The 57,279-nt window shown below is 37.8% G+C and overlaps 1 pseudogene; it reads left to right on the top strand.

Annotated features, from left to right (window-relative positions):
* Positions 1-15,027: 15,027 nt before the first annotated feature.
* On the top strand, positions 15,028-51,071 carry LOC136313166 (kinesin-like protein KIF11; annotated as a pseudogene).
* Positions 51,072-57,279: the final 6,208 nt, after the last annotated feature.

Below are 57,279 nucleotides of genomic sequence, written 5' to 3'. Positions count from 1 at the left end.
CTAAATAGGGCTGCTTTCACTGGGAACTGAGAGTATAGAAACTGAGGCAGGCAAAGGGGGCGAATAGATCCAGGCTGCAGCACAAACGGCCGATCCAGGCTGTGGCACGGAGATCCAAGCCGAGGAAAAACTGTGCCTGTGGCAACCCAAGCAATACAAGCTAACACTCGCACCAAACCCAGATAAAGAAGACAAATGGGGCAGCTATTCGCCCCGATCTCCTGGTCGGTGCGCGCAGATAGTGGGCGAGAGATTCCTTCGAAAGCCCCAGGAGTGGGCACCTGTGTTATCCCACAGAGAGGCAGAGTCAGGGGCCTTTGTGTGAGCCAAATGCAGATCTCCAGGCTGCCCCAGCGCCCTGAAAAAGCCGCGCACGGGGAGGGAGTGAGAGCCAATTCCAATGCTGGAACTTTTCCGTGCGGGCGGGGGTTTCACTCAGAGTGTGAGGCAGCTGGCCTGATATCCTGGTCGGTGTGCACGGAGAATGGGCAAGAGATTCCTCCAAACTCCGCAGGAGTGGGCTCCCATGTTATCCCACAGAGGGGCCTAGAACAATACAACCTTCCTAGACTGAGTCAAGAAGAAGCAGAAAGCCTAAACAGACCTATTAGTAGAGAAGAAATAGAAAAAACCATTAAAAACCTCCCCAAAAATAAAAGTCCAGGCCCAGACGGCTATACCAGTGAATTTTTATCAAACATTCAAAGAAGACTTGGTTCCTATTCTACTCAAAGTCTTCCCAAAAATTGAAGAAGAAGCAATACTTCCAAACACATTTTATGAGGCCAACATAACCCTCATACCAAAACCAGGCAAGGATGGCACAAAAAAAGAAAACTACAGACCAATATCTCTAATGAATACTGATGCTAAAATACTAAACAAAATACTAGCAAATCGAATACAACAACATATTAAAAAAATAATACATCATGATCAAGTGGGATTCATCCCAGAATCTCAAGATGGTTCAACATATGTAAAATGGTTAATGTAATACACTATATCAACAAAACAAAGAACAAAAACCACATGATCTTATCAATAGACACAGAAAAGGCTTTCAATAAAAAACAATACAACTTTATGTTTAAGACTCTCAACAAAATGGGTATAGAAGGAAAATATAAACATGATAAAGGCCATATATGATAAACCATCAGCTAACATCATATTAAATGGCACAAAAATGAAGACTTTCCCCCTTAAATCAGGAATAAGACAGGATTGTCCACTCTCTCCACTCTTATTTAATGTGGTACTAGAGGTTCTAGCCAGAGCAATCAGACAAGACAAAGAAATAAAAGGCATCCATATTGGAAAAGAAGAAGTAAAGGTATCACTTTTTGCAGATGATATGATCCTATACATCGAAAACCCCAAAGAATACACAAAAAGGCTACTAGAAACAATAAGCCAATACAGTAAGGTCACAGGATACAAAATTAAGATACAGAAGCCCATAGCCTTTCTATATGCCAACAATGAAACATTTGAGAACAAACTCAAAAGAATAATCCCCTTCACAATTGCAACAAAAAAATAAAATACTTAGGAATAAACATAACAAAGAATGTAAAGGACTTATATAATGAAAACTATAAGCCATTGTTAAGGGAAATCGAAAAAGATATAATGAGATGGAAGAATATTCCTTGTTCTTGATTAGGAAGAATAAATATAATCAAGATGGCCATACTACCCAAAGCAATATACAAATTTAATGCAATTCCTATCAAAATTCCAATGACATTTTTTAAAGAAATGGAGCAAAAAATCATCAGATTTATATGGAACTATAAAAACCCCCCGAATAGCTAAAGCAATCCTAAAGAAAAAGAATGAAGTTGGGAGCATTACAATACCTGAATTCCAACTATATTATAGGGCCACGACAATCAAAACAGCATGGTATTGGCAGAAAAATAGACACTGAGACCAATGGAACAGAATAGAATACCCATAAATAAAAGCACATATATATAGTCAAATAATTTTTGATAAAGGGGCCAACAACACACAATGGAGAAAAGAAAGCCTCTTCAACAAATGGTGCCGGGAAAACTGGAAAGCCACACGCAAAAGAATGAAACTGGACTACAGTTTGTCCCCTGTACTAAAATTAACTCAAAATGGATCAAAGATCTAAACATAAGACCTGAAAGCAATAACGTACATAGAAGAAGACATAGGTACTAAACTCATGAACCTGGGTTTAAAGAGCATTTTATGAATTTGACTCCAAAGGCAAGAGAAGTGAAGGCAAAAATTAATGAATGGAACTACATCAGACTAAGAAGATTTTGCTCAGCAAGAGAAACTGATAACAAAATAAACAGACAGCCAACTAAATGGGAAATGATAGTTTCAAACAACTGCTCAGATAAGGGCCTAATATCCAAAATATACAAAGAACTCATAAAACTCAACAACAAACAAACAAACAATCCAATAAAAAAATGAGAAGAGGACATGAACAGACACTTCTCCTAGGAAGAAATACAAATGACCAACAGATATATGAAAAGATGCTCATCTTCTTTAGTTATTAGAGAAATGCAAATCAAAACTGCAATGAGATACCACCTCATACCTGTTAGATTAGCTATTATTAACAAGACAGGTAATAGCAAGTGTTGGAGAGGCTGTGGAGAAAAAGGAACCCTCATTCACTGTTGGTGGGAATGTAAAGTAGTACAACCATTATGGAAGAAAGTATGGTGGTTCCTCAAAAAACTGAAAATAGAACTACCTTATGACCCAGCAATCCCTCTACTGGGTATATACCCCCAAAACTCAGAAACATTGATACGTAAAGACACATGCAGCCCCATGTTCATTGCAGCATTGTTCACAGTGGCCAGGACATGGAAACAACCAAAAAGCCCGTCAATAGATGACTGGATAAAGAAGATGTGGCACATATACACTATGGAATACTACTCAGCCATAAGAAATGATGACATCGGCTCATTTACAGCAAAATGGTGGGATCTTGATAACATGATACGAAGTGAAATAAGTAAATCAGAAAAAAACAGGAACTGCATTATTCCATCCATAAGTAGGTGGGACATAAAAGTGAGACTAAGAGACATTGATAAGAGTGTGGTGGTTACGGGTGGAGGGGGGAGAGGGAGAGGGAAAGGGGGAGGGGGAGGGGCACAAAGAAAACTAGATAGAAGGTGACAGAGGACAATCTGACTTTGGGTGATGGGTATGCAACATAATTGAATGACAAGATAACCTGGACATGTTTTCTTTGAATATATGTATCCTGATTTATTGATGTCACCCCATTAAAAAAATAAAATTATATATAAAAAAAGTAAAAAAAAAAAATAAAATGTGTTTACATATTAAGATCATTATATTTCATTCAGTTTTAGCCATAAAATGTTACTAAAATATATCTTATATAAGACTTACTTTTATAGTCCTAAAAATTTAAATACTGAAAGCATATTAGATACTGAGAGAAAATTAAACACTGAAAGAATTGTCTTAAAAAAATAAACTAATAAAAAATTTAAATTATGTTCTTTTTCTGAATTAATACTCATATGATCCTAGACAGAAAGATAAATATTTCTTTAATAAAATGAAAAAAATTGAAGTAAAATCCATAGTGAATTAAGTTTTGAAATAATAAAGGCTGCCTTTTGCCTTACTTGTTTTCTTTTAATTTTATTTTGAGTATTAATTTTAATCAATAAAGTCATAAAATTGGCCATTGACACACAGATTGCCAAATATTGGACATAATAATATTCAGGATTCCACATAGATATAGTAATCTTTATTCTTGAAAACAAACAAAACTATGTTAATATGATTTCTTTCAGCTACAGAAATGATTTATCTTAGTGTTTTAAATCTAAAATGAAATAATATGTATTTTTCTGACAGAAAGTTAATGGAATATTTAAAACAATTTCCCTAAAAAGTTATAAATGCTAAATTTCATGGAAATAAGGCAATAAAAAACATGCTCGTTTAAGGAATCTATGCAAGGCAGAACTGCTTCAGAAATACACAATTTCTTTAACATGAAAAAAAATAATATAAAAACAATGAAAAGCCAAATATTAGATATAGATATTCATAATATATAAATCAAATTATATTGACCTTTTAAAATACTTTATAAAGCAAATATAAACCTTTAAGAAACTTAGTCCCTCTTTTCATGTAAAAATATTTTCTTCAGTAATAGGATATGAAAATTAGTGTTTTAGTGCTTATTATAAATGAAGAAAGAACAATAAAGCAAATTTCCATTAGCTTTATTTTCTGTATTCTAGTAATCTATGAAAAGTATTCATACAACATTCTTCAAAATAATCTCAGATGTTTGTCTAACTATGCTATATTTTACCTATGGTCTCTAGCAACAATTTATTCCCTATATTTTAGTTCTCTTTATTGCCTGTCCTACCTCCACAAGTTATTTGTGATCCTTTCCAAAGGATCTTTTCCCTTAACAGTATTTTCTTTTTTAAGAAATGGTTTAAAACCAGAAAAAAAGAGCAGAGGCTACCAGTGCTGAAATTTTATTTTTTATTAATAATATAGCTACCACAGAAAACTAATTTATTTCTCATTAATGCTTACTGTTCAAACACATTTCTTATGTCTTGAGTAGTGCTTTCCATATTGACTAAATTTAACAACTGGGGATTTAGTCTACTACTCAAAGCTTTATCCCCAGGACATGTATTATACTTAATCATATAAAAACATCATTTTTGAAAGATTTTAACAAATATAAAGATGACAGAATATGAATATAATTCTGCTACAGATAGTTTAGATGTTTGAGACAATTACTTTTTGTTTTAAAAGCCAAACAATACTGAAAATTCAAGAACATGACAGAGTAACACTTTTTCCCCATTAGGCTTTTTCTAAAATATTTCACAGAAAGATAATATATAGTTCTTTTTTTAACATCCAGTTTTAAAACATATAAAAAAGCTTATAGAATTTTACATCTTTTTTGCTCAAAGCTGTCTTAAACATTAGACTATTAGGTTGAGTAGTTTTAAACTATTTGTTTGTTAATTTTAATTAAGCAACCCTTATACAAAAACATGTCCCCAGGGTGTGTAAGTACATAAAGCGGCATACAGCAGCTCTGCTCTGAGCAGAAGAAAAGCCTAGAATCCTGCCCTTCAGCTGTTTTAGCCACTCATCCTCTCCACCAGCCCCTGAGGACACCATTAACCACTCCCCACCCACAGCCCCAAAACACAGATTGAAAACCGCTGATCCATCTAACCTTTCTCACTTTATAATAGAAAAATTGAACCCTGGGAGGTCAAGTAAATTACTCAAGTGACTGTGTGTAACTAGTTAATGGTAAAACTGAAATTAGAAGTCATGTCTCCTGACATCTTCCTGTCCAGTATTCCCAAATGTAGCTTTAATAAATCAATTTAAAATATCTGGTAAATGAATAAACTCAGAAAGATATTTTCTGAAATATACCATGGTGACAACCTGAATATTTTGAAGAACCTTCAAATCATGTACATTGAAAAATTCACTTAAAATGTGAGTTTTCATATTCATTTGTCTCTGTATATCAGAAAGTTTTTAGATGGTCTATTTGGCACAAATATGAGCCAATCGGCCAGGGCCTAGAATCTTTTTAAAAACAAATTTGATAAAACATTTTAAGCTATATATTAAGTAACCTCTATAGATACGTAATTGTAGTAAATTCAAGTAATATATATATTAATTCAGTGAACAGATGGAAGGCAGAGAGACAGACTCACCCATGTGCCCCAACCGGGATCCACCAGGCAAGTTCACTAGAGGGAGTTGCTCTGCTCATCTGGGGTGTTGCTCTATTACTTAGCAACTGAGCCCTTCTTAGTGCCTGAGGTGGAGGACGTTGAGCCATCCTCAGCACCTGGGGCCAATTCACTCCAATCAAACCATGGCTGCAAGAGGAGAAGAGAGAAAGAGAAGCGAGAGGGGGAAGGGGGAAGAAGCAGATGGGCGCTTCTCTTGTGTGCCCTGATCAGGAATCAAACCCGGGAGTCCCACTCGCAGGGCCGATGCTCTACCACTGAGCCAACTAGCCAGGGCCAAATTTAAGTTATTATTATTATTTTTTTGTACTTTTCTGAAGCTGGAAACAGGGAGAGACAGTCAGACAGACTCCCGCATGCGCCCGACCGGGATCCACCTGGCACGCCCACCAGGGGTGAAGCTCTGCCCACCAGGGGGCGATGCTCTGCCCCTCCGGGGTGTCGCTCCGCCGCGACCAGAGCCACTCTAGCACCTGGGGTAGAGGCCAGGGAGCCATCCCCAGAGCCCGAGCCATCCCTGCTCCAATGGAGCCTTGGCTGCGGGAGGGGAAGAGAGAGAAGGAGGGGGCGGTGGAGAAGCAAATGGGCGCTTCTCCTATGTGCCCTGGCCGGGTATCGAACCCGGGTCCCCCGCACGCCAGGCCGACGCTCCACCGCTGAGCCAACCAGCCAGGGCCTAAGTAATATTTTTAAATAAACTAATTGAAGTAAAAATATTTAGTTATCTTTAAACATATTAAATAGATGTATTATAGTGTTACATGTGCATTTTTAATGTAAAAAAAGGAAGAATAAAAATAATTATTACTGAAAGCTTGTAATTGTGAAAGAAGCTGTCAAATAGAGCATTATCAGTTATAATGAACAGCTGCTTTTATGGGACATTTCTTGGCAGGGCTTTAAAAATCAGTATGTGATAAATATAAAATGAGGCATGCTCACAGTAGCATGGCTTAAAATTGTATAGTATTGGACCATTTTATAATGCAAAGCCTATTTTTAGCATAACTATCTTTATCAACTAGTATTTATTACACATTATGAAATCCATCTTCATTCATGTGGAGACAAAAGAAAGCTATGATTCTGTCACTAATGTGTTTCAGTAGTTATATGCAATAGCCAGTGTGAAATTAAAATGAGACAAAAATAAATTTCTCCACATATATCAATAAAGCTATGTTAGAATATTAATTAATAGTATAAGTCTTAAAATTGTGGTGAAGTTCACATGACTGATATAAGGAGAGAGCTAGGTGACTATTTCCTATGAAAAAGAAGAGAGATCTCAGTGACTTTCTTAATGACATCTAATAAATCTGATAGGGAGATACGTTGTACTTTAGGCTATTTGTTTGTCTTTTGGCAAAGGAATTTAAAAGAAGAACTTAAAAGGAAAGTGCATAGGCCCTGGCTGGTGGCTCAGTGGATAGAGCATTGGCCCAGTGTATGGACATTCCAGATTTGATTCCAATAAAGACACACTATAAAAGCAACCATTTGCTACTCCCCACTTCCCCTTCTCTACCTCTTCCTCTCCTACGGCCAGTGGGTTGATTGGTGATCATGGCCCCAGGCTCTTCGAATAGCTCAGTTGGTTCAAGAGTGTCAGTCAGCTTCAGGTGCTAAAAACAGCTTGGTTGTCCCACATTGGCCCCAATTGGGGTTGCTGGGTGGATCCCAGTTGGGGTACATGTAGAAATCTTCCTTTCTACCTTCCTAACTAAAAAAGATTAAAAACGCCTGACAAGGCCATGGCACAGTGAATAGAGTGTCAGACTGGCACACGGAAGAACCAGGTTCGCAAACCTTGAGGTCACCAACCTAAGCACGGGCTCATCAGGCTTGAACAAAGGTTCACCATCTTGACCACAGAGTCACTGGCTTGAGCATGGGATTATAGACATGACCCCATGGTCGCTGGCTTGAGCCCAAAGGTCACTGGCTTGAAGGCCAAGGTCGCTGACTTAAGCAAGGGGTCACTCGCTCTGCTCTAGTTCCCCTAGTAAAGGCACATATGAGAAAGCATTCAGTGAACAACTAAGGTGCCACAATGAAGAATTGATGCTTCTCATCTTTCTCCCTTCCTATCTGTCTGTCCCTATATCTGTCCTCTCTCTGATTCTTTCTCTGTTTCTATTAAAGAAAAAAAATTTTTTTTAAAGAAAGAAAATAAAAAAAGACAGAACCGTTTTTCTGAGTCTTGCCTGAAAAAGATTGAAAGCTGTCTTATTAGAGTTAATCTAAGGTCCTAGGAAAGCACCTACTTTAATAGTCATCTTGAGTGGCAGCATTGCATAGTGAAGAGCACTCACTATTGACAATATTCAGTAGCAAAGAATCTAGGTAGCAAGAAAACTTTGGTGGTGTTAAAGGTGAGAACATTACTTGAATTCAGGAGAGCAAATTCAAATCAGGGTGTATACAAAAGAAGAAATCAAATCCAAACCCGGTGTAGTTGGAAGAAGAAATTCAAAATTGTAGATGACCCAAAAGCCTAATGACTGTGCTTCTCACACATTAGTGTTATTGAAATTATGTGGAAGGCTTATTAAGGATTTGGGCCCCACTCTGGAGTTTTGATTCAAAAGTCTCTGAGGCCTGAGACTATGCATTTCTACAAAGTTCTTGGGTGATGCTACTGTACCTGGTTGAGGGACCACATTTTGCTTTATGAACTATTATGATCTTATCAATAAAGAAAAGAATAGAAATAAGGGTAAAAATAGTACAGCTTCTACAATTGAGATAGACATGCTAAAAATAGACATGCTACAAATAAAAAAAATGTACACACATGACACACACATGCATATTATATCTTTGGTATCACCAGCTATTGGAAGAGTTAGACAAAGAGAGCAGAACAAGATAAAATTTTTTTTGATTATTTGGAGGGAGCTTAAAAATAGACATTGACTCCAGGTGGTAGCTTTTCAAGGATTCCAAGGTCAGCTAGAGTAGGGTACATACCTTGGAAGTATCTGACTGTAGTTAAGTGTGAAAGCAAAGATATGTTGTTGACAGGTTGCTCCTGAGGACTCAAGTATAAGAGCAGTGGAGTAAAATATATTAAGAGGTTATGGAAAAAGTAATTAACCTATGAAGACCAAGGTCAAAAAGTTGAGCAAAATAATTATTGCTAATATATATACACATATATAATAAATGACTCCTTTTTTTATGCAATATAAATACTATATGTTTAAGCAATATATTGTCGGAGTATTAAAGAATATTTACAAAGATATACATTTACCTAAATTAACTAATAAGCATGGATTACAATTTTGAAATTTCTTTTTTTTTTTTTTTTTTTTTTTGTATTTTTCTGAAGTTGGAAACGGGAAGGCAGTCAGACAGACTCCCGCATGTGCCCAACTGGGAACCACCCGGCACGCCCACCAGGGCACGATGCTCTGCCCATCTGGGGCATTGCTCTGTTGTGAACAGAGCCATTCTAGTGCCTGAGGCCGAGGCCATGTAGCCATTCTCAGCGCCCGGGCCAACTTTACTCCAATGGAGCCTCAGCTGCGGGAGGGGAAGAGAGAGACAGAGAGGAAGGAGAGGGAGAGGGGTGGAGAAGCAGATGGGCGCCTCTCCTGTGTGCCCTGGCTGGGAATCAAACCCGGGACTCCTGCACGCCAGGCTGATGCTCTACCACTGAGTCAACTGGCCAGGGCTCAAATTTCTTAAGGCTGCCATGTCTTGGGCCATAGCCCCAAAAATAGAAAATTATTTTCAATATATCATGAAGTCAACAATGTTGTGGATGCTACTTTGACATATCATAGTGACAGCCCCAGAGTCCTCAGGGACTCCACCAAACCTTTCTTTCCCAGGTTAATGTATATTGTAGAAAATCCTTGAAGTAAAATAAATGGCACATTTTATTTAATTTTCTATTGCTGAAATTTAAAACAATTACAGGGAGCCTTTCCATTCCAGAATGGGCAATAACAGATAATATGTTGTAAGTTTATTCTTTCTCTACACATAAAACATGGCAATGCTAAGTTTTATTATTATTTCAACATGCTACAATAATGTGCAATGAGTATGGAGAAATGATCTTAGTTTAAATCCTACTCTAATCCCTCAAGGCACTAAAAATAGTGCAGGAAATTTTCAGAGGAGCCAAGTTAAAGCTAGGTCATGAATAGAATATGGGGCTGTTTTCATGAAATAGCCCAGAATGTGTGGTAAAAATGATTTTAAATTACAGTGTAGCCTCAATATAATTCCAATGTCATAATAAATATATCATATATTCCTTTATATGATGTATTTTTATGATACACTATTAATGGAACATGTATATTTAAATACATATTTCAATAATTAGTGGCTGTATTCATATTACAGCATGTCTGATGGGAACTAATATAGTTGCTTTTATGCAGCTGCATAAAGCATATATTTTAATATGTCCCTATCTCCTTTATATTGAAAAGATATGTAGGTTTATAAGTAGTATAGGCTTTATTAAGTTTATGAATTAAACAATATAAGAATATCAAGGGGAAAAGTAGATGCATGATTATTAGCAATGTCAAACTGAATGGGAGGAAGCATTTAAAAATTTTATCAAACTAATGACTTCTCAATAGGCTTAAAGCTTTAGTAATCGGGAGCTAGTTTCTAGTCTTCAATCTCATTGAAACATACCTGGGAAATGGTCCATGAGAGCAAATTAAGCCAAAAATTACTTTAAGCTCACAATACCCTTAACTTAGAACTTGATATCTTGAACAGGTACAGTTCTCATTGTAAAAATAAGAACACCAAGACCTAGTTAATTTAGGAGATGCCATCTTTGTTCATAGACTTAAATAAAAAAGGTTTAATGAATGATTCAATAATTAAAGAATTTTCCTAAAGTCACACACATACACACACAAAAAGTTCCCTAGAATTTTAGAACACAACCTTTTCTACAGCACTCAGCTAACTAATTCAGGGATGAATTATTCTCTTTTTTGCAATTCACTTCAGCAAATAACGCTTGAGCATCTATTTTAGTTTAGGTAGTACAGTATACTCTGTAGAATTAAAGAGGAATAATTAATGATCCTGGTCCTAAAGAAGCTTGCATAGAGGAAAACAACAGGTAAACCCATAAATTAGATGCAAGGTAGTGGAGCAAAATAAAAAAATCAAATCCCAAGAAAAGGTAAAACTTTAGTCAGATTTTTTCACACTTCTATGCAAAGTCATTCATTGATATGCCCCTTCTTTCAGAGTGAAAAACAAAGTCTTTTTGATAACCTACCAGGTATGTCATAATTTGCCTCTCTAACTTCTTTCTGAATTCATCCCTTCTTGTCCATATTTTGCACTTTAGCCATACTCACCTCCATTTCCATCTATTTCTAGTCCAAACGTGCTCTTCCTTGAACAATCTGTCACATGCTCTTCCCCTCAACTTGACCACTGTCCCAAATATATCCATGTCACACTCCCTTACTTTGTTCAGATCTTTACATAAATAGCACCCATTAACTTTTCCTGATAATCTCACAAAAATATCCATTCCTCCTATTACAATGCCCATATATTTCCTTATATTGCCCAGGAAACTGAGACACAGCAAAATAACATAATTAGCCCAAGCTATAGTACTAAGATGTGGTTGAGACATAATTTGAATACAGCTTTCCAGCCAAAATCTGAATCAGTTTATTACATTGCCTCAATAATAGTGAAAAGAAAACAAGTGCAAGAAATATGCAGACCATTTTAAAAGGATCTTTTCAAAAGGGTTTCCTTTCTTGGCTTTGGGCGAGAAGAGAATTATAGGATGCTTAATGGAGTGAAGAGGGAATTGTGAGTGATGGGAGAGGAGTAGCCTTTCCAATACTATCATGAGTTGTTACCAGTATCAGTGTCTCCAAAGAATTATAAAAATAAATAAATAAACTTTCAAATGTAGGAAGAGTTACCTTCCTAAACCAGGCAACTGTGGATTTCAGTAATATCAGGCCACAATAGTATCTACAGTAAGTGAAAGCGAAACAGAGAAGAAGACTAAGTCAGCAACAGAACCTGCTCTTTCTCGTTACAGGATTTGCATACCTAGTGGGTATTGTTGAAATGTAATTATAATGATTTAGTAACCATAAACAATGCTATGTTTATATATGTTTTACTATGTACTTACTACTGTACAATTTATTCATCTCTGTCAGTCCTTAAAATCTAAGTCTTTAACGAATTGAAATTAGAAAGCTAACTTTCAAATTCTTATGGCAAAATTCAAGAATTAAAAAGGAAGATGGGCCGGACCAGGCGGTGACGCAATGGGTAGAGTGCCAGACTGGGATGTGGAGGACCCAGGTTCGAGCCCCTGAGGTCGCCAGTTTGAGTGCGGGCTCATCTGGTTTGAGCAAAAACTCACCAGCTTGGACCCAAGGTCGCTGGCTCAAGCAAGGGGTTACTCGGTCTGCTGATGGCCCGTGGTCAAGGCACATATGAGAAAGCAATCAATGAACAACTAAGGTGTCGCAACGAAAAACTGATGATTGATGCTTCTCGTCTCTCTGTGTTTCTGTCTGTCCCTCTCTATCCCTCTCTCTGACTTTATCTCTGTCCCTGTATAAAAAAAAAGACAGAATGTTTAATTACATCGTATTCATGTATCAAGTATAACTTTTTTTTTTTTTTTTCATTTTTCTGAAGCTGGAAACAGGGAGAGACAGTCAGACAGACTCCCGCATGCGCCCGACCGGGATCCACCCGGCACGCCCACCATGGGGCGACTGCTCTGCCCACCAGGGGGCGATGCTCTGCCCATCCTGGGCATCGCCATGTTGCGACCAGAGCCACTCTAGCGCCTGAGACAGAGGCCACAGAGCCATCCCCAGCGCCCGGGCCATCTTTGCTCCAATGGAGCCTTGGCTGCGGGAGGGGAAGAGAGAGACAGAGAGGAAAGCGCGGCGGAGGGGTGGAGAAGCAAATGGGTGCTTCTCCTGTGTGCCCTGGCCGGGAATCGAACCCGGGTCCTCCGCACGCTAGGCCGACGCTCTACCGCTGAGCCAACCGGCCAGGGCTAAAAGTATTTTTTATTTATTGTATTACATTTATATATTTTCCTTGTCTGATTTTATAATTTATTAGTAGAGTAAATAATGTTCATGATTTATAAGTAATACATATTTTGTAAATATATGAACAAAATAGTTTATGAATGGGGATCAAAATTAAGGTAATTTGGAGAATGTTGGCAAAGGTTTGACTCAATTAAGACATGAATATCCATTGCAATTGAGTCTAATGCTGATTTGTATAATATATTTATATGATAACTGACAGATTCAACACTTATGGAAATATATATATACTTATATATAATTTTAAAGGGTTTTAGAACTCTTACTTTTATCTAATATTAATAGTTTACAGTAGATATCTCATTATTTAGATGGATAATACATTTCATAGAAAATGCTAAAAATCTACTCTATAATTTAAATAAAAATTTTCCAATCATTTTGTTAAGTAGAATTTATACTTAATAAATTAGCAACTTTTGGCCAATACCCCAGACACAGTTATTAATAATAATAATATTTTTGTATATGACTTATACAGAATCTTTACTTTTCAGCTCTTCAGTAACAAGATCTAAATCTATGTGGAAAAATCTTTTTAAAAAAAATGTTTTTTTTTTTTTTTTTTTTTAAATTTCAAGCTTTGTTGGTTTTATTTATTTATTTATTCATTTTTAGAGAGGAGAGAGAGAGGGAGAGAGACAGAGAGACAGAGAGAGAGAAGGGGGAGGAGCTGGAAGCATCAACTCCCATATGTGCCTTGACCAGGCAAGCCCAGGGTTTCGAACCGGCGACCTCAGCATTTCCAGGTCGACGCTTTATCTACTGCACCACCACAGGTCAGGCTAAAAAAATGTTTTTATGATACTTGCCATTGCCAGGGAAATGGATGTCAAGCATAAATCTATTAAATAAATAGATATCACAGATTAAATGGTCCTTATTTTATAACATTATGAACTTCATGTCAGTTTTATTTTTCCTTCACATTGATATTCTGGATCCTTAAAAAGATAAATTGTTCATATTACACTTCATTTTTTGATTTATTTACAGAGTGCTACTGAATAGAACTTAGCTTTGAAGGAGGTCATCCATGAGCAAAATGTTAACAGGATTGCTATGCTGTCTAAACAGAATAATGTATAATATGAAGTAAGAGTGACTTAATTAACTGAATCTGTCTCAGTAAAGCATACCTTTACTATAATGAAAATGTTGAAAAGAAATAGGTAACTGCATTGTGACTATTATTCATATTTCAGGGTGAATATAGGAAATGAGGAAGCATATGAGCTCTTTGTGTCAGGATCAACACATAACACATATATGCACTCACTCCTGCGAGTCTATACCAACATTCATACACACACAAATTGTATTTTTTTTTTTTATTCATTTTTAGAGAGGAGAGAGAGACACAGAGAGAGAGAAGGGGGGAGGAGCTGGAAGCATCAACTCCCACATGTGCCTTGACTAGGCAAGCCCAGGGTTTCAAACCAGCGACCTCAGCATTTCCAGGTCGATGCTCCATCCACTGCGCCACCACAGGTCAGGCACAAATTGTATTTTAGAGGTTTCTCTTCAACAAAATGACACTCCCAATATAAAAAATAAAAATACTGTCCATAAATTTTAAATCATTATTTAAAAGGTGTTCTAGTACTACTATGAAACCCATTTAAGAATCCCTTCAGGCCCTGGCCAAGTGGCTCAGTGGTAGAGCATCAGCCAGCTGTGGAAGTCCGGGTTTAATTCTAGGTCAAGGCACACAGGAGAAGCAACCATCTTCTTCACTCCTCCCCCTCTCGCTTTTCTCTCTGTCTCTCTCTCCATCTCTCTCTCTCTCTTTTTCCTCCTCCCTTCCTGAAGCTATGGCTCGATTGGAGTGAGTTGGCCCCCAGTTTTGAGAATGGCTCCATGGCCTTCGCTTCAGGTGCTAAAAAAATGTCTTTGGTTGCAACATAACAAGGACCCCAGATAGGCAGAGCATCGCCCCCTAGTGGGCTTGCTGGGTGGATTCTGGTCAGAGAACATGCAGCAGTCTGTCTCTGCCTCCCCTCCTGTCACTAACCCCCCCCCAAAAAAAACCCAAAAAAAACCCCCTTCACTTTTCTCTCCTTTGTACCATTAGATATTAATGAGGTTACTGCAAAATGGACATGCTGACTTTTCACCAGGTAAATAACATTTTGTTGGTTATTTTTTTTTCTAACTGTATGACTCTAGTTTGGAATTTTTCACTGTGTGAGACTTAATAGAACAAGCTATCATTATTTTGTAGTGTTTAGACACCATCATATTAGACACACGATAGTGGACCTCAGTAATTAGAACTGAGGAAGCAGCAACATAGAGCTATGTCTACAGCATGCAGAGGCTGCCAGTTTCAGGATATTCTGTTATTGCCTGGCCTGGATTTACCATATATTCTGATTATTTAAAACAAAATGAACATCTTGATTCTTATATGAAACTTTCCTGATACTAAGTTTTGAAATATAATTGAAACAAATCATTACAGGCCAACGAATAGAAGATAAATTTAAAGGCTTTTGAGGTCAGATTTAATCCCTGAGCTTCCAGATCAATTATCCTTACTTTTCCAATTATTTGGAAGGAGAGATGACTCTATTCTGAGCTGATGATTCTATGGGACAACTTACTTTCTACACAAATAGACAAATTATTGGACTACCAATAGAAAACTAAAAAATAGGAGATATGTGAGAAAATTTTCCACAACAATTATGTGAAGCAGGATACTCTGGTTATGTCTTTTTTGGTAGTAAGATAGAAAGATAGTTCAGCACTTTATATAGTAATCAAGTTTAATATAAAAAAGAAAATGAAATAATTTGAAAACATAAAAAGGAATTAGCTAAGTATAGATTATTGACAGAAATGACATGATTTTGAATTGGAAATGAATGTGCTTATAAATTTATTTAAATGGATTTCTAAGCTGTTCTGTACAATAAAGAAATCTGAACTACCTTTGCTGCTTCTTCTTTTTTTTTTTTTCTTTACAGAGGCAGAAATAGACAGGGACAGACAGACAGGAACGGAGAGAGATGAGAAGCATCAATTATCAGTTTCTCTTTGCGATTTGCGACTTCTTAGTTGTTCATTGATTGCTTTCTCACATGTGCCCTGACCGCGGGCCTTCAGCAGACCGAGTAACCCCCCGGTTACTGGAGCCAGCGACCTTGGGTCCAAGCTGGTGAGCTCTCTGCTCAAGCCAGATGAGCCCGCGCTCAAGCCGACGACCTCGGGGTCTGGAACCTGGGTCCTTCCGCATCCCAGTCCGATGCTCTATCCACTGCGCCACCACCTGGTCAGGCTACCTTTGCTTCTTATAGTTCAGCCCATGATCTATTTTTCTGGTGGACTCTTTTTGGTGCAATCAGGTTTTATTTTCAACTATTTACTTCAATATTTTTATTGTAGCAAAATGAGTTTCTTTTTCTTTTTTTTTTATTTAGACAATTAATTTTAACAGGGTGACACTGGTCAACAGAGCACATCTCTACATCATTTGGACATTCGATTATGTTGTATACCCATCAGCCAAAGTCAGATCATCCTCCCTCACCTTATATTTGTTTCTCTTCCTGCCCCTCCCCTTCCCCACCCTTCTTCCTCTTCTCTCTTCCTCTTCCCCTTCCCCAGGTAACCACTGCACTCTTATCTATGTCCATGAGTCTCAATTTTGTGTCTCATCTATGTATGGAATTAAAATGTGTTTCTAATAACAGAAAAAAAATTATCTTGGCCTGACCTGTGGTGGTGCAGTGGATAAAGCGTTGACCTGGAAATGCTGAGGTCACGGGTTCGAAACCCTGGGCTTGCCTGGTCAAGGCACATATGGGAGTTGATGCTTCCAGCTCAGCTCTTCCCCCCGTCTCTCTCTCCTCTCTCTCCCTCTCTGTCTCTCTCTCTCCTCTCTAAAAAATGAATAAATAAAAATTAAAAAAAAAAAAAAAGAAAGAATGAGAAGAAGTATGGGCCTCCCATTGCATGCCAGGCCCCAACATTAAAAAAAAAAAATTATCTCCTAGTGTCTGAAAATTTCAGATTTTCACAAACTTTTGAGATTCTGCCTCCTTTTAACAACAAAAAATAATAAATAAAATATATTTTTAAATTCATGGGATCTATAAGTTATTGAAGATAAAAATGAATACACATTCCATCCTCAGTTGACATTACACTTATTAATTTTCTGGTGTAGTCTTTTGCATATGTGACAAGGATAATCTCTTGTTTCATGAATATACAGGACAGGCCTTATATAAATTGGCCCGGTAGGTGGCGATTGAGCTGATGCAATTACAGGTCATACTGAGAACAAAAGCAGATGGCCACTAAGACAACCTTTGTCAAAAAAGCACCAGGAGTTGGTGAAAAGGTCTTCACTATATAAATGTTATGACTTTGCTTGGGGCTAGAATGTCTACTTTTCAATCTTTCTGTTAATTGCATGAATAACAAGAAGTAACAAATTATTTTGGATTCTGACTAATTAGTCCTGTCAGTAAGCACCTCAGGCACTGGTCCTATTTGTCTGATTAAATTGAAGGGCTACAGGGTGGAGAAATGTCCTTCTTGTTTCATTCCTGTCCTTACCATTCTCTGCTTCCCTCCACAATCTAAGCAGCTCCAGAAGGATTCACCTGGAATAACTTTATCTTCTTTTATCTAAATTAAGCTAAATTTCTTATCTAAGTGAAGGATAAAAAAATAATAAACATTTTTGAAGACAAGAATATCATACATAGTAAGCATATATGATGGTTGATACCTAAATGTGTCTAAAATTAGATCTGATTGCATTAGGGGTGTTAGATAGGTTACTAAATACCAATTAATTTGAATTTCAGATAAAAATTAATTTTTTAGTGTACTGCCCATGCAAGATTCAAATATTTATATTCTTCTTTGTGCATCTGGCAACCTTAGACTGAGTTTATATTCTAGATCAAGTGTAGAGCAGGTATTTTTTTAAGGTAAGTTGAGAGAACTTAGATTAAAACTAACTGTAGAAATCTGCCCTAACTCACGTGAACATATTCTCGTTCTGCCTAACTGTCCAGCAGTCTGCTCTCAGTTTTCTTCTACTTATCACATTTCTTAGAATCAAGCCATGTTCTATATCACAGCTCTTCATATCCAAACTATTTCTATTTCTACTAAAGCAAAGTTTTTATTTGCCATTATTGTAAAAGGGACTCAGTTTATATCAGATACCTATTTTCTAATCTGCCAATATATTTTCCAAGAATTAGGCAAGTATAGAATCTTGCCAGTCTAAATTTCTACCCAAAATGGAATCAAGGCATATCTTAATATCCATTATGATAAAAAAAAACCTTATTAGGCCCTGGCCGGTTAGCTCAGTGGCAGAGTGTCGGCCTAGCGTGTAGGAGTCCCGGGTTCGATTCCCAGCCAGGGCACACAGGAGAAGCGCCCATCTGCTTCTCCACCCCTCCCCCTCTCCTTCCTCTCTGTCTCTCTCTTCCCCTCCTGCAGCCAAGGCTCCATTGGAACAAAAGTTTGCCCCGGGGGCTGAGGGTGGCTCTGTGGCCTCTGCTTCAGGCGCTAGAATGGCTCTGATTGTGGCAGAGCGATGCCCGGGATGGGCAGAGCATCACTCCCTGGTGGGCGTGCTGAGTGGATCCCGGTCGGGCGCATGCGGGAGTCTGTCTGACTGCCTCCCCGTTTCCAACTTCAAAAAAATGCAAAAATAAAAATAAAAATAAAAATAAATAAAATAACCTTATTAAAACAAAATACAAAGAAATAAGTAAAGTTGATTCTAGGCTCATTTTTAAAGACAATCTTACTTCATTTCCTCTGCTTTATCTAACTTCCTCCTAAAATTCTCATTATCATATATCCAAAATATGTATATACATTGCATATAACAGATAATGTTTTCTACATTACATCAATTTATTATATACCCAAATATTCATTACTCACAGAAAAGAGAATGGGATTACAACACAAAATAAATCCACTTAATTCCAAAATCTTATTGAATAACTAAGCTCTGTCCTAACCTATAGGAAAATCCTTTAAAGTAGATATTATAAAGGCTGTCCTCTGTAAATATTTTTTTATTAATATTTCATGGTTATCCCAGCAATGTGCAGAAATCTATACAGAAATTATAATGACATTAAATATAGCTTACTTTTGAATTTTGTACTGTGTAAGCTAGGGCCTTTATTCATTAAGTTCTTTTCCTTCAGAGACAATAATAAGTACCAAATTATATGTGGACAATGTGAAATAAATTTAAAATGCTGTGCACATTATATTACTTGGGAACTCTATAGTTTTAATTTTAAATATTGTTTTAGGTTTAGTTAAAATTAATGTATTTTAAAAGTGTGTTTATTTGCCTTCAAAATATACCAAAATTTAGCATATTTGCCAAAATATTAGAAAAAAATTTAGTGTAACTGCAAATACATTTACTTTAATTAATCACACACCAGATAAAAAAATTAGGTGGATAGACAACAGCCATTCACTGACTAAGCTAGTGAAATCCCTAAATTTTAAGAAAAGACCAGCCTGTTCTGTTCTTCCTGTTTACTGGAGCAAATTAAGAACAAACACCATGATGGCTTAAATACTGTAACTCGTACCACTTGGGAGAAGTGACTAATGGTTAATATCCTTAGAAAAAGGTTTCAAAGCTATGGATTCTTTTAATGTTTAACTGGTAGTATAACACTTCCAAATAATGCAAAAGAGGCTATGGGGGAATTATTTTTCTGTTATAATTTTTTACTTATTATATTGAGTTTTCTTTAAAATTAAAAATTGTGGGAAAACTTTCAGGTATTAAATATGGTTGTAGCTGGATTATAAAAAATAATTAGAACCTTTTTTATTATAAAAATCATTCATTCTTGTCCATATATGTCATGTATATCTACAGTACATTTAATAAAATATCATAAAGGCTAGATTTAAAAAAATTTGTTTTCTTTAAAATTTATTCAGTGAGAATACTTACCTTTACTAGTTTTAGCATTTATGATTTAACTTGTATTAATTCTTTTATAAATATATATAGTGTCACCCCAGGGTAACTTCTGGATTGAAGTCATTCACTTGATATAAGCCTGGTCAGCTGTAGGATGGAAATTGGACTTCTAAAATCTGTTGCAAGGCAATAAATATCTGCTCTGAGAGTTATGGGACAGCAATTACCAATCTACAATGTATATCGGAATATGTTCTCTTGGACTCCTCTTACCTCATGATACTACCACCAACTCTCAATTTCTCTTAGTGCCTGAGGCTACAGACAACCCATTCCATGCGTGCTTTTTATGCTCCAAAACACCGTTGTTTTGATTCTTCCCATCTCTCACTGACCCAATGCAAATATCATACCAAGGCCCAAAAGACATTTAACCACGATTACAGGGAGGAAAGTCAAAGCCCTTTCTTAAGTCACACAGTCAGCATTAGGCAGTTGGATAAATCAATCCAAATTTTAAAGTAGGCGTGTCCCCAACTTTTACTATAGTTCATTCCAATTACTATAGTCATTAGCTTCTCATTGAATGGTTTGGCCAGGATGAGTATCCTCCCAAAGAGGAAAGCTGCTGGGTTTTAGTAAGTTATTTTTCATACTGTTTGTCTAGTTCAGAAGTAAATTATGGCCCTGGCCAGTTGGCTCAATGGTAGAGTGATGACCAGGCATGTGGAAGTCCGAGGTTCGATTCCTGGTTAGAGCACACAGGAGAAGCAACCATCTACTTCTCTCCTCCCCCCGACTTCTCTCTCTCTTCTCCTTCTGCGGCCATGGCTTGATTGTAGTAAGTTGGCCCCAGACACTGAGGATGGCCCCATGGCCTCTGCTTCAGGCACTAAGTAGAGTTCATTTGCTGAGCAATGCAGCAACATCTCAGATGGGTACAGTATCGCCCCAGAGTGGGCTTGCCAGGTGGATCCTGGTTGGGGCGCATGCGGGAGTCTGTTTCTCTGCCTCCCCTTCTCTCACTGAATTAAAAAAAAGAAAAAGGAGAAGAAGTAAACTATGCTCTAGTAACTTGCTTATTAATGTAGGGACTGGCATTCCTGAATAGCATTGCCTCTCTTAGGTCCAGTGCAATTCTACTTAGATGCTATAAGTTTCTCTTACTGAATTTCTAGTAAATAAAAAACTGTAACTTTCCTAAACAACATTCCCTCTGCAGCTCTGGTTCTCGGCTAAGATTTTGCAAGACCCATTGAATGATAGTTTTCATCCTGTGTCAGGCTGCTTGCAGCACTATGGCTCCAGTTTACCTTGTATATAATTTATACCTGTCGCTCTACCCAAATCTTGGAGGAAAATCTCAGCTGGCTACCAAAAGCGCGACATCACACTCTTTTTTTTTTTTTTTTTTACAGAGACAGAGAGAGAGAGAGAGAGTCAGAGAGAGGAATAAATAGGAACAGAGAGAGATGAGAAGCATCACCCATCAGTTTTTCATTGCAACACCTTAATTGTTTATTGATTGCTTTCTCATATGTGCCTTGACTGCGGGCCTTCAGCAGATCGAGTAACCTCTTGCTTGAGCCAGCGACCTTGGGTCCAAGCTGGTGAGCTTTTTGCTCAAACCAGATGAGCCCACGCTCAAGCTGGCGACCTCGGGGTCTTGAACCTGGGTCCTCCGCATCCCAGTCCGTCGCTCTATCCACTGCACCACCACCTGGTCAGGCTAAAGTATTTTTGAAGAGTAACATTTGCTAAGTCTTCAAAAACAATGTTAACTATTTTTTCATCTTAGCTTTACTAGACACAGTGATAAACATATCATTTTAAGAGTGTTAAGTTTATATTGTAAAGACAAATCCTCACTGTTTTTCTTTCCCAGAAAGATTAATTTCCAAATGCATGTAACGAACCTTCGAAACATTTTTGCATCTGTATTTTATGACGTTAATAGTAGGAGTTATAAACCTTCTAAAAACTGAAAAGGGTAGGTTTCATTTCAGATGAATTCATGGGATCCATGAATTGTCTGGATCCATGATTGCTTAGAAATAGGTAGATTATTCTTTCTGCAGTCATCCTGGAATGGTCCAGAAGGAGATATGATGTGGTTAATTTTAAAACTACAGTAATATAGAAAAACATGCAAGAAAAAGAACTTAGAGTGTAGAATTCTAGAAACCCATGACAATTTGTGAGGTCAGGTCTGTGTGATCAAGCCCTTCTGGGCCATAACTGTAGGCTTTTTATTTCATAGTTCTATAGAAGTCACTCATCTAATACTTTTCTAATTTTATTTCTTTCATACATGATTTGTGTATATTCTTTATTTTGTGGTTGTATCTTTTGTCCAGGAAGTTCTTGCCCATATCTTTGTGCAGGCTCTCCGCCTCCCATTTTTATGTATAATGATATTTGTTAAACATTTTCCAAGTACTGTAGATACTATAAATGTTAGCTAACATTCTGCCTAGATTTAGTGCTTGTATGACATTATCTGATAAATTTCTTCTATCATCTATATTTGACAAAGTTAAAAAATGCTGTCAATACTGAGTTTTTGGAAATTGATTCATTCACTAAATGGTAACCTGTATTTATTGATGCCTTTCTACCAAGTTTTATACCAAATTATAAGCATTGCTTGAGTACCTGACCTGTGGTGGTGCAGTGGATAGAGCGTCAATCTAAAAGGCTGAGGTTGACGGTTTGAAACCCTGGGCTTGCCCAGTCAAGGCATATGTGAGAAGCAACTACTACAAGCTGATGCTTCTCACTTCTTCACCACCCCCACTTCTCTCTCTCTCTCTAAAAATCAATAAATAAAATTTAAGAACCTCACAGGTTACTCTGATATGGTGGTGGTATAAGTCATGAGGTTCTCAAGGTTAAATACCTCTAGTCCAAAGCATACTTTTAATGTATTTTTTTAAAAGATTTTATTTATTTCATTTGAGAGGAAGAGAGAGTCAGAGAGAGAGAGAGAGCGAGAGAGAGAGAGAGAGAGAAGGGAGGAGAAGCAGGAAGTATCAACTCCCATATGTGTCTAGACCGGGTGAGCCCAGGGCTTCGAACCAGCAACCTCAGCATTTCCAGGTTGACACTTTATCTACTGCACCACCACAGGTCAGGCTTAATGTATTTATTTTAAATTTTTTAATTTTAATTTTATTTTTTTAGATTTTATTTATTCATTTTAGAGAGAGGAGACAGACAGAGAGAAAGGGGGAGGAGCAGAAAGCATCAACTCCCATATGTGCCTCGACTAAGCAAGCCTGGGGTTTTTGAACCAGCGACCTCAGTGTTCCAGGTTGACGCTTTACCCACTGTGCCACCACAGGTCAGGCCAAAGCATACTTTTGAAGGCTTTTTTGATTTCAATCTTTTTGACTAATAACCTAAACTTATTTGAAATTTATTTTGTTAAAATGTACTTGTAGGTTTTTAAAGTTTTCCTTTGTTTGCAATACTGAAATGTTATCAAATAACTATCATTCTCCCCTCTTCTGAATTCTTCTGACTTTAGTTGCATTCGACTGTTAGGAATCTATTCTAATAGTAATTGACCATTTTCTTAATTACTGTAGGCAGGATTAAGTGATTTATGCAGTTTATAAACTCTAGTAACAAATAAGCTCTAAATAATAGAAGATGGATACTTAGAATTTTAATATGCATGTGTTTAAGTTAATGAAATATTTAAGATATTTAAAAGCCAGGCTTATGGAAGTGAAGATATTATTTTTAAACACTTTTGTTTTTGTTTTTAAACCAGAATGTACTTAAGACAGACCTTCTAAATTCACTGGAAACAATTTTATCCCCAACTGTACTGGCTATACTGAATACTAATAGTCAACTATTGCCGATTTTCAAGACTTCACTCAGAGTGGCTAATAACGTAACAAATGTTATGTTATCTCAAAATTGAATTGTTGTTTAAGAAAAAAAATTATCTTTGGCCACACCTTGGAAATTTGTCTACATCTAAAACCCATGGGTTCTGAGGAATCTGGAGGAGGGAGGAGATCGGATGATGAATCATGACTAAGAAAAATGAGAGGGGATGAGGAATGTTTCAGTTCACAAAGTAACATATAGCATGCTATCATATGGTGGGTGAGGAAGATACATGTATCTGTCTACACATGTATGCATGTACATCTAATTCTATATAAAATGTCTCTGGAAGTATTTAAAAGTGGTAGCAGTTATCTCTCAGGTCGGAGGAGGACTGGGGTTCTAGGGACTTTGAGAGAGAAAGGGACTTTGCTCTGTGAACTGTTTTCTACCTTTTCTATTTTGTATGTATTCAAAAAGTTTCTTTTTTAATTAAAAAATTAATTTTTCTTCAAAGATAGAAGATCAGAAAAAGGAAATGGCCCTGGCCGGTTGGCTCAGCGGTAGAGCGTCGGCCTAGCGTGCGGAGGACCTGGGTTCGATTCCCGGCCAGGGCACATAGGAGAAGCGCCCATTTGCTTCTCCACCCCTCTGCCACGCTTTCCTCTCTGTCTCTCTCTTCCCCTCCCGCAGCCAAGGCTCCATTGGAGCAAAGATGGCCCGGGCGCTGGGGATGGCTCTGTGGCCTCTGCCTCAGGCGCTAGAGTGGCTCTGGTCGCAACATGGCGACGCCCAGGATGGGCAGAGCATCGCCCCCTGGTGGGCAGAGCGTCGCCCCTGGTGGGCGTGCCAGGTGGATCCCGGTCGGGCGCATGCGGGAGTCTGTCTGACTGTCTCTCCCTGTTTCCAGCTTCAGAAAAATGGAAAAAAAAATTAAAAAAATAAAATAAAAAGGAAATAGATGACTTTCTCAGTACACTTTGTGACAATCTTCATGAGCTACAAGAAAATACAATTTCTTCCTTGGCTGAATCACAGAAGCCATGTGAAAATTTAACTGAAGACCTGAAGACAATAAAGAAAATCCATTCACAGGTTTTTTATTTGGGTGATTTGAGGAGTGTCAAAAGAAAGTTTTGCCCTGGCCGGTTGGCTCAGCGGTAGAGCGTCGGCCTGGCGTGCGGGGGACCCGGGTTCGATTCCTGGCCAGGGCACACAGGAGAAGCGCCCATTTGCTTCTCCACACCCCCCCTCCTTCCTCTCTGTCTCTCTCTTCCCCTCCCGCAGCCAAGGCTCCATTGGAGCAAAGATGGCCCGGGCGCTGGGGATGGCTCCTTGGCCTCTGCCCCAGGCGCTAGAATGGCTCTGGTCGCGGCAGAGCGACGCCCCGGAGGGGCAGAGCATCGCCCCCTGGTGGGCAGAGCGTCGCCCCTGGTGGGCATGCGGGTGGATCCCCGTTGGGCGAATGCGGGAGTCTGTCTGACTGTCTCTCCCCGTTTCCAGCTTCAGAAAACAAACAAACAAACAAACAAACAAAAGAAAGTTTTAACATCTTTGATAATCCCTGTTACACAATTGGAATGCCGTATAACTTATTTAGAAACCTGAAAATACCAAAGCTACTACTAGTTATAACAGTAATTAATGTAAAATAATTGTGAATACTTTTCTTGATCAGTTAATATTTGGGGATCTGCTCCATATAGAATCCTATGCTAAAGCAAAATAAGAGAAACCCGACAGTCCTCTCCTCACATCACAGTGAAAGGTGACACTGGGGAAACACTCCTTAGGAAATACAATTAGAAGAAAAATGGCCTTTGGCCAGGTAGCTGAGTTGGTTAGAGCATTGTCCTAATACACCAAGGTTGCAGGTTTGATCCCTGGTCAGGGTATATATAAGAATTGACCAATGAATGCATAAATAAGTAGAACAACTTGATCTCTCTCCTTCACTCCCCCCCTTCTTCCTCTCTTTCTAAAATCAATAAATAAAAAATTTTAAAACTGATTATAGCATTTAAATGAACATGTATCTACATTGTAACTTGATAAGTTTTTTCCACCTAGGGTAAAATTAATAGTTACTCTCATAAACTATGCCCTACTTTTTTCTCACTATTTCTGTCTCTGACAATTAAATTGTAGTAAATTAATACAGTTCTTAATTTTTACAGGTTAACTATAAATGTAATTCATGACTTAATCGTCCTCTATATAAGCTATTTCTTAGTATATGAGCCAAAACCAAACCTTCCAACCAAAAAAGTAATAATCTCTAAATATCAGACATAGGGAAAATAAGTCCTAATATTCTTAAGGTCATATTTTTTAATTAAAAAAAATTTTTTTTGGTGCCTCTCCTGTGTGCCCTGGCCAAGAATCAAACCCAGGACTTCCACATGCTGGGCTGACGCTCTACCACTGAGCCTACTGGCCAGGGCCCGTCCTCACATTTTTTAAAAACTTTAATGGGGTGACATTGATAAATCAGGGTACATATGTTCAGAGAAAACATCGCTAGGTTATTTTGACATTTGATTATGCTGCATTCCCATCACCCAAAGTCCAATTGTCTTCCATCACCTTCTAACTGGTTTTTTTTTTTTCTGATTTACTTAGTTCACTCCGTATAATGTTATCAAGATCCCACCATTTTGTTGTATATGATCCAATGTCATGCTACTTATGGATGAGTAGCATACCCTAGTGTATATGTGCCACATCTTCTTTATACAGTCTTCTATTTTTTTTTTACAGTGATTAAAGCCTTTAAGCAAACTCTTGGCCAATACAACAACAATCCATAAAAGAGTAGTGTCCTTAACATGTTCACCAAGTCCAAGTTGGCACCAACACCATGCCAGATCCCTGCAAATGCAACCCAACCCCAGTTCAGTAAGTTAGGAGCTGTCACAAGGAGCAGGAGTCCAGGAAAAGTCCACATCCAGAAAAATTCCACATGGCACTGGAATTGTTGTCACAATTCTATACTTTGCAGCTCACACCCAAGTCCCAATGACTGCTGCTTCTAGCTGGTAATGATTCAGGTAGACTGGAAAAGCTATCTGCAGCATATGTTGAGATGGAGCTTCTATTCTCCTCTGCCTGGAGAGATGAGACCAGATTGCTTTTCCCTGGAGCTCTGTGACTGTGGAATGGTAAAGAGAACCTTGGGATACACTAAGCTGGATGGCAAAGGTAAATTCATAATAGAAGTTGGCAAAAGGGAGAAAGAGAGCTCTAAATTAGGAGTAGGTCCCAGTCTGAAATATGAGTGGGGCATTGAGGTAGGAGGAATAAAGGAAACACTATATATTAAACAAAGCAGCAGAAAATAGGACTATCAACACCCACAACAGAGATCTTTGAGGGAAGGATAAAAAACCTGACTATTCAGGCAAGATATAGTTAAGTGGCCTTTGTACAAATGAGATCAGTTTACCTGCTTCTTGGAAGAAATACCCTAGGCTCGTCTACAGTTTCATAGATGGGGCCAACGGCCCTGGGCACCTTCAGCCTTCAGTGGCAAACCCCAGCATTCTGGGCAAGGTTAGGTCATAGGTGGCTGGAGCAGGGCTGGAAGAGACTGAACCCTCCCTTAGAGGAGCGAGGGGGAAGCCTACCTTCCAATGTCCCTGTTTCCTCACAGCAGAGGCATGTAAGCCTGGCAGGCTTTAGCTCAATGACCTTCCTTTTCACTATTGAAGCAGGACCCAGATGGCATCCTATGAGACCCCTTTGGGGCATTGAAGCCTTTAAGGGCATATCCTAAAAGCTGGTAGTTCACCTGATCTCTATTGGGCTTTTTCTGCCTCTTGGTGCCTTAAAAGCCATGCTCAGAAGATCTCGCTGAGGGGTTTGAGGATCCCCATCCGCCTATATAAACCTTTTCTGTATATCTGGAGCTATTTGGAAAAAGACAAAACAGTGTTATTAGCTGGATCAAATAAAAGAAGGTAGAAGTTTGTAGGAGAAAAAAATTTGGTGTCTTCTGTTCATCACCATTCAATAGAAATTTAAATTTTTTTAAGTAAAAAGCATTATATGGTAGACCCATAGGAGTTCCAGGATATGACTCTCCCCTTTAAAAATTTTTTTAAATTGACCTTAAAATATTTGCTGGGTACGCTTCAATAATACCTTGACTTTAAAGATTGTAAGAAATACCCATAATTTGAAAGGTTTGACAAAATACAGTAAATGCTTTTGCTACATATGCAGGAGCATTGTCTGTTTTAACCAGTGTAGAAAATCCAATAATAGCCTGACCTGTGGTGGCGCAGTGGGATAAAGCGTCGACCTGGAACACTGAGGTTGCTGGTTCGAAACCTTGGGCTTGCCCGGTCAAGGCACATATGGGAGTTGATGCTTCCTGCTCCTCCCTCCCCTTCTCTCTCTCTCTCTCCTCTCTCTCTAAAAATTAATAAATAAAAAAAAAAAAAAAAAAAAAAAGAAAATCCAATAATAGAACAATGCATGCAGACAATGAGCTATAACATGCTTAGCAGCCTCTCCAGTTCTGACAGAGGTTACTATAAGTCCAGAATAAGTATCCACTGTAACGTGGACATAGGACTGTTTGCCAAATGAAGGTTTATGAGTACCATCATTTGCCAAAGTTGTCCTGGTAGGAGTCCTTGAGGGTAACTCCAAATGAAGGAACAGATTGTAGAATAGGACCCCTTGGACAGGATTTACCAACCTGCTGTGCTGCTTCCCAAGAAAGTTGAAACTGTTTACACAGGGCTGCAGCGTTCTGGTGATGAATAGTATGAGACTGAATTGCTCGATCTGTCATGGTTGCTCCAAATAATTTTCTTTTGGGTAGCTTGATCAACAAGGGCATCCCTTTGTGCTAAAGCTCCAGACAGCATGGAGTGAGCTCGAGTATGTCCTATAAAACATGGAGCTCTATGTTGACATACAAGTCTTTGAAGAAGGAGGAACTGCTGAAATAGTTCATCCGCAGTTGTCTCTAAGACAACAGTCTTTATAGTGGAAACAACCATAAGTAAATATTTGCTGTCTGTATATAGATTAAAGGAGAAATATGGCAAATGCTGAAAAGCCATGATAATGGCATATAATTCTAGTGTTTGAGCTGATTTTAAGTTGACTGTTTCAGTATAAAGTTGTCCATTGATTTGTAAAAGCGATTTGCCATTTAGTGGAAGTTTCCCAGAGCCATTGTTGTTGATCCTTTGAAAAAAAGAACAACAATAATTTTGAGGATCAAAACCTATAAGCTGTAAGGGTCACCTATGCCCCTTGATAATCAAGGAGGCAACAAGATCAAAATATGGAAGTGTATTCCATGGGCTATTAGATGGTTCAATGTGCCCAAGCTGTAGCTGCTCTTGTACCAATTGAGCAGCTGCCCTAAGTTTCTTCGGAGAAAGGGGCCATTGGTCTACCCATACAGGATTATCTGATTTTCAAGTAGTTGGGTCTGCACAATGCATTATTGGAGCTACCAAGGCCCCTATGATAAATTTTGATATCCTAATACACATCTTCTGGTATTGGGAACCACTTCTATGGGGGTGAGAATTCCTTGTTGTTCTTTCCCTAGTCCCTTAGTGGGCAGAAATCCCCGATCAAGCATCTGAGTACTGACTTAAACCATTAGGACTGACAAGCAATGCTCCCATATTTTTCAAAACATCTCTACCCCACAAATTAACTGGCCATCCAGGGAGCACATAAGGCTTAAAAAAATCCAGAATGACCTTCTTAATCTTCCCAATGTAAAAAACTAAAACTTTGTTGAGGGCATTTACTCTGCCCTATACCTTGTAATTTTGTGGCTGCTGCATGAGTGGGCCAGGAAGGAGGCCAATGTAGCTTAACAATAACAGAAACATCAGCTCCAGTATCTAAAAGTTCTTTAAATTTATGCCCTTGTATTGTTAGTTCCATTTCAGGGCATTCCTGACCTATTTTTTAAAATCCAATTGGCAAAATCAAAGGAGCCAAGTCACCAATTTGCTTGGGGCCCCTTTTGCAGGATGTGGCCTGAGAAGCAGAATTAGCATCCTTATACTATTCTTCTAACTGCCTAAATTAGCCATGAGACAAATACTTTTTTTTGGATTAATTTTGATGGGGTGATATTGATAAATCGGGTACATATGTTCAGAGAAAATATCTCTAGGTTATTTTGACATTTGATTATGCTGCATTTCCATCACCAAAAGTTCAATTGTCTTCCGTCACCTTCTAACTGGTTTTCTTTGTACCCCTCCCCTCCCCTAACCCCCTCTCTCTCCTCTCCCTACGCTGTAACCCCCACACTCTTGTCCATATCTCTGAGTCTCATTTTTATGTCCCACCTATGTATGGAATCATATAGTTCTTAGTTTTTTCTGATTTACTTATTTCGCTCAGTATAATGTTATCAAGGTCCATTCATGTTGTAAATGATCCGATGTCATCATTTCTTATGGCTGAGTAGTATTCCATAGTATATATGTACCAAAGCTTTTTAATCCACTCGTCCACTGATGGACACTTGGATGTTTTCAGATATTCGCTATTGTGAACAATGCTGCCATAAACATGGGGGTGCTCTTAAGGTCTTACTAATGAATGTTTTATAGTGAAGCTATTACTACATGACAGAATTGTTTGGTCAGTAAAACTATTTTTATAATTTAGTGGATAGTAAAGGATTCTTTTGGGGGCAGTGAAGGAGAAGGAATTCATATCCATGTCACCAAAAATAAGAACATATCCAAGAAATGTTATCCTTTTAATATCAACCTCCACTGCTTAACCCCTATGGGAGAGAGGTGGAGTTAAAGATTTCTTATAAGAAATTTGTTTTATTTTAACTTCTGGGAAAATATTTCATTTAAGTGAAGAAAAAAGCTCAAGTGTCATAATTTCAAACTCTTCCCCTCCCCACACCTTTCTTACTGGAACTTGGCCAGTTAATCGATCTTTGGGAAAAGAGATTCTGTGCTTCGGAGGAAAAGCGTGAAAACATCCAGAAATCACTTAATATTGTCCAAGAAAATACAGAGCAGTTAGCTGTTTTAAAATTCTATTTAACTTTTCTCTGTATAAAATTATTTCAGAATAAAAAAGCTTTAAATAGTACAAAACAATCAACCCAACTTCTCCTTTAACATTTTATTGTTTGCTTTATCACTATGCCTTCCTTTCCCCCTCTAATATTACATACATATCTTTTCTGAACTAGCTGAGAATGTTTCCCCTAAAAACTCCAATGTGTGTTTCCTAAAAACAAGTTTGCTCTCTTATCATAACCATAGTATAATTGTTTTAGATCAGAAAAATTAATATTGATAACTACTATTTCCTAATATACACAGCTAATTCAATTGTCTTACTAATGTTCTTTTATAGGAAAAGAAAAAGATTTTCCTCCTGGTCCAGGATTTACTCCAGGATTATGCATTGCACATGTCATGTCTCTTTAGTTTCCTTTAATCAGAAGCAGTTCCATTGTTATTGTCTTTTATGACTTTTCTTTTCTCAAGGGTGTAGAATATTGATATTCCTCAGTTGGGGTTCCCCTTCATGATTAGTTGTTTCATCAAGAATACAATAAGCCTGACCAGGCAGTGGTGCAGTGGATAGAGTGTCGAACTGGGACACGGAGGACCCAGGTTCGAGACCCCGAGGTTGCCAGTTTGAGCATGGGCTCATCTGGTTTGAGCATAAAGCTCACCAGCTTGGACCCAAGGTTGCTGGCTTGTGCAAGGGGTCACTCGGTCTGCTGTAGCCCCCCGGTCAAGGCACATATGAGAAATCAATCAATGAGCAACTGAGGAGCTGCAACAAAGAATTGATGTTTCTCATTTCTCTCCCTTTCTGTCTGCCTGTTCCTATCTGTCCCTCTCTCTGACTCTTTCTGTCTCTACCACACAAACACACACAAAAAGAATACAACAAAAGTGATATGTTCTAAAAAAAAAAAAAAAAAAGTGATATGTTCTTACTGTGGCTCCTTAGTTGTTAATTTTTTTATTTTACTTTTTTATTTATTTTTTTGACAGAAATAGAGTCAGAGAGAGGGACAGATAGGGACAGACATACAGACAGAAAGGGAGAGAGATGAGAAGCATCAATTCTTTGTTGTGGCTCCTTAATTGTTCATTGATTGCTTTCGCATATGTGCCTTGACTGGAGTGAGGGGTTTCAACAGAGTGAGTGACCCCTTATTCAAGCCAGAGGCCCCGTTCTCAACTTGTATGAGCCAGCGCTCAAGCCATCGACCTCAGGTTTCAACCTGGGTCCTCTGCATCCTATTCCAACGCTCTATCCACTGCGCCACCACCTGGTCAGGGTTATATGTTCTTACTGCATCTCAGACATCAAGTGGTGTACAATACCTGTTTGTCTCATAATTGGTGATAATTTATTTAACTTGGATAACTTGGTTACAGTGTTGTCCTCTAGATTTCTCCACTGTAAAGTTACTCTTTTCCTGTGTAATTAATAACTTATGGGGAGATTCTTTGAAACTACATAAGTATCTCTTTCCTCTTAGCATCTATTGACACACGTAACAACTATAACATAGTGATTGTCAAATGTTTTTTTTCCTGTTTGTTTGTTTGTTTTAAGTGAGAGAAGGGAAGCTACTGAGACAGACTCCCACATGCACCTGGACTGGGACCCACCTGGCAGCTCCAGTCTGGGGCTGATGCTTGGACCAACTGAGCTATCCTCAGTGCCCAGGGCCAATGCTCGAACCAGTTGAGTGATTGGTTGCAAGACGGGAAGAAAGAGAGAAGGGGGAGAAGAAGGGGAAGAGAAGAAGATGATTGCTTCTCCTGTGTACCCTGACTGGAGATTGAACCTGGAACTTCTGCACACTGAGCCTATGCTCTATCCTTTGAGCTAGCCTGCCAGGGCCCAAATGATCTTTTTTTTTTTTTTAATTTCATAATTTCTTCTCCTTTTGTTGGCATTCTGCGGAGAGGAAGAGTTTTCTCCTTCCCCTTTCATTTATTCTTATTTATTTATGTCAGCATGTACTCACAGATTCTTTTGTCCTCTGGGTTACTTATTATGATGCTCAAATTATCCCAGTTTTGACTAGTGAAGGCATCTTCAAGTTGGCTCCTCTGTCCTTCTAATATGCCCTGTCATTTTTGAGCATTTTCTTACTTTCTGGTATAGGAAGGTGTTTTAGGCTCATCTTATACTTTTCTAGCCCTAGCTGTGATCTGGGCACTAGGTATACTTATTGCTACTGGGGTGTCATTTCTTCTAGGCTAAATATATCTGACAGAGAGAGCGTGAGTGTGTGTGTGTGTTTACACATGGATATAAATATTCCATACTGGTGCTTCCTTTCAGACAGTGAGAAATCTGGATCTCATTCACAATAATTTACTCATATGATCTGCCTTACAATATATATTAAGTAATTTCACAATATCTAACAAGTGCCAGTAACAAAATATATACTTACTAATTAGAGCAGGGTTTAGCTGGTGGGCTGGATGCTTGTGATTACAATCAATTTTATTGGACACAGCTATTTCTATTTGTTTACATATTGCCTTTGGTTATACTTGGCTGCCTTTTCACTGCAAAAGTACATAAAAGAGTATATAGCCTTAAAGCTTAAAATATTTGTTATCTGGACTTCTAAGAAAAAGTTTGCTGATTCCTGCATTAGAGTTGAATGTTACTTTATATGACCTCCTTGCCCGCCAGTCTCACATACTTATATATATATTTCAGCAAGGCTTATTATTATTTTTTTTATAAATAAATTTTTATTTTAATGGGGTGACATCAATAAATCAGGGTACATATATTCAAAGAAAACATTTCCAGGTTATCTTGTCATTCAGTTCTGCTGCATACCCATCACCAAAAGAGAGATCATCCTCCGTCACCCTCTATCCAGTTTTTTTTTGTACCCCTTCCCCTCCCCTACCCCCTCTCCCTCCTTCCCTCCCCCCAACCCCTGTAACCACCACACTCCTGTCCATGTCTCTTAGTCTCGCTGTTATGTCCCACCGATGTATGGAATCCTGCAGTTCTTGTTTTTTTCTGATTCGCTTATTTCACTCCGCATAATGTTATCAAGATTCCACCATTCTGCTGTAAGTGATCTGATGTCATCATTTCTTCTAGCTGAATAGTATACCATGGTGTATATGTGCCCCATCTTCTTTATACAGTCTTCTATTTTTTTTTACAGTGATTAAAAGCCTTTAAGCAAACTCTTGGCCAATACAGCAAGAATCCATAAAAGAGTAGTGTCCTTAACATGTTCACCAAGTCCAAGTTGGCCCCATCACCATGTCAAATCCCTGAGAAATGCAACCCAACCACAGTTCAGTCTGTTAGGAGCTGTCACAGAGAGCAGGAGTCCAGGAAAAGTCCACACAGGAAAAGTCTGCATGGCACTGGATTTGTTGTCACCATTTTATACTTTGCAGCTCATGTCCAAGTCCCAATGACAGCTGCTTCTAGCTGGTAATGATTCAGGTAGACTGGATAAGCCATTTGCAGCATACGTGGATATGGGGCTTCTGTTCTCCTCTGCCTGGAGAGTTGAGACCAGGTTGCTTTTCCCTGGAGCTCTGCGACTGTGGCATGGTCAAGAGAACCTTGGGATACACTAAGCTGGGTGGCGAAGGTAAATTCATAATACAAGTTGGCAAAAGGGGGAAGGAGAGCTCTAAATTAGGAGTAGGTCCCAGTCTGAAATATGAGTGGGGCATTGAGGTAGGAGGAATAAAGGAAACACTATATACTAAGCAAAGCAGCAGAAAATAGGACTATCAACACCCACAACAGAGATCTTTGAGAAAGAATAAAAAACCTGACTATTCAGGCAAAACATAGTTAAGTGGCCCTTGTGCAAATGAGATCAGTTTACCTGCTTCTTGGAAGAAATACCCTAGGCTCGTCCACAGTGTCGTAGATGGGGCCGACGGCCCTGGGCACCTTCAGCCTTCAGTGGCAAACCCCAGCATTCTGGGCAAGGTTAGGTCATAGGTGGCTGGAGAAGGGCTGTCAGCCAGGCTTATTTTTATTTTAGTAGTTTAAAATTTTTATAATTTATTATTTTTATTTTATATTTAGATTTTTATTGAATTTATTGGGATGACACTGGTTAATAAAATTATATAGGTTTCAAGTGTACCATTCTAAAGTTGCAAATGTACAATTCTCTAACACATTATCTGTATACCGTATTGTGTGTTCATCACCCAAAGTCATCATTTATCTCCATGTAACTCTGACCTGGATATTGTTTCTTTTGTGTCAGATCTAAAAATTATTGCCAAGCCTAAATTTGTGAAGATTGACCTCATATTTTCTTCCAAGAATTTTATAGGTTTAGCTCTCATATTTAAGTTTTTCAGATGAGTTATACTTTGCATTTGGAGTGAAGCAAGGGTCCAACTTCATCCATTTCTGAGTTATTATCCAGTTGTCTAGCACCATTTGTTGAGAGACTCATCTTATGGATGAGATGGTCTTGGTACCCTTGTTGAAAATAAATTGCTCGCCCTGGCCGGTTGGCTCAGCGGTAGAGCGTCGGCCTGGCATGCGGGGGACCCGGGTTCGATTCCCGGCCAGGGCACATAGGAGAAGCGCCCATTTGCTTCTCCATCCCCCCCTCCTTCCTCTCTGTCTCTCTCTTCCCCTCCCGCAGCCAAGGCTCCATTGGAGCAAAGACGGCCTGGGCGCTGGGGATGGCTCCTTGGCCTCTGCCCCAGGCGCTAGAGTGGCTCTGGTTGCGGCAGAGCGACCCCCCAGAGGGGCAGAGCATCGCCCCCTGGTGGGCAGAGCATCGCCCCTGGTGGGCGTGCCAGGTGGATCCTGGTCGGGCGCATGCGGGAGTCTGTCTGACTTTCCCTCCCCGTTTCCAGCTTCAGAAAAATACAAAAAAAAAAAAGAAAAAAGAAAATAAATTGCTCAAAGGTGTTTGGTTTATATCTAGATTTCAATTCTGTTCCATTGGTTTTGATTTCTATCTTTTTGCTAGGAGTTTGTTTTGATTACAGTAGCTTTGTAATAAGTTTTCAGATTGGGAAGCTGAGTCCTTTCCCGGTATTTCCATAAGAATTTGGAGAGTGGGCTTTTCCTTTGGAATTTGGATGGGGTTGCGCTGAGACTTTATATGGCTTCAGGGCATGTTACCACCTTTACCAACAATTAATCTTCCAATACTTGCCTATGGGATGGTGTTTCATGTACTTACTCATTTTGTTGAGCAATAGTTTTAGTTTTTAGTGTACAAGACTCTCTACCTCTTCCTATGAATTAAGATTGTGTGCTCACTACCCAAAGTTAAGTCTTCTTTCGTCACCATATATTTGACCCCTTTACCTCTTCAACCTCTCTCCACCCCCTTTCCTTCTGGTAGCCACTATACTGTTGTTTGTGAGGTGTTTGTTCATTTGATGCTTTCTAGAAGCTTTCAAATTGCATATGTGATTTACATATTTCTATTGAATACAGTTTCTCTAGAATTCTGGCTATCACCTCTCTTGCTACCTAGCTAGCTCCTATCATTTATTTTTTTCAGTCCTTTTGTTGGTACTGTTCATTATATAATGTTCCATTGTGAATTCTTTATAAAATCTGAATCTGGAAAGTGTTTTCTTACTTGTTTTTCAAGTGTCTAGACTTAAGTATTTCTGGCTTCTGCCATCCTTTTTTATTTTTTTAATCTTATTTTTATTAATTTAAATGCAGTGACATTGATAAATCAGGCTACATATTATCCAAGAAAACATCTCCAGATTATTTTGACATTTGATTATGCTGCATACCTCTCACCCAAAGTCAAATTGTCTTCCGTCACCTTCTATCTGGTTTTCTTTGTGCCCCTCCCCTCCCCCTGCTCCCTCCCTCTCCTTTCTCGCCCCCTCCCCACTCCTCCATCCCACCCCCTGTTACCATCACATTCTTGTCCATGTCTCTGAGTCTTATTTTTATATCCCATCTATGTATGGGTTCATATAGTTCTTAGTTTTTCTGATTTACTTATTTCACTCCGTATAATGTTATCAAGGTCCATCCATGTTGTTGTAAATGATCCGATGTCATCATTTCTTATGGCTGAGTAGTATTCCATAGTATATATGTACCAAAGCTTTTTAATCCACTCGTCCTCTGACAGACACTTGGGCTGTTTCCAGATCTTCGCTATTGTGAACAATGCTGCCATAAACATGGGGGTGCATTTCTCCTTTTGAAACAGTGCTATAGTGTTCTTGGGGTATATTCCTAAAAGTAGGATAGCTGGGTCAAAAGGCAGTTTGATTTTCAATTTTTTGAGGAATCTCCATACTGTTTTCCACAGAGGCTGCACCAGTCTGCATTCTCATCCCCCTACCCTTTTTTTTTTTTTTAGTGAAAGAGACAGGAGAGAGATGAGAAACATCAACTGGTAGCTGTGTCGCTTTAGCTGTTTATTGGTTGCTTCTTATATGTGCCTTTACTGGGGGGCTCCCTCCAAGCCAGTGACCCCTTGCTCAAATCAGCAACCTTTGGGCTTAAGCCAGCGACCATGGGGAAATATGTACCATGGGGTCATGTCTATGATCCTACACTTAAGCCGGCGGCCCCACATTCAAGCCCCATGCATAAGCCAAAAACCTCTGGGTTTTGAACCTGGATCCTCAGTGTCCCAGGTCAATGCTCTATCCATTGGCCACCACTGGGTCAGTCTTCTTACATAGCTTTGAAGGGAATAGGGTTGAAATGGGAAGGGAACTGCTTAGTTGGTTAAAGAATCCTCCTGATATGCCAAGGTTGCCACCCCTGGCAGGGCACATACAAGAATCAACCAATGAAAGCATAAATAAGTGAAACAACAAATCCATGTTTCTTTCTCTTTAAAATCAATCAATCAATAAAAAAATAATAATGGGAAGGGAACTATGGTATACTTTCTTTAAAGTCTAGGCAAGTTATTTCTGTCTTCCTGGCATTGTCTATATGTAAAAAAATTAACCAGGAGTAGGGCCCAGGAATCTAGGAAATTTATGTATACTGAAGTGTGTAAGCAAGGGGTCACTGCTTTGGCATTTATTGTCACAATTTGTAGTCACTTACACATAAGTTTCATCTTCCTACTAGGTTATTTCTTGGGGATAGATTTGTATTGATAGTCTCCAAGTTTACCACTTTTCAATAATTTTCACTTAAAGTATGGTTGAACTTTGTTTGTTTGTTTATTTATTTATTTATTTTTTACAGAGACAGAGAGAGTCAGAGATAAGGATAGATAGGGACAGACAGGAACGGAGAGAGATGAGAAGCATCAATCATCAGTTTTTCGTTGCAACACCTTAGTTGTTCATTGATTGCTTTCTCATATGTGCCTTGACCATGGACTTCAGCAGACCGAGTAACCCCTTGCTTGAGCCAGCGACCTTGGGTCCAAGCTGGAGAGCTTAGTTCAAACCAGATGAGCCCGCGCTCAAGCTGGCGACCTTGGGGTCTCAAACCTGGGTCCTCCAAATTCCAGTTCAATGCTCTATCCACTGTGCCACCGCCTGGTCAGGCTTGGTTGAACTTTGATTTTTTTTTTTTTTGAACTTTGGTTTTTAACTCAACTGTTTACTTACTTAGTTTACTCTCATGGTGTTCTGTCTAGTGTTAATAGAGGGTAACTTCCATACCCCAAAGTTTAATTCTCTGTTGCTATCTAATGACTTTGAATGCTATTATATGGTACCTAACTGAGAGGAGGAAGCACCGATGAGTTTTAAATATATATTCTAAATGACATTAGTTTTATGTCAGGGTTATGTTTCTGTTATCTATGTGTGCCATATGTATTGTTTGTCACATGAATATTATTTTAAAAAATTATGACAAAACTTTATAGTTGACTTGTTTTATAAGCTTTATAATTTTTATGATATATGTTATAGGCAAAGCAAAACTGCTTAAAAACAGAATGATCGACTATGGACAGTTTAGGGATAGAGAGGTTGTAGATGCTCTTAAATAACATAATCTAGTAGTGGGAAAAACATGTAGACGAATTTCATTTTAATGTTTATATAGTTAATATCCTATTACAAGTAAAGCATTGTATCTGGATGAAGGCCAAGAAAGACTGAGAAAAGACATTTTCAAAGGCCATCTAAGGCAGAAATAATGTCAGTTTGCTGTGAAAAGACACTGGCCAAAGCATCCCTTCTCAGCGTGGAAGACTAAGAACACGGGCTCTGGAGCCAGACTGCCTGGTTTTTGTTCTTTTTCCTTTTAACTATCAGCATAACTTCATATTTTCAAAAAGGACATTTTAATACAAAGGGAGTAGGAAAAAATTATTTTTTAAGATTTTATTCATTGATTTTACAGAGAAAGGAGAGAGAGAGAGGTGGGGGAAATGAGAAGTATCAACTCATAGTTGCTTCACTTTAGTTGTTCATTGATTACTTGCTGTATGGAGCATGACCCGGGAAGCCCAGGGTTTCAAACTGGCAACCTCAGTGTTCCCCAGGTTGAAACTCAGATGACAGGATGGTCTCTTTCAAAAGAAGGCAGGTCTATTTCCCTCATTTTCTGTAGGTTTCTCATTCTACCAAAGGACAGTGTAAACTTTATCATGGACCAGTCCTAGTCTCCACAGGGACTTTGGGCTCCTGCCTTGGCCACAACGTTCTGTTTTCTGGCCTGAGAAATTTGAGCCAGATTGACAAATGGAAGCATTTAGTGTTATTACCTGAAACAGATCTTACAGAGAGATGTTTATTCAAGTGACTTCACAGGCATGATCCACGTCTGGCCTCTAGCCCCCCAGGCCCTGGACATCTGTTTCTATGACCCAGAGCTGAGTAGACCAGTGTTTCCCAACGTGGGGCCCATGCCCCACAGGGGGGCAATTCGATAGTTAAGGGGGGCAATTTGAAAATGGACTCGACACGACTTTAACTCTTTCGCCCCGGGCCATTTAAATGCAATGCTAGATATCGGTGCCAAATTTAACAAAAAATGCGATTCTTAAATAATTGCGGTAAATAATTATTAAGTATAATTTTGTTTGACGAGACCAAAATATCAACTGGGTGATTGGCGTTGTCAAGTAAACTTTGTCCTGGGTTCACCGCGGAGTGTACCGTCTGCCGCGGGGAACCCCGGACGTTTTAAAAACTCGCTAAACAACGCAGTTATTCTCACCTAATTGGCCCATCGCAACTTCTGTAGTGTTTCACATCATCAGTTGGTGTTAATTTGAAATAAGTGTCAGTCAAAACTGTTGTAAAAGCTCGTTGATTTAATAAATATACATATATATTGCATAGATATAATTGGTAAGTATTTGATTTTATTTTTATCAATATTAAACTCTTTATTAAGTACTTCTTGCATCAGGGCTAGAAAGCAATAATATTTTATAAATATTATTGGGGCTATAATAGTGCATGCACGACAATTTTAATTTTAGAAGCATAACTTTCCAGAAAATTTTGTCAAGTGGAAAAAATATAGATACCTTTTGATTTGCAGTGGTAGTGTAGTAAATGTGTTATATACATTTAAATAAATATGAATTTTTAGTATACGTTTACTCTATGTCACATTGAATATATTTTAACACATATTTTAATATTAGTTTTTAATTGATCTTATTTTTATTTCTTATAGCTCATAGTAAAATGAGTGGTGCAAGCAAGAAAAAAACTCGTCAATATTCGGAGGAATATTTAAAATTTGGGTTCATACCCGCTGTTCATGATGAGTGGATTTCTTTTTGTCTTTTATGCCAGCAATGCTTGACCAATGAATCAATGAAACGAGGTTGTCTTGAGGCGCATTTGAAGGCAAAACATAGTGTTCATATTAATTCAGATTTGAGTTACTTTAAAACTTTAAAGAAAAATTTTGAAAAAAGAACGACATTAAAGTCTCTATTTACTGCTCATACTTCAACTAATAATCGTGTTCTTGAGGCTAGTTATCAAATTTCTTTATTCAAAGCTAAAATTGGAGAAAATCACACTATAGGAGAGAATTTAATAAAACCATCAATATCAGCATTTCTTAAAATGGTTCTTGAAAAAGATGACAAAGATGTAAAAGCTGTGCCACTCAGTAACAATTCTGTTAGAGAAGAATAGACGAAATGAGTGAGGATATTGAAAAACAACTTATTGAAAAGCTGAAAACAAGAAAATTCTCCTTGCAAAAATGGATGAATCAACTTTGAGAGACAGTGAGGCACTATTGATAACTTACATAAGATATATTGATAAAGGACATTTTGCTGAAGAAATGTTGTTCTGTAAAAGATTAGAAAGCACCACTACCTCCAAAGATATATATAATAAGCTAAAAAACTACTTAGATGTCAATGATATACCAATGAAAAATATAACATCTTGTGCTGCAGATGGTGCTCCCAATATGATGGGCAAGAAAAATGGCTGCTTAAAATTGATGAAAGATGCGAATCCAGAAATGATTCTTGTGCATTGTGTTATTCATAGGGAAAACTTGGTAGCTAAAAACATCTCGCCTGTTCTGAATGAAGTATTACATACAGTAATAAAGTGTGTTAATGCTATTAAAGCTAGTGCCAAATGTGAGCGTCTTTTCAAGCTATTTTGTGAAGAACAAAATGAAGACCATGTGAGACTTTTACTTCATACTGAAGTAAGATGGCTATCTAAAGGAAACTGTTTGAAAAGATTTATGGAACTGTTTGATACTCTTAGTGATTTTTAAGCGACAAACCTGAAATGAAGTATCTGTTAACAATAGATGGTAAAGCATTTGTGAGTTATTTAGCTGATATCTTTGAAAAACTAAATATATTAAATAAGCAACTTCAAGGAACAAATAAAACTCTTGTCAATGCAAAAGCAAAGATATTTGGTTTCATTACCAATATTGAGTTATGTCAGAAACATATTAACAACAAAAACTTGAAACAGTTTCATTGGCTCCAAAAATGTGAAGTAACTGATACCGCTTTACTTGTTATTGTCAATCATTTGAATATTCTATCGGCTGATTTAAAAGAAAGATTTTCTGATTTAAAACAAATTGATTTCCCAACATGGATGATGCAGCCAATGTTAGTGGATTTGTCTGATATATCAAATATGCAGTATCAAGAAGAACTCGCAGAATTGCAAAATGATGAGTCAGTTAAAGCTTTATTTAATATCAAAGAAGCGATGGCATAGCTTCGTGAGGAAACAGAAATCAAATACCCAAATTCAACCAAATGTGCAAGAAAACTATTGCTACCATTTCCATCTTCATTTTTAGCTGAATGTGGATTTAGTGCTGTAAATGATTTACTGGTAAAAAAAAGAAATCGGCTGGATATAACATAACATGGAGACTTGAGACTAAAGCTAACCAAATTGGAACCTAATATAAAATCTCTGTGCAGCAAGCATCAAGTGCAAGGATCACACTAAATTAAAATAATAAATTAATATAGAAAAATCTGTATTAAAATTATTTGGAATTTAAATTTCTGTTTTTCATTATATGTTTTGAAATTTTACTTACTGTGTTTTGTTAACAATTTCATAGTGATTTCTTCCTAGTACCTATCGTTTATGTTTATTAAGTGAACAAATCAATTTTTTAATGTTAAAAATTATGTATGTTACATAGGGGGGGACATAAAAATTTTAGAAAGGTTAAGGTGGGGCATGGCACAAAAAAGGTTGGGAAACCCTGGAGTAGACCCTAGCTGCAGTTTAGAACTCACAGAAACATGTTTATTTGTCATGAGCAATCCAACAGCTGAGTGGGACAGAGTACCCAGCAGGCTTGTCCATCACACCTGTGGTCTGTGGGAAATCCTGCCGGTCAACCATGTGACACCTGCAGGATGTTACTCAGCATCAGGCCCTGAGGGGCTAGGCAGCCAGATGTGGCATGGCATCAGCCTCTGACTGGGACAAAGGACAGTTATACTGTCACCAGAGACAGGCAGAGCACACCCATAGACCCGGATGTCGTTGCCAGTGAGGGCTAGAGGCCAAGGGAGATAGACTCTGCTGTCCCTAGTTGGGAATACCTGCCCGCTCTGGAATTTGATTCTTTTTGGTCCCTATGAAATGGTAGCGGTTACCCCACACTGAAACACTGAGATAAGTTAAAGAATGTCCCTCTTTATTTCCTGTTTGTTACTTTGCCAGTCATACCCCACTGTTGCCAGTCCTCTGCTTGAAGGTAGGGTGCCTCACCTCTGGGCCAGACTGCTTGGGTTTAAATATGCCATTTTTGAGCTGTATAATCTTGGGCAAATTATGTATTCTTTGAGTCTTAGTTTTCCATTTTAACCATGTTGTACTATTTTTCTATAGGAAATCTAAGGATATAATCAGCAAAACAACTTCCCACAGCACAAAATTTTGTGCTGATTCTGATGGCTTATCACCGGAACTCAGACATTTTAACCAAGAAGGTACAAAATTGGTTGAAGAGTATATGAAACTCTGCGATAAACTCAATAGTAACCTTGTAATAACATCTTGAGAGACTGAACAGAAATGTGAGACTCTGAAAACAAATGCACTTTATTTTCCTAAACAGTGGGTATCTTGCTTAAATAAAAGAGAAGAGGAAATTCAGAACTTATTGAAGGTAATAACTTTGTAACTGGAACCTATTTTAGAAAGAATAGCAGTAATAAAAAAATTAAATATTCTTGGCTAAAAACAAATGACATTTTTATATATAATAAATGACTTAAATTTTTAAGTGTCTAATAGTTGGTATGCTTATCCATGATCTTATTTCATTTATATGTCTTCTAGATCTCAAAATTATTTAATGTTTATCTGATTTTTTTCTATTCTTGGTTTTTGACTTGTTAGTTCCTTCAGTTAAGAAAACTCTGTCTTGCCTGACCAGGCGGTGGTGCAGTGGATAGAGCATTGTACTGGGATGCGGAGGACCCAGGTTCGAGACCCTGAGGTCGCCAGCTTGAGTGCGGGCTCATCTGCTTTGAGCAAAAAGCTCACCAGCTTGGACCCAAGGTCACTGGCTTGAGCGAGGGGTCACTCGCTCTGCTGTAGCCCCCTGGTCAAAGCACATATGAGAAAGCAATCAATGAATAACAAAAGTGCCACAACGAAAGACTGATGATTGATGCTTCTCATCTTTCTCCGTTTATGTCTGTCTGTCCTTATCTGTCCCTCTTTCTGACTCTCTCTCTGTCTCTGTAAAAAATAAAAGAAAACTCTGTCTTTTGATATATATATAATACTTTCCATTATATATACTTTTCTTCAGTACATTTAAATCTATGATTGCTTCAAGTATTGTGGATGCTGTTCTGGTTGCTCAAAGGATACTGATTAGGTTTGTGTGTTTGCTTGAACTTAACACTTATGTGAACTCTTTGTGGGCTTAATTTTTCTTTCTGTGCGATAACAGAATTTCACTAATATTCTTAGGAATTATGTAAAAGAATTTAAGTATTTTAAGACATATAAGCTATTTTCACCAAAAGAAACCAGAGTTAGTGGAAAAATAGCTGATTTTAGATTTGAAGCAGGAAGTGTACCAGATGAGCCTAGACTCTTGTCAAATTGAACATTAAGGAAGCTGTTAGGGATCAATGGGGTTGTGTCATAATGACGGGAGCTAACCTAATGAAACTCCTCTGTTTAAAGATGGTGTAAATGAGCATAAAAAGAGTAATAGCTACAATAGATTAAAATACATCAAATATATTAAAATTCATGAATTCATAAAAATTTCATAGGTTTCCTTTGGATTATGCTAGGGAAGCAATGCATTATTCTGAAAACTGGTATATAAAGGGAAACAATTGAGTATCTGTCTTTTTTGAAAGCATTCTATCTGGATTTAGCAGGGTAATGGAAGAAGAAAAATGTCTGGGTAACCACACCCGAACACACTGATTCATCTTAACATAAGAGCTACAGCCAGGTGTTATGTGCTTTCAGTACCACCTTTTGGCAAGTATTCTTGCCAAAAAATTAAACCTAATTTATATGAACCTTTGGATCTAACTAGTTTGTAGAAAATATAGAAGACAAACATATGAAAATATTGCCTAGAGATACAATTGACCAAAACCAGAATTTGAGATATTCAGTAGAGCAAGGACTGGTTTTTTCAACAATAACAATTATTTTCAAGGAGAAAATCATAAAGACTGATAAACCTATATCAAAAGATTGTTAAGACTAGAGAGCCTTACGTCTTAGTTTGCTTGGAACAGTCCTTGTTTACATTTTTGCATTAGGGAAAGTAAGAATGGCCCTTTTCACTCTGAAAAGTATTTCAGTTTGGATGGTAAATTACCATATTCCCCCCTGTGAAAGATGCACCTTAATTTTGGGACCCAAAATTTGAAAAAAATTATTACATAAAGTTATTTAACTCAAGTTTTATTCATCATAAAATTCATACAACTTCTCATCACTGTCAAAACTCCCACCCACTAGTCTATGTCTGATGACGAATTAGTCTTCAACAATGAGCGCAAAAACAAGCATGAAAAAGCGGGAAATGCAACTAAAAACATCTACAATCATGGTATAAGACACATCCAGTTTTTAGACCCCACATTTTTCGAGAAAAGGTGCATCATATACATGGGAAATATGGTATACAGTCACTTACCTAAGACATACCAACCAAAACTAATAAATTCTGAATCAAACAAGTTGTGAAAAACTTGAGACAACTGGTGAGATTTGAACACTGATTAGACATTTGATATAAAGAAATCAGTGGTAAAATTTTTTGATGTAAGAATAGTCTTATAAAGCTTTTAGAAGTGTATGCTGAAGTAAATGGACAAAATGAGACAGGATTTTTTTCAAAATAATATTGCCGGAGAGAAGGAGCAAACGGCCAGCCTTGTTTGATCTATATCCCATGTATTGATAAAAGTTGAAGCTGGGTAGTGAATATAAGGGGTTTAATTCTATTCTCTCTACTTTTGCATGTGTTTTTAAAACTTTATGGGAAATTTCAAGTTAAGGGGAAATGATATACTGTATTGTTTAAAAGCACTGACAACTTTGATTTTAATAATAAAAGCTCATTTGCATGATTTACAGGTTGTAAACCAAGGTTGTAAGGCTTCAAGTTCAGAGATTACTGAAAAATTAAGCGGACATAAAGCAGCTAATGAGAACCAGCATAACGGTTTTCTTGGTCAGATAAATATTGATGAAGAAAAATTAACGGCACAAAGTCTAGAACTTAATAAAACCATAAAAATTGGTTTGACTAAGCTTAATTGCTTTCTACAACAGGATATGAACTGGACATCCTAACAGGTACTTTGAGAGGGAAATAGAATTGTTAAAATTTTTCAAGTTGAATTCAGCATGATGCGGTGCCAGATGTTCAGAAAAACTAGGTCCTGCTGTAGCCTGATAGGAATTTACCACCACATATAATCAAATTCAAATAGGGAAAAATTGGAACCCTAAAGTAGCTTTAATGAAGCATTAGATATCATGAGATAGGTACATATCCTTCTAGAAATTTGGGTATCACAATTCAGCAAAATTTTACAAATATTCAGGGAACTGGCTTTGTTAAAAGAGGACGTTTTAAAAACAAAAAACCAACCACCTGTCTAGCACTGTAATTTATTTAATTGCATTCCTCTACTTTTTGTTCAAATAAAAATTAGAAGACCATAATTAAATAAATCTAGTGTATTGCAAAGCTCACCATATGGTGCATTTTCTTATGTGTCCTCATTTTGTCATGGACTGTTAGATTGGCATTTAGGAATCACCATTATGGAAGGCCAGAGGTTGCAAATATTGGCTATATTGATTCAGGGAAGCCATCATGGAAGAAGGTTTAACAAGCTATTTAGCACAGGATGAGTAACTGAGTTATTCATTGGATTCTGGTAATGGCTGCACACCCTGGAAATGTGCTAAAAATCATTCAGTAAGTTTTATAGTATATAAATTATACTTTAAAACTTTTGAAAAAAGCAATTGGCTGGCCTGTAGTGGATAGAGTGTTGACTTTGGAATGCTCAGGTTGCCAGTTCAAAATCCTGGACTTGCCCAGTAAATACACATAATAAGCAAGCAACAATTAAAGTGAAGCAACTATGAGTTGGTACTTCTTGCTCCTCCCACCTTTACTGTCTCTGTAAAATCAATAAAGAAAATCTTTTTTTATTTTAAGATTTTTATTTTAATTTATTTTTAGAGAGGGAGAGAGAGAGAGAGAAGAGGAGAGGAAGCATCAACTCCCATATGGTCCTTGACTGGGCAAGCCCAGGGTTTCGAATTGGTGATCTCAGTGTTCCAGGTTGACGCTTTATCCACTGCATCAATAAATAAAATCTTTTAAAAAAAGCAATTATAAAAGGATTTGGTGCTAAATACTACTTATTTTTTCCCCAAGAGTTCTATAATATTTTTGTTCAGTTTTCAATAAAATTAGGAATATAAATTTAAACAAAAAAGGCAAATGCCTATATAAATTATGAGAGCATGAGTTCATTATAAAGAAATTAAACTGGTTAATATTTAGTTCCCACCAAATTTATAGCAAAATGATTATCAAAGTGATTATGTTGGGAAAACTCTTATTCCAATAATGCTGCCATCCTGACTCCTTTTAGAGTTTATAACACATCTTTTGTACAATCTCAGAGATGTAACATTTTATGTTTTGGGATAGGTTGAATCTTAAAAACAAATTGTGTCTATTTAAGATCAGTTGTCAAGTTAGGAAATATTAGTTGTAAACAATATATGCCTGATAAGTGAGTGACAGGACTAGTGTAAGTTCTAACATTAAGAAAAAAAAATCTTCTATCCTACATTTCAATTTTTCTCATTTAAATGATGTTTACTAAAGGTACGACACCACAGAGGAAAGATTATTTATACCCATCAACACTGGTGAGAACTGAATCCTGTGAACAGCTCCTTGGTCAATTGAAAAAGACAGCCTGATCTGTTTATGATGGTAAGTGGTTCAGAAAACAACAAAGAAAACACCCGTCAGGTAAAATTTAAAGAGTCATGATGTTAGAATTCCCCCATAAATGTTCTTGATATCATCAACTTCATGTGAAGAATTTTATTCTTTGTCCTTAAATTTTACTCTCTCATTCATAGTAGTCTGACCATTAAGCCTGTTCATTTTAATTTGGACATTTTTTATTACTAGACTAATGGATAAGATAATATTAATATCTAATATTTATGTTGTGCTTATGTAACACATTACACATATATTTACTCAGCTAATTCTCAGTAACTTGGTGAGGTGGACACTAGTACTATCCCAATTTTATAGGTGAGGGAACTAAGAATTATATTGTCCTAAGTCACAAGGTTGCAGTTGGAATTAGAAACCAGACAAGCTCCAGAATATGTGCTCTGAAGTATAATAATTATAGAACAGTTGGAAAATCAGAACGTAACGAAGAAAACAAAAAAGAAACTATAATCCTATTATTCTGAGAATACCGTTTTTAACATTTTATTTTAGGTACTTCTGTATATGAAAACATCTTAGGATTATTTTCATTATTTTGTAGAATGTCTATTAATTTTGTTGAGGTTTAACTTTTATTTTATACAACGGATATTGTACTATTTTAAAAGATGAAAACTATCTTTACTTTTGGAAAGATGTTGAAGCGCTTGGATTTAATCACTCATCCAGCTGTGTATTTTAGGACTCAGATGAAGAAAAAGCTATTCTGGAGCACACCATTGAAAACCCTCTAAGTCAGGAGCCATCTGTAGATGCTAATGTGGATTGCTTATCTAGTGGTGGGGTTCCATTTTTCCAGGTACCTGACTATATCTTCTCACATCTGGTGTCAGTCGGTCATTTGCTATTCTTGGTAGGTGAAACAGCAGAATATATTCAGTCATCCCTATGGATGACTTGTTAACTTCTCTGATTTAGCTTATTTACACAAATTAGATAATTGATCGGGGATTTTCTGTAGGATAAATAAAGGTAAATTCTGATTTAATCTCCGTCTTCAGTTGGTGATATTCAATTATCCCTTTTCTGCTTCCTACACACTCAGAATGGATACTAAAAGCAGTCATTTCTCTTCTTTCCACCTTTGACACGGAAGTTCCAGGGCCTGTCTTTGCTCTGAATCAGACTCGGGAGGCTGTGAAGTTTAAAAGATTGAGAGACCAAAGGCTTCTCAGTTAAATTAGTGATGTTTTCTGCCTGTGGCTTTACTCTTGTTAACTATTTCCCCATGTTTCCTGAGCTCCTCAACTGCCCTGATCTTGTTCAATTCAATCTTGTGCCCTACCCCTTTTAAACACTTCTGAGAGTGTGGCACTATAAACTGCCTGGCACCTCTCCCTGGGTTTTGAAGACATGAGCCTGGACAGAATGAAATAAAGATTTCCTTATATAGGACACTGATGTCTCCGTTTTACAGTGGAAGTACTGCTTCTGAAATATATATGCTTGTAACTGTCCTTAACAGACTTGTAGCTCTTTCCACCAGAGTTCCAGGATTCCATCCCTAATTTAGGCTGTTAAAACTTCTGGCTCAGATTCTATTAAATTCCTTTTTGTCCTCAAGGCAATTTTATCCCCAAATTCTTACTTTTTTTGTGTGACAGAGACAGAGAGAGAGGGACTGATAGGGAAAGACAAGACAGACAGAAAAGGAGAGAGATGAGACGCATCAATTCTTTGTTGCAGCACCTTAGTTGTTCATTGCTTTTCATATGTTCCTTGACTGGGGGCTGCAGCAGAGTGAGTGACCCCTTGCTCAAGCCAGCGAACATGAAATCATGTCTATGACCCCTCACTCAAGCCAGCAACCTCACGATCTCGCTGGTGAGCCCATGCTCAAGCCAGTGGCCTCAGGATTTTGAACCTGGGTTTTTACTTTCCTGTCTGACACTCTATCTAGTGTGCCACCACCTGGTCAGGCCCAAATTCTTACTTTTACTTTGTTCTTTACTAGTAGAGAACTCGCTATGTATTTCTTTCCATTTTACAATCCTTTTTTCTATCTTACAAAGTTAATAAAATAGGGGAAGTTTAAAAAGCTAATTACTTTTTGGAAATCTGTTCATTATTACTGTTTAAGGCATTTTGAAGGCCAAACTTAGTGGTTCAACTATGGCGAGGAAGTCCCTAATATACTAGGAAAAATTTGGGATTGCATTTTAGACCTTCAGCCGAAGTCTAGAAATTGTTTATTTCCCCCGATAGTAGTCTGATATGGGAAGCTTTCTGGGTTTAAAACTCTAAAATAGGTTTATGATTTGTCTCAACATTGATGACGGAGTTTACAGTGATTGTCAACTATCTCTTAAAGCATTTCATTGAGGATTTCAATGAAATACAGTCTTAAATAGGAAATATGAAAAAAGTTTAAATAAAAGATAAAATAGTTTTTCAAAAATTTTCTTAAGGTAGCTCATATATTGGATTTTCTGCTTAAAACAGTATTGCTTGCCTGAACAGGCAGTGGTGCAGTGGCTAGAGCGTCGGACTGGGATGTGGAGGACCCAGGTTTGAAACCCCGAGGTGGCTGCCAGCTTGAATGTGGGCTCATCTGGTTAGAGCAATGCTCACCAGCTTGAGCCCAAGGTCGCTGGCTTGAGCAAGGGGTCACTTGTTCTGCTGTAGCCCCCAGATCAAGGCACATATGAGAAAGCAATAAATGAATAACTAAGGTGTTGCAATGAAGAATTGATGCTTCTCATCTCTCTCCCTTCCTGTCTGTCTGTCCCTATTTGTCCTTTTCTCCGTCTCTGTCATAAAAAACCCCCCAAAAACAATATTGCTTTTTTCTTTTTGAATAATAGAAAATCTTCGTTTTCCTACAGGATTCCTTCACAGCAGCACTAAATGACATTTTGAGCCAGACAGTCCTTTGTTGTGGTGGCTTGTCCTGTGTACTATGTATTATATAATGTTTAGCAGTATCCCTGACTTCTACCTACTTCTAGTGGTAGTAGCATCTCCTACTTTTAACATAAAAAATGTCTTCAGGCATTATGAAATGTCCCCTAGGGTGGGGTGGGGACAAATTGCTCCTTATTGAGAATACAATTAGTACTATATTCACCCCACTCCTTCCATTGGTAGTAAAATGAAGCAGGCATTCATTTCTACTTGCCAGACATATTGTTGATTCAAACTTGTACTGAGCCTTTTTGGAAGTTTTTCACATTTAATTTTTTTCCAATGATCCAGAGAACTTTGAAAATAGAGCAGAGCTAATATATATCAAATATTACTTTATATTGACTTAATTTCTCCCTTTACCTTCCACAGCATTAAAAATCACATGGAAGAGACAAAGAAAACAGAGGCATTAATCCAGTGGAGAAGTCTAAAGCAGCAGCAACTACAGAGCAGTCTGTTACAAGGAGCAGATTACCTCTATGAGCCTAGATATATCTTTAGTTAACTTGAAGGTTGGTAGTTTTGTTTTTAAGAACAAAGAAAAAAATCCATAACCTCAGAGCTTGAGCCTGTGTATAGATTAAAAACAAACAAACAAAAATACCATGGAAATACTGTTTACCCCACTGTCCTTTTGTAACAAATGAAAAATATTTTTTTGCCTATTACTAAATAAAGAATATATGGAGCCTGACCAGGCGGTGGCGCAGTGGATAGAGTGTTGGACTGGGATGAACAGGACCCAGGTTCGAGACCCTGAGGTTGCCAGCTTGAGTGTTGGCTCATCTGGTTTGAGCAAGAGCCCACCAGCTTGAACCCAAGGTTGCTGGCTCCAGCAAGGGGTTGCTCGGTCTGCTGGAGGCCCACGGTCAAGGCACATATGAGAAAGCAATCAATGAACAGCTAAGGTGTTGCAACGTGCAATGAAAAACTAATGATTGATGCTTCTCATCTCTCTCCGTTCCTGTCTGTCTGTCCCTGTCTATCCCTCTCTCTGACTCACTCTCTGTCTCTGTAAAAAAAAAAAAAATAAATAAAATTTAAAAATATTAAAAAAAAAGAATATATGGAAGCTGCACTGTTGTTCTAGGCTTCAGCTTATATAGGTAAATATCACTACTGTTTGGTCTCGGAAAGGACCATCTCTTTTTTTTGCTATGATTGAATTATGTCTATATTTGTTTGCCTCCTTTCCTAGACTTTTCCAGTCTGCCTTCTTAGCTTAATTTTTCCTGTTTTATTTTTCAACAAACCATTTGTAGATCTCCAGATTGGTACTCATTATTATGAGATAGTCAGAATTTTCCCTCAATATCTTTAATACTTTTTAATGGTTATCTCTAAAATCACTGTCAACAGTATACATTACCCTAGAAGATCCTTTCAGTATTTTTAATTTGTTCCTCCCTGGCATAAAAGCATTCAATTCCTTTATGAGGCCTAACACATGAGTCTCCACAGAGTTCATAAAATGCCAGCCTTTTTTTTTAAATTTTATTTATTTATTTATTTATTTATTTATTTATTTATTTATTTATTATAGAGACAGAGAGTGAGTCAGAGAGAGGGATAGACAGGGACAGAGAGAGATGAGAAGCATCAATCATTAGTTTTTCATTGCTCATTGCAACACCTTAGTTGTTCATTGATTGCTTTCTCATATGTGCCTTGACCGCAGGCCTTCAGCAGACTGAGTAACCCCTTGCTGGACCCAGCGACTTTGGGTTCAAGCTGGTAGGCTTTTGCTCAAACCAGATAAGCCCGCGCTCAAGCTGGCGACCTCGGGGTCTCGAACCTGGGTCCTCTGCATCCCAGTCCGACGCTCTATCCACTGTGCCACCGCCTGGTCAGGCTAAAATGCCAGCTTTTTTAGAATATGGGTTGCTGTTATGGGAGAACTACGTAGCTCTCTGATTAATGGCTCTGTGACCCCATTTTATTGCTTGTCTTTTGCACAGAAAGTCACAGTGATTTAAGGGCTTTTTGAAGCTGTTAATTACGATTATACATTTAATTCTTTTGTTAGCCCGATGAAACATTATTGTTTCATGGATATAATAAAGTATATATTTGAATAGATCTTTTTCTATTAAAATCTTAACCTTTAGAAGAGCTCCGACAATTGTGATCTGGCAACCAAATTTCTGGAAGTTAAGCTATTTCAGCATGAAGAACCAGAGCACTTAAAAGGAACTAAAGATTTTCCCCTTATCCACGGTTTTGCTCTTGCAGTTTCAGTTATCCACAGTTAACCACAGTCCAAAAATATTAAATGGAAAATCGAGGAAATAAACAATTCATACGCTTTCAATCGCACACCTTTCTGAGTAGCATGGTGAAACCTTGCACCACCCTACTCCGTCCCACTTGGGATGTGAGAGTCCTTCCAGGACATCCACGCTGTGTACTCTCCTGGTCTGTAGGCAGGAGCGGTCTCCGTTATCAGATTGTTGCAGGCAGCAGTGCTCGTGTTCAGGTAACCTTTATTTTACTTAATGCTCCCCAAATGTGAGAGTACTGATCCTGGCAATTGCATATGCTGAAGAGAAGTGGTAGAGTGCTTCCTTTAATGAAAAGATGAAAGTTCTCAACATAGTAAGAAAGAAAATCATATGCTGAGGTTGCTAAGTACTACAATAAGAACAAATTTTCTATCTGAAATTGTGAAGAAGGAAAAGAAAATTTGTGCTAGTTTTGCTGTCGCACCTCAAACTGCAAAAGTTATGGCCACAGTTTGTGTAAGTGCTTTGTTAAGACAGAAAAGGCATTCAGTTTGTGGGTGGAAGACAGCAAATGTGCCAGGAAATACCGAGCCTATATAAGCACTTGAGGGGATTCTCTAAAATGAGGGACCTGGCCAACTGTTTACTGTAAGTAAGGGATGGTTACAAATTCAGGAACAGGTTTGGACTGAAAATTGTGAAGATGACTTGAGAGCCTGTGTCTGCTGATGCTGCAGCTGTGGCCACATCTGGCAGAGCTGAGGTTGATGAGGTTCGCTACTGTCTGAGGTTTCAGGCACCCCTGGGGGTGGTAGAATGTTCCCCTGCAGGTAATGGGGCATGCTGTGTGCATAAAGAAAATTCTGTGCCCATTGTGAAGTATAAATTTATAGTTTTAACTTTGATAGCTAAGTAAAACCAAACCCTACTGGAGAATTAGAAAATGTGCTACTTCAAGGATTAAATTTACCTTGCAGAAGTATTATCTTTATAAAAATGGCCTTTCTCTACCAAATCAGATGTCAGCGTTAAGCTACGGATAATATAAAATAAACTGCTCTCAGTAAATCCGTGATTAATAAATTCAGTTTGTACATTAACTTGCTTTGCCTATTTTTTACTTGGCAATAGGTATATTTTCAGAGTTAAGCAAGTTATATTAAAATTCCTAAAATAAACTTCTATACAGGAATCACCAAGGAAGAAGAGCCTTTGTAAAACCCCAGGCTTTCAGTTCCACTTCAAAGGGCTACACCTTGGCATGAGAGTAATGAGAAATAGATTGGCCCTTAGCCCTGAAGGCCAGCTTTCAGTATCCGAGTCCTTGACTGTTTTAAAGTTACCTAGGAATTTTAATGCAGCTGGTTAAACTACCTGACAGAAGCAAAAATAAATCTTTGGAGAATTTAAACATCAAGAGCCTTTTTTAAAAAAAGGGACAGAGAGAGTCAGAGAGAGGGATAGATAGGGTCAGACAGACAGGAACGGAGAGAGATGAGAAACATCAATCATCAGTTTTTCGTTGCGACACCTTAGTTGTTCATTGATTGTTTTCTCATATGTGCCTTGACCGTGGGCTTCAGCAGACCGAGTAACCCCTTGCTTGAGCCAGCGACCTTGGGTCCAAGCTGGTGAGCTTTTTGCTCAAGTCAGATGAGCCCGTGCTCAAGCTGGTGACCTCGGGGTCTCACACCTGGGTCCTTTGTATCCCAGTCCGACGCTCTCCACTGTGCACCACCTGGTCAGGCAACATCCAGAGCCTTAAATTCGCTTTCCAAATTTACATATACAATTAAAAAAAAAGACACTGGCAAAAATAGAGTAGGTAGCTTCAAGGACCCATTTATTCTCAGGTGAAAAAAAAAATGCATTCAGAAACAACTGTTAGAAGTCTAAGAAACAAACATTTACAGCAACCAAGTGAATGCAAAATTGTTCTAATTGATCTGATATTTCCTGAAGGACTGAAGCAAGATTTTTTCCTTTATTTCATTTAACTCAGATCTGAGGTGTAGGGGGCAAGTGGCAGGCATTTCTTAAAAACATTGTAAGGCACATGTTTTTGTGTGTGTGTGACAGACAGAGAGAGGGACAGATAGGGACAAACCGGAAGGGAGAGAGATAGGAAGCATCAGTTCTTCGTGCTCTATGGGGTAAAAGATTTCAGTTGAGATAAACAAAGAAGTGTCTAATTCTTGAGAAGGACAAATTAGAGAATTTGTTAAGGAAAAGTAGACCATTCAAAACCCAGTTTATCCTGGTTTTGTATCCTTTATGTTCAAGCCAAGTTGCATGCTTAGAAGATCCCTGAGAAAACACTAAGCTTTCCCTGCTGGTGGATATCTAGGATCCATAAAAGCAGGAAGTGAAGGCTAAAGCAGATTATAAATGTCCATGTAAGCACTGAAGGTGTCCTCCAACACAGCTACTATGCAAAGACTGGGGGGATCTTTTCTATGATTCTCATTTTAGTTATTTTGGGGGCCACTGACATTCAAGGAAATCTCCACACACTAGCTGAACACAAGGAAAAGAAAGAGAATTCAGAGACTACAGTAGTCAAAGAATTGAACCTTTACAAAAAAAATAGTTTACGAAAGTCACTAAACATTGCTACAAGCTTAGAGTAAGCAACAAAAACAAACCTTGAGGAATGAAAAACTGATTTCCAGAGTTACCATATTATAATAGTCAAAATGTTTTGTTTTCAATGAAAAACTAAGAAGTGTGCAAAAAACAAAGTATGGCCCATTCATAGAAGAAATTACATAAGCAATCACTTGTGGAAGCACAAACATTGGATTTTAAGTCAACTGACTCAAAACAGGGGTGGACAAAAGTAGGCTTATTGTGGTTTGTATGAAAAATAACAAAAATAATACAAGAATAAACTCTGTTTTATGTACTCACAACTGCAAAGCCACTTTTGCCCTATCCTATATGCTCAAAGAGCTAAAGGAATCCAGGAGAAATATGTTTCAACAAATAGAGAATATTAGTAGAAGAAATGGAAAAATATTTCTTGTTCTTGGATAGGAAGAATAAATATAATCAAAATGGCCATATTACCCAAAGCAATATACAAATTTAATGCAATTCCCATCAAAATTTCAATGATATTTTTAAAAGAAATGGAACAAAAAAAAATCATCAGATTTATATGGAACTTTAAAAAACCCTGAAGAGCCAAAGCAATCCTAAGGAAAAAGAACAAAGCTGGGGGCATTACAATACCTGACTTCAAATTATATTATAGAGCCACAACAATCAAAACAGCATGTTATTGGCAGAAAAATAGACACTCAGACCAATGGAATAGAATAGAAAGCCCAGAAATAAAACCACATATATATGGTCAAATAATTTTCAATAAAGAGGCCAAGAACACACAATGGAGAAAAGAAAGCCTCTTCAACAAATGGTGCTGGGAAAACTGGAAGGCCACATGCAAAAGAATGAAATTCGATTACAGTTTGTCCCCTTGTACTAAAATTAATTCAAAATAGATCGAAGACCTAAATATAAGACCTGAAACAATAAAGTACATAGAAGAAAACATAGGTACTAAACTCATGGACCTTGGTTTTATTTTATTTTATTTTTTTAAATTCATTTTAGAGAGGAAAGGGAGAGACAGAGGAGAGACAGAAGGGGAGGGAGGAGCTGGAAGCATCAACTCCCATATGTGCCTTGACCAGGCAAGCCCAGGGTTTCGAACCGGTGACCTCAGCATTTCCAGGTCAACGCTTTATCCACTGCGCCACCACAGGTCAGGCTGGACCTTGGTTTTAAAGAGCATTTAATGAATTTGACTGTGAAGGCAAGGGAAGTGAAGGCAAAGATAAATAAATGGGACAACTTCAGAATAAGAAGTTTTTGCTCAGCAAGAGAAACTGACAACAAAATAAATAGACAGCCAACTAAATGGGAAATGATATTTTCAAACAACAGCTCAGATAAGGGCCTAATATCCAAAATATACAGAGAACTTATAAAATTCAACAACAAACAAACAAACAAACTAACAATTCAATAAAAAAAATGGGAAGAGGACATGAACAGACACTTCTCCCAGGAAGAAATACAAATGGCCAACAGATGTATGAAAAGATGCTCATCTTCATTAGTTATAAGAGAAATGCAAATCAAAACTACAATGAGATACCACCTCACCCCTGTTAGATTAGCTATTATCAACAAGACAGGTAATAGCAAGTGTTGGAGAGGCTGTGGAGAAAAAGGAACCCTCATCCACTGTTGGTAGGAATGTAAAGTAATACAACCATTATGGAAGAAGGTATGGTTGTTCCTCAAAAAACTAAAAATAGAACTACCATATGACCCAGCAATCCCTCTACTGGGTATATACCCCCAAAACTCAAAAACACTGGTACGTAAAGACACATGCAGCCCCATGTTCATTGCAGCATTGTTCACAGTGGCCAAGACATGGAAACAACCAAAAAACC

This window comes from Saccopteryx bilineata, chromosome 9, assembly GCF_036850765.1.
Source record: "Saccopteryx bilineata isolate mSacBil1 chromosome 9, mSacBil1_pri_phased_curated, whole genome shotgun sequence".
NCBI classification, from domain to species: domain Eukaryota; kingdom Metazoa; phylum Chordata; class Mammalia; order Chiroptera; family Emballonuridae; genus Saccopteryx; species Saccopteryx bilineata.
Note: the sequence above shows the minus strand (reverse complement) of the source record. Positions and strands in the feature narration are given on the sequence as shown.